Genomic DNA, 72,089 nt, shown 5'->3' on the forward strand with positions numbered 1-72,089 from the left:
TAAACAAACAAAGGCACTATGTTATTTTATGTGTTAAAATTTTCCATAAGGAAAATCAATTAGGTTAAAAACAGTAATGCATGAAATGAATTATCATAAGGTTTTTGCCTTTGTAAGTGAACTGTGTTCATAATGTTTGATATGCCTACTATGGAAATGGAGGTACATAAAAGCAAAACTCCATGTGGACAGTGCAAATATAAAGCAATTAGGAAAAAATAAAACCCTGAAATGAATAAGTTATTGAGTTATATTGGGTTAACTATGTGATTTTGCTGTTTAGATATATTGTGATATGGTGTTGAAGTGAAATTACTGTGTTTGCATTGGAAGCAAGTTCTATAGTGCTTTCAAAGACCAGGTCCTCAGACCCCATGATAGACAGCAACATTGAAATATAAGAAGAGATTATGCTTAAGTCGAGCACATTGGCAAAGTGACAAAAATCGAAGTTCTCCTATTCCTCAGCATACACAGAGGCAAAATTGTAATGACTCACACGTATGAAATTACCAGCAAGAACTTGCCAATGATGAGATTCATTAAAAAGTTTTGTTTTTGTTCTAGAGATTTATAAAGGTCTGCAGATAATAAACAGGATGTCTGCTGTTTGACTGTATTGATTAAAATTTCTTAATTAGAATCTTTTCAAGGTGTAAAGGGAAAAATGAATGAAACAAAACAATTAAAAGACCACAATGAACACATTATTGGATAACTAATTTATTTCAGGTACCAGGTAAAGCACTTTTGTATAGATTATCTCAAAGCAAAGAGGAGAAAAAAAGAAAATAATGACCTACGTGGCAGTGGATTTTAGTGACTCTAAATCTTCCTTCCATTTATCATTAATAAGGGGTTAAATGAAGGCAAACTCTGGATGTTTGTAAGCAATGTTGATTTCTGTAAGTGTGTCCTACTGGGAGAATGGAGCCATAGGGTCTAATTCTTAGTCCCAAGGATTGTGGTTGCTTTGAAGTTCTCACAAACTTTTTCTTTTGACTGAATCATCTATTTTACTGCATAAAAACTGATTTTTATCTTGAAAAACCTGAGGCTAAAAACAAGGATGACTGTCAGTATCAATTGAAATGGTGGGGAACAGAAACATTCAGTGAATCTTTGCTGTTCATTGGGACATATCTTTATAAGCATATAACCCCCTAAGACAGACCATGGAGATTAGATCAGATCTGGCTATGATGTGCTGAATTTTGGTGCAGAAATGAAGGGTAATATATTTGTCCCCATGAGGACAGATCCATGACTGCATTTTTCAAAATGTCAAGGTTACATTTGAAAAGTAGTTGCAATTTTCTCCCATTTCCTAAAGATAATTCTCTGCTTCTACTTCACACATAAAAATGCATGACTTAATGAAAATTTTCTTCACAGTATTAGGATAATAATTCCAACCTAACATGGTTTAGAGTAGAGTGTATTTTTTCCTTAATCTCCAGATTCCAGCGAATAAAAACATAGTATTGTTGGCTATTTAGTAATATTTTATCTTTTCAATCACTTCAGTTTTGTAGGAGGTCATAGTTTGTTTCAGAAACTTTGTCAAATAAGCTATCTCTTTTTGGAAGTATTAATCTATAAAACAAGAAAACATATTCCTATTTGTTCGAGAGACTTCTATATAAAACAGTCTACCTCAGATAAATTGAATCTTACTGGATAAAAAATGTACATTTGTGTATATTTGGTATGCTTTACCAAGTCCTGATTTTATATGCAATAGCAGTATAGCTAAACATTGCAGTATACTTTGACAACTATTAGACCATCAAAGTTTATTGTGGTATAAATGTTAAAAATGCTAGTAGCTATTTGGAGGTAGATATTAGATAGTGATGTTTAATGAGATGGAATAAATGGCAAATGCAAAATAAAATTCTCAAATAATTTTAAGGAAAATTAATTTCAATTTATTAGAAATCTTTTTTTTAAGATTTTATTTATTTATTTGACAGGCAGAGATTACAAGTAGGCAGGGAGGCAGGCAGAGAGAGAGAGGAGGAAGCAGGCTCCCTGCCGAGAAGAGAGCCTGATGCAGGGCTCAATCCCAGGACTCTGGGACCATGACCTGAGCCGAAGGCAGAGGCTTTAACCCACTGAGCCACCCAGGCGCCCCTAGAAATCTTAATATAAGAATTATTTTTAAAAGTCCATGTAAGAAAATTTTGGAGGATGGTCAGTTGTAGAAAATCAATAACTAGAAGCATTAATTAAAAATTCTGTCACCATGCTGGGAAGTGAGAGGACATATGGACAAGATTTTAAAGATTTAAGTCATTTTGCAGATGTCAACAGGTAATTTGCCTTTATATTGGACGATTGTTTTTAGTCCATAAACCACTGATACAGAAAAATGGTACCAAAATTATGGCCTTTCTGCAGAAATTAAACAGTGTATCTTTGTAAGAAATACTCAAACATGAAACATCATTTGGATTCAACTAAATATCATAAATATTATAATTTGTATATGTTAAAAACAGACATTTTCACATGGATCATCTTTTTTTTTTCAAGATTTCATTTGTTTATTTGAGAGGGAAAGAAAGGGAGAGAGTGTGGGCACACAAGTGGGATGGAGCAGGGGTAGGGGCATAGGGAGAAGGACAAGTCAACTCCCCACTGAGCAGGGATCCAAATTCTGGGCTTGGTCCCAGGACCCTGAAATCCCACCTGAGCTGAATGCAGCCACTTTAACAGAGTGAACCACCCAGGCACCTCTTCATGTGGATTGTCTTAGGTCATCTTCACAAGGACCTTGTGGAGCAATTATTTCAATTTTAAAGATAAGCAGATTAGACTTAGAAAGTTAGAGAGTCTAAGGAACTTGTTCAGAATCTCAGCTACTTGATGGTCAATGTGAACCTTAACTGAGCTCTTCTACCCCCAAATATTGTGATTCTCCCACTACCTACACCAACTGAAGTAATTAATAGCCTCATTTGGACGTCTCAATAAATATCTTATCTCTTCAGTAAATATCTACAAGATTTCTACTATTTCTGACATCTCTGCGTTACATTGTGGAGATTGAAGAGTTACCTTGACTGATCTCAAGTAAATTTTGTTCTTCTGTATGTTGTTTAATATGTTTTCTATGGCTGCTCTCAAAACTTTCAAATGAAGCATACATTTGACTGTATGTGTGTAGATGTTATTTTCCTTGCATTTACTATGCTTATGTTCTAATGAGCTTGAATTTGTACATTTATGTTTTTCACCAAATTTGAGAAACAAGCCACATTTCTTCATCCATTTATTCTGTCCCTTTATTTTTTTTTTCCTCTCCTAGTACAATCACTGCATATATGTTAGGCCATCTTCAATTCTTGCACTTTTTCTGAGTCTGTTCATTTTTTGCATTTAATTCTTTCTTATCTAATTTATTATTTATCTGTCTTAAAGTTCATTTACTTTATCCTCAATGTGTTGTTAATCCTGTCAGGTGAAATTTTTATTTCAGATTGTATTTTCCACTTTTTAATTTCTTTTTTATTCTTATAGCTTCTATTGCTTTGCTGAGATTTGTCTTTTTATTCATCATCAATGTATTTCCATATCCATGAAGATAATTATAGTAGCTTGTTTAAAATCTGTTCTGATGCCAACATCTTGATCCATCTCTACTTTTGTCTTTGCTGATTGTTTTTTTCTTTGAGTGTGGCATTTTTCCATTTCATTGGAATTTGTGTAATTTGGATTTGTGTTCTGGGTATGAATTATACATTGTAGAGATTCTGGATTAGGTTATATACTTTCAAAGAATGTTGTTGTTGTTGTTTTTGAGTGTGCAGTTTGAAAGAACTCAAACTACATTTTTTTTCCATGTGATGCATGGCAAGTTCACCAAATATTTAGGCATAATGTGATGTTTCTACCTTATCTCTCTTTTTAGAAATCCTGCCCTCACTCTACTCTGAACTCTCTTAATTTTTCAGCTGTGTAGTTGTCCCAGACTCTGCTCTTCTTGGTTCATCACTCTATTAAAAAAGTTTTATCACATCCGTATTGTAGTTGCACAACATTGCACTAATGTTGGTGCTGTCTGTCCTCAGGCACTGAGTAGTGAAACTAGGAAGCTTACCTAGGATTTTTCTCTTCTAGCAAGTGTTGACTTACCTGTGACATATGTCTGCTTTGCTCAGTCTTCAGTGACCTTAGATAATTGCTTTTCTTTACACATTACACTGTAGTTTATGGAATCATATAACATCTGGTGTTTGTACCTGGCTTCTTTTACTTAGCATAATGCTTTAAAATTAATTTGCAATGTTGTATATATAAGAGATTATTCCCTTATGTTCATATTCTTTTACTATTGAGTAGTATTTTGTTGTGTGAATATGCCACAATGTGTTCATCCATTAACTATTTAATGAACACTTGGGTTGTTTTTAGTTTGGGCTATTCTGAATAAAGTTCTTTAAAAATTCAAATAGAAGATGTTGGGTGGAAATATAGTTTTATTTATTTATTTTTTTGGAAATACTTGGTCATGTGTAGGTGTTACATGTAACTTAAAGTATAATTTTTTTTTCAAAAGCAATGACATTATTTTATATTCCCATCAATAATGTTTGAGATTTCCTGTAGATCCACATTTTCACTTGGTATTATCAGTCTTTAAAACAGTAATCATTCTAGGGGTGCCTGGGTGGCTATATCCTCAGAACCTATTCATCTTTTACCTGAAAGTTTGTACCCTTTGACCAACATCTCTCCATATTCCTCAGCACCTAACTCTTTGCAACCACCATTCTACTCTCTAAGTAGAAAGCCTTTTTCAGATTCCAAATATAAGAGAGAACACATGATATTTTTCTTTTCTGACTAATTTCACTTGGCATGATGCCCTCAGTTTCCACCCGTGTTGTTACAAAAGGAAGGTCAGGAAAATACCAGGGACTGACACTGACAGAGTCACCACGATCTGGAGAATGCTGATCAATGTTTCTGGGGGAAGACAATATAGCACTGCCTCTTTAAGTTTTCTGGCATCCAAGCAACACATGTTGCTTCTGCTCTTATTTTATTGGCCAAAACAAATCACATGGCCCTACCTATCTTCAAAGCACATTCTTACCATGAATCTGGAAGGTTATTGGTTATTAGTCTTCATGTCAACCATCACTCATTAAAAATAACATTAGATAAGGATTCTAATTCAAAATGTGTAGCCTGCATAATCATTTTAGTCTTGTGGTTTTAAAGTCAAAGGTCAAAAGATTATGCATAATATTGGAATATTTAAGAGAACTTGATGTCCATCATGTCTATAAGTTTAATTTATTATGTATAGAAGAGTTAAATATATGAAAGATTTTAAATATGTCTGTAAATTGGACAATTAATTATCCAAATAGATATAGATGCAATTAAAAATATTTAAAGAAATCTAAACTAACATTTAAAAAATTTAAAATATATTTTATATATTTATTTGAGAGGGAAAGAGACGGTGTGTGTGCGTGCATGTTCCTGAGAGCAAGGGGGAGAGGCAGAGGCAAAGGGAGAGGTACAGGCAGACATGCTGGGTGAAGTGCCCACCTTGGGGCTTTCTCACAGCCCTGAGATCACCACCTGAGCCAAAACCAGAGTCAGATGCTGACCTGACTGAGCCACTCAGGTTACCTAAGCTAACTTTTTAATGTGTTTATAAAGTAACCTCAGTCTCCTGAGAAGTGATTGTTAATATTATTTGAGTTATAAATGGAGTAATAAATTTTGCCTGTTGAACTTAAAAATATAAGAATGAATTAGGTTTATGAATTTATTACTCAAATAAATAAATATTAATTTTTAAAACCAAAGTAAACTTGAACAAATGCTATCTTTTTTGGGTATCAAATTCTCACATTTAATACTAGTCAATGCTATTATAATCTCAAGGTCTCCTTTATTTTCCTTTCTGAGCACAAAAGCCTGTGAAATGAATACTATTAGAGATTTAGTATGAAGGGTATACTAAAAATATATGTTATAACAGAGGAAGACCTGAAGATGCAGTTGGCTAAGTTTTTAATAGAATGATTATCTTTTCTTTTTAGCTTACATTAAAAAAGAGACAAAATTTTAGAAGGAAAAAATACCATGTTTTCGAGACTCTTTAGCATTTCTTTTTTACAAGAATAACCAGTACAGGTTAAGTTGACGGGATTTAGTGTAAGTAAAGTACTTACTGGAATTGGATGAGGGTACAAAGAGAAGAAAAATATTATATTTGATGAAACCCACTGTGCACACTTCCTTTAAGTATGGGCCTATGCAGTGATTTACCTCTGATGAGTAAGAGCAAGTAAGATACTCAAAAACATATGAGACAATTTATGTAATATGTGCATATTTATAAATATACTTACTTATAAGTATAAATAAAGTATAAAGTATATATATAAATATACTTATTTATAAATAAACATAAATATATTTATTTATGGCTTCATCTGTACCACTAGAGAAATTGTAATGACTCTGCAAAGACCACAAATCTTTTGCATATAAGTCAAAGTGTCTATTCCATATGGCTTAGGAATATGTGTAAAGCTTCCATATGGGAAAAAGATTTTCTGATACCCAAATAAAGAATCAGGCATCAAAGAACCTACTGAAAAGTTTGGCAAATATTGACAATTGTCACAAAACTTTGAATTCCAATTTGAAAGTCTACATATTCTATTTTGCAATATTCTCTATCATTTTATATTAGAGCTGTTCAGAACTTTCTTCCAAAGCCATGGGATTTAATATATGATTATACCGTATAAACAATGCATACATGTATATGGATGTATATATTAGCATTCATTTCAGTTTGCTTCCAGTTTACATATCCTACTAGATACCCCAGTGACTGGTTATTGCTCTCACAGTGAAACTAAAGATATGCCAACTCTCTTGAAGCAAAGTCCAAAACTTTAGAATAATGCTTATATATTTGATTTATATAGTTTATTTCTCCCAGTGTTCATTTTAAATTAACTCCACATTGAAATAAGTGATCATGCTAATAGCTGACAGGGCTAGGTTAGGCTGACTTTGTCTTCATGTCATTGACAGTAACAAGAAAAAAAAAGTCATAGATCCCTTTTTTAAAATACATTTTTTTCTTTAAAAGTATTTATTTAAGTTTTTTTCAATTTTTCTGTTTTTTTTTTAATTTTTATTTTCAGCATAACAGTATTCCTTGTTTTTACAGCTCACCCAGTGCTCCATGCAATATGTGCCCTCTTTAATACCCACCACCTGGTTCCCCCAACCTCCCACCCCTCACCCCTACAAACCCCTCAGATTGATTTTCAGAGTCCTTAGTCTCTCATGTTTCACGTCCCCTTCCAATGAATTTAATTTACATTTTTTTTAATTTAAATTTTTTAAATTAAATTTATTTATTTTCAGCATAACAGTATTCATTATTTTTGCACCACACCCAGTGCTCCATGAAATCTGTGCCCTCTATAATACCCACCACCTGGTACCCGAACCTCCTACCCCCCCACCACTTCATTCTCCTCAGATTGTTTTTCAGAGTCCATAGTCTCTCATAGTTCACCTCCCCTTCCAATTTCCCCCAACTCCCTTCTCCTCTCCAACTCCCCATGTCCTCCATGATATTTGTTATGCTCCACAAGTAAGTGAAACCATATGATAATTGACTCTCTCTGCTTGACTTATTTCACTCAGCATAATCTTTTCCAGTCCCATCCATGTTGCTACAAAAGTTGGATATTCATCCTTTCTGATGGAGGCATAATACTCCATAGTGTATATGGACCACATTTTCCTTATCCATTCATCTGTTGAAGGGCAGAAAGATTCCCTTTTTTTTTATAAACATATATTTTTATCCCCAGGGGTACAGGTCCGTGAATCACCAGGTTTACACACTTCACAGCACTCACCAAAGCACATACCCTCCCCAATGTCCATAATCCCACCCCCTTCTCCCAAACCCCCTCCCCCCAGCAACCCTCAGTTTGTTTTGTGAGATTAAGAGTCACTTATGGTTTGTCTCCCTCCCATCCCATCATGTTTCAACATGGGGGCTTAAGTGGGTAGGAGAAGAATCAAGAATCAATTAATTTACATTTTTAATTTTAAATTTTAATTTGTTTTTTAATTTTAAATTTAAATATATTTAATTTAAATTAATTTAAATTTAATTTCATTTTTTTCTTTTAAATGCTGATAAATGCTGTCATCCCCAAAACTGTGGTCACATAAAGCACATGCAAAATGAGAAAATGGAATGCAGACTCACAAAAAAGAACCATTTTGCTTTTCTAGGTCCTCGTTTTTAAAGAGTATAAAATTTACTTTCCCAAAAAGGAACAAATTCAGAAGGAAAGAGTAGGACGACAGTCACATTCATCAGCCTATAAACATATACTCAAACCAAAAACACTGTAAACTGCAAAAAGATGCCAACTGTTTTTAAAAATAAATGGCAGACGACTTTAGGTAAGAATAACTTTCATGGAAATTGAGGAGGTAGAGGTGTTCAAATTGTTCAGGAGGCACCAAAAGCATGCTAATCATATTCTTTTTTAAAAAAGATTTTATTTATTTATTTGACAGGCAGAGATCACAAGTAGGCAGAGAGGCAGGCAGAGAGAGAGAGGAGGAAGCAGGCTCCCCATTGAGCAGAGAGCCCGAGGCGGGGCTCGATCCCAGGACCCTGGGATCATGACCTGAGCCGAAGGCAGAGGCTTTAACCCACTGAGCCACCCAGGTGCCCCGTGAATCATATTCTATTGAAAGGAAGGAAGACTAAGATTCTGAACAAAAATGTTTTATTAGGAAAAAAAATCAAAAAGTATATGTGCATATAAATATAAATGTAAATATAAATATATAGAGAGACATACACTCACATGTGTGTGTGTGTTTATGTGTGTATGCATATATACTATCCCAGTCCTAAACCCAAGCACCTGGGTTTGTGACCTTATTTGGAAATAGGGTCCCTGGAGATGTAACTAGCATGGATGAGATCATATTTGAATAGCCTGGGCCCATAATTCAGGAGGACTTGTGTCCTTCTAAGGGAGACTGTGGATACACAGATATGCATTGAGGGAGAGGGCCATGTGAAGAAGTCCAAAGTCCAAATACATCAAGCTGGGAAAGGAGCCTGGAACAGATCCTCCCATAATACCTCCAAAAGGAGCATGGTCTACAAGCACTGTAGCCTCTAGAACTGTGATACTGTCCACTTCTGTTGTTTCAGCCTCTAGGCTTGTGGTATCTTGTAATAGCACCCATAGAAAACTAATACAACCCTGTTAGAGGAAAAGTAACCAATCAGAAGCCCATGAGGAATTGGAAAAGAGAAAAAAATCTATCTATATATATAGATATGTCTATATCTATATCTACATAAATTACTCTTTAAAACATTGAAAACGAATGGACATTTGAAAACCGTGTAAAAAGGAAAGCAAGCAAACAAACAAACAAAAACTGAGCCCCAGGATTCACTCAATTTTCACCTGGAATAGTTCTGGATGGTGCATGTAGGGAGGAGATTCCAAGGAAAAGATGGAAGTCTCCCTGCTGTGAGGAAAGAGAGATTGGGATTCAGGAAGGCTGGAGTGATGAAAACGCCATGGGTACCAGAGAGACGGAATTCAAGTAGAAAACAAGCTCTTGAAAATACACACTGGAGTCCTCTTGAGTCCTTGGTCCATAGGAAGCAATGTGTGTCTTAGAAAATGCTCCAGGTTCTGACAGAGAGTCAAGGCAACGGAACCAGATGGTTGCCAAGACTCCTACAAGGCTAGAGATCATTGGAGTTCCTACCAGCCAAAGGGAAGTGTTCTTCTGGCTAAGTCACAATATTCAGTAGAGACCCGGTAAGGAGCATGAGTTAGGAGCGGGATGAAATGATCCCTCCGAGAAAGCTGACTCTAGAGCTTCCCTAAAGAAGGGGAGAACAACTGTAAAAAGGGTCAGAAATACCTACTAATCTCTGACTTCCCCTGTGACAGCCAATCAAAGAAGGCAGAGATTAGCCTCCAAAGGACTCAGGTCATCGAAAGGAAGGCAGTTCTAAAGGGAAAGGGAAGAAGGAATAGACAGGAACAAGAAAATATGCCTAGCGAGGTAGTAGACTTCAAATTCAACATTTCAACAATGACCTTCAGAATGAACGACTCAAATTCTATTGAAAGAAAAGACCTCAATAGGGCAGTGAAAAATAAACTCTACTTAGAAGGATGCAGAGGCTACTATAGATTTTGTGGAAAGAAAAAGGATGAAAAGGACTAGACCATACCCAAACGAATCCTCAAAGGCTGCTTTTCCTAGGTCTTGAGAAGAGACAATGGAAAGACACCTGATAAATGAACAGAGAAAGAAGACATTTCAGAACACAAAAGGACCCTTTTAGAAACTCATGGCTATCCTCAAGTTGTCTGCATCCGATGAGAAAACTCATTGAGATCAACCATATTGAAGCCCATAAAACAAGGCTAAAGACATTTTTTGGAAAGCTTTTCTTTCTTTCTTTGTGAGAGAATGAGTGAGAGAGAGCATGAGAGAGGAGGTCAGTGGGAGAAACCAACTCCCCAAGGAGCTGGGAGCCCGAGGCGGGAGGAGATCCTGCAAAACCGGGGTCATGACCTGAGCCCAAGGCCGTCGCTGAACAAACAGAGCCACGCAGGCACCCCTCTCCAGAAATTGGTCCACAACAGCTCAGGGGCACCTGGGTGGCACACTCAGTAAAGCGCCCAACTCTTTGGTTCTGGCTCAGGTGGTGATCACAGGCTCTTGAGATTGAGCCCTGAGGCAAACTCTGGGCTCAGGGCAGAGTCCACTGGGTCTCTCTTTTGGTCCTGCCCTTTCCCCCTCACACTCAATTGTGCTCTTGCCCTAAAACCAAGTATGAAAACCCTTCACAGAAGGGAACAATGGTTGAGAGTGGGAGGGGTGGGGAGAGAAGTGACAGGCCCCAGGGCAAGCAGGAGGTTCCCTCGGTGCTGCCAGCCCTGCCAGGGGCAGGCTCCCTCAGCGGATGCCGCCCTCGGTGCTGCCATGGCAGGGAGCAGCAGGGAGCAGCTGAGCCAAGGGAGCCTTGGGGCAAGCCTCCTTGAGCGCCTCCAGCGCCCTCTGAGCGTGCTTGTTGGGGGGGGTGGGGGTGGGGCAGGGCCACAGGTCGTTCCAGGGAGGAGGTGAGGGCGGCGCCCAGGTGCCCCCGGCGGGAGAGGGGCAGGCAAGACCTGCAGAGAGATCCCCTTGGGACTGCTGGAGCTGCTGCAGGGCTTCATGCTGGACTTGGCGAGGCAGCAGCCTGCGCACCCTGCCCTGCATCTGGCTCTTTCCTTAGCATGGAGCCTGTTTACCCCTCCATCTCTGCCTGTCTCTCTCCCTCCTTCTCCTCTCTGTCTGTCAGAGGAAGAAAGAAAATCTTTAAAAAATCATCAAACAACCCTCCATATTCTTGTCGTTCTTTAGGGCCCCATGCATCAACATTTTATTTTTACTTCTTGAATTGAAGGAATTGGTTGATCGATTGATGAATTGGACAGAAATACAGAGACAGCAAGAGAGGAAGCCCAATTTGAGAAGGAGTAGAAGCCATGGAAGTGGGAGAGGGAGAAGCAGGCTTCCTGCTGAGCACAGAGCCCCAGGAAGGTCTGGAGCCCAAGACACTGGCATCAGGACCCCAGCAGAAAGCAGCCACCCAGGTGCCCCACTCCATGATTAAATCCGTTTTTCATGATTCAATCCATTGGATTAAGCAACACTCTTTGGGGTCTGCCCCCTTGGGTTAACACTAACACATTGTGTTTTCCTTTGCTCTTTTGTGATCACTGAGGATTTCAGGAATCTTTTCATGTTTCTTGGCCGATGGCTTTCTCCTTGGGATATTTCTGCTCTAGGATTTTCATTGTTTTGAAGTTACCTATCTATTCTTCTTGATTCCTAGTTCTCCTATTTAGAGTTGTATACAGTTTCTTATCTGGTATCTGCATAGAGTCTTTAATAGTTTTAGTCTTGTCATTTGTTGGGCAAGATTTTTTTGTTTGGAACCTTGGAATGAGTAGAGTCCAACTTCCCAACTGCTGCTGCCCCTTGGAACAATTTGTTACTTAAACTGTAACCCCTGGAGGATTTTACTAGTTACCAAGCACATTTACATATGACCTCTAGAAATACATATACTGGCAACAGGTATTTGGGGAAAAGGATGATATATGACTGTGAAGCTGGGTAGCTGGAGATGCCCAGCTCGCTCAAGGCGGAACACCGCCCCTTCACAGAAGCTGCGCTGGCTGGAAGTCCGGCTGGCCCAGGGCGGAATGCCGCCTGCTTCAGGAAAGCAGAGCACCCAGGAACGCCAGGTTAGCTCAGGGTGGAATAAAAACCGCCTGCCTCCCTTATCCGCCATCGAGCCTTTCTCTTCCCAGAAGTGCCCGTTGTTAGAAGAGTTTTTTCAATGTGCTTGCTTAACTATAAACTTTATCCTCCTTCTTGCTTGTCAGAAAGATGGGATTAACATTTGACCTTCCTCAATCCTTCTATTGGCTATTGTTTTCTATCCAATAAAAGTGAGACTGTGGAGTTGTTCCTGGCAGCCGTCCTTTTCGTCCTTTTCGACTATTGTCCCCTGCTCCCAGTCTTTTGCAGCTGACTGGTTCATGCCTAATTCTTCTCTCGTCGCCGACTGGAAGCGGCACCCAAGCTTTCTTGGGCTTCCTGTTTTTGGTGTTCTGTTCCACTCATCTCTGCCACCTCCCCCAGGTCCTCAAAATGGTTATCTATTGTATCTTCCAGAAAACTTCTGATGTCCTCTTTAGTATGTAGGCTACATCAGTAGGGAATAGCGTTAAAACCTCTTCTGTTCCATGTGGATATTCACGTCGTTGAGCACCGCTTGGTCAAAGTCTGCCCTTTTTTGTTGGTCTGTTTTCTCTGGTCATTTCAGGAGTCCTTTTGTAAGAAATCCTATCCCATCAGATGCTCCTCTCACTCTCTTTCTCCCTTACTCTTGCTCTCGCTTCTTTCTTCAGATTTGCCGGTGAATGACGAGTCCTTTTCATTCCTATGAAAATAGAAGAATTGGGTGATCCACAGATGCCATTTTTAGTGATATACAAGTGTATATATAATAACTGATATGGAGATGTACATGTGCATCTACATATATATTCTTTAATCTATAAAGTATGGAGGTTGGATTAAGTCTGAAGTCTCTCATACAGCTTGATAACCCACAGGTCAGAGAAATGGGGAAAAATGCACATATGAACATATGTAGCACGTTAAAAAATGATCACAAATCCTATGACTCCCCATTCCCTTTGATTCACATGGGCTATGTGACTGTGTTAAACAGTGGAAGAGAGTGGAAGAAACGTGTCAGTTTCAGGCCCAAGTCCAAAAGGAACCCCTCTCTTGGAACATTTGCTATTGGAGCTCTGAGTGGACAGGAAAGAAGTCCAACAACCTTGTTACAAAGACTGCACAGAAGTGGAGGGCCATCTGAGCCTCACCTCCCAACTGTACCCATCAAAGTGACAGGCATGTGCATAAAGTCATCCTGAATCCTCTAGACCAAGCAGCCGCCTGCTGAAGGCCACCACCCACTGACCTCAGTTAATGCCCTATTAAGCATAAAAATTGCCCCATGAGATCCTGCCCTAATTTCTGACCCCCAAAACATATGTAATATGACAAAAGGGTTGTTTTAAGCCCCCAAATTTTGAAGTCATTATATAACTAATTGGGTAACATGGTAAATACGTATCCAAAATAATGTAAATCAAGGAATATGTTTAAAGGCACCAAGTTATCTTAAAAAGTTCTCTGAACACACAGAAAAACAGAAAGAGACCCATAACTACAGAGAACAAATTGATCGTTTCCAAAGAGGAGGCAGCAGGTGGACACGCAAAATGCGTGAAATACAGTGGGAGATAACAGGCTTCCAGTTACAAAATTAATAAGTTGCAGGATGAAAGGCACAGCATAGGGAATATGGTTGGTGGTACAGTACGGCGAGCGCAGCATAACATACAGACTTGTCAAATCTTGTTGTTTTATATCTGAAACTAATGCAACATTGTGGGTCAGCTGTACTTCAATTAAAAAATCAAAGGAAGTTTAAAAAATTAAAAGTGAGCTCTGTTATCCAAATAGGACATACGAGATGGATTTCCCATCATACCATAAATTGAAAACGACTTCTCTTGATAGAACAATGCTTTCCTTAGTCTTAGTCCCTACTCTCTCCACAAAAAAAAAAAAAAAAAAAAAAAAAAAAAAAAAAAAAAACTACTTTCGAAAAACATCTTGGTATTTTGAAAATTATAACTGCAGTGAGTGATGAGAGTGAAAACAAACTGATAATCCACGTTTCATCATTTCTTATCCCTTTTATGAAGATGAACAGTAAAATCATATGTAAGAATTAACCAGAGAGAGGTCTATTTTCCACTCACTATAATCAAGCTGGAATTCTCAACTATTATTTAGTATTAGTTGATTCTGGTGGCAAATGCAAATATGGTTTCACTTCTTGGGCACATGAGGAAGATTTGGTCGGTGAAACAGACATACCAGGTTGGCCCAGGCCTGCACTGCCAGGGTTCAGAAAATTGCAAGATACAACCTGACACTTAAAACTTCCCATCAACAACTACCGCTGCCCCCCCAACATCTTGTTTCTTCCCACAGACAGCTCATACTGAGACCTGTCCACTGTCAGGGTCAAGCTAAAGGGGGATGCCCACAAAGTAGGTGGGAAATGAGAGGATGCAACTGCAGCTCTGTGGGGATGCCTAAGGCCACTGAATGCCCCGTCATGATTCTCCAGCACAGATGGGGGCAGCCTGCACCACGTGGGTAGAGCTCTAGGACACAGAAAGTACTGGAGTGGCAGACAACAAACAAATGTGTTTGTGTAATATATAAACCCCCATAGGGTTGTCAATTTGTGGGATTCACTTTTTCTAACTGTTCACCCCATGACATACAACTTCAGGAAACCCAGAGCCCATGGATTATTGTTGAAGGGCACATTCGGACTCAATCAAAGTGTAACTAAGCATAATCATACACATAAATACAAATATCATTTAAAAAATCAATACCACCTCAAACTTTTTTTTCATTCCCAAATGAGCTTTTATGGGTTTTAATATCAATTAATGTGCTTATAGAACTGGTAAAAAACAGTCACTGATGAAATTTTAAAATTACCACTCTGCTTTCCCTAATTTCTGTTGATGTACTTTTATCTCACACAAAAATGAATTACTAAGGAATAAATCATACTTCACTGAACACGTTTCAGCTGAAAGGATGCACCAAGATGTACAGCTTTGGTCAGGCTTATACTGTTGTTGTCAACATAGTATATGGGGTGTAAGAGCTACTGTCTTTTTCTTCTCCCATGAATATTAGTCCTAACAGATTCTTCACGTGGAAAGAAAACTTAGTCTAGAAGATACACTAATTCCTCTCCTCCCTGGTGAAAAATACTGTTAGAGGTATTAGTTTTAGATAGAGAAGCAAGTTCACTTTGGAAAAAAGCACACACACACAAAACCCTCAAACATGACCTTTAATACAGTGATAAGGGTGAAAGTGTAAACTTCATTTGGAAACAGCACTCAAAATACTGTTTTGAAGGGCCTTTACAACAGCGGTATACTCTTTGAAAAGATTTTTCAGATCAACTGATTGAATCATATTTAATTTACCTAGGGACAATTAGATAAAATTTAAAATTCCAAACAAAATTTTAGGACACAAATAAAATATGTGTTTTATTCCCACAACAATCTCCAAAATCTAATATTCAATGGTTTAAATTGCTGCATTTCTCATTTGCAATGCAGATGAAGAGAGGAACACAGCAGACACATGTGAGATGAGGTGAGAGGCATAAAGGGGAGTACAGGAAGCAACTGATCAGCTGAATAGCGACTGCCCCAAAGATGACCATATCCTGAGCCCAAGAAGCTCTGAGTACTTTACCTTACCTGGCAAATGGGATTTAGCAAACATGATTAAATTAAGGTGTGAGGGGGGAGAGATTATCCTGGATTACCTCGGTGGTCCCAATGTAATCATGAGGATCCATAAGGAGACAGGAGGATCAGAATCAGAAGGCAATGTGAAGTTGGAAACAGGGATAAAAGGTGGTGGAATGAAGGGCCACAAGTCAGGTAATGCAGGCAGCTTTAGAAGCAGGACAAGGCAAGAAAGTGGATTCTCCTCTAGAGCCTCCAGAAGGAACACAGGCTGTTAACACCCTGATTTTACCACACTGAGACTGATTTTTGAACTTCTGACCTCCAGAACTGCAAGATAATCAATTTGTGTTGTTTCAAGCCACTGAGAATTTGTCATTTGCTACAGTGGCACTAAAAAACTACTAGAAGAACTCACTGAGACATATTGAGTCTGTACAATGGCAGGGGCCATTTCTAGGTAGGACTATCTTCAGGGTGTGGTAGTACTGGGTCTGGAGAGTTGACTGCCAGCATCCTTCCTCCCTCCCCTTCCCTGAACCCCAGTGCACTGTGTGCCTCCTCCACTGCAGCCCAGGTGACTCACAGGAAGCTGGCCCCATCCACACTACAGGGAAGGGTTCTGTCATGGAAGCCAGTCATGTTCCTCCTGGGCCATTCACACAGCCAGCTGCACGACAGTCAGTGCCTTGTTACTGTTCTAAGAGAGACAGTAACCTAGGTTGTCCCCCACACACAAATGGGAAGGGCTTTACAGAAATATCTGGGTTGTCTCTGAATGTGAACAAGGCAAACAATGCCCCCACTGCGGGCAGACATCACACAGTCAGCAGGGGGTGGAAGACAAACTGGCCAGAGGGAAAGGGCAGAGTAGGGAAAAATGGAGAAAATCATGGAGACAGTGTGAATAAAACACATTCTCTGCAAGCCCTGCCATGAGCTGCTTCTTCATGAGATTGAAGGTTTTTTGTTTTTGTTTTTGTTTTTTAATCTTTAAGACTGTTTGAGTTAGGATGAGACAACCATCCAAACTGATTCAGGAGGTCAGACTTTACGGAAACTAAGAAAGCCAGATAATAAAAATAGATGACTCACATGTGTGAAAAGTTTCCTTTCCCACTAAGGGCGGGGGGAAAACTAGAACCTTGAATTTGTGGTTATTCCGCTATTCTTGCTATTTTTCATCACTCAAATGCATTTTTCAAGAATGAGGAACTTATTCTCAATAAATACAGTGATGGTTCCCTGAAAATTTGTAACCAAGTAGGGAACAGTCAGAGTCTCTAAACAGATTGTTTTGAATTGACTTAACAATCACACAAGATAGACTGTAAAATTTATCAAAGAATGGGGCTGAGTTTCTTATATATGATTTCATGCAAATTTTTGTCTACCTGATGATTTTTAGTTTTTGTCTACAGGGTGAGTGAATAAAGGTGTCTCAACATGGTCCAGAACTAATGGTGTTCCCTGGCTCACTATGAAATCCAGGGCCATTTCTGTTTCCTTTTCCATGAACTTCTCCTTCCTCTCATTTGGTCTGTTTTTCAATCGGACTGTTTGTCTTCTTCTCAATTTGTAGGCACGTCAGAGACATGAACTCCTTGAACAGCTGATGTTACAGATGCTTTTCACAGCCTGTTGCCCACATGCAGCTTTACTCTTTTCTGATATACAAATCTTTTTCAAATTTTTAAAATAAAGTGCCATGACATTTCTTCTATGGTCTGTGGGTCTTATCTCTACCTAAGGTAGTCTACCACTTCCCAAATTTTTACATGCCCCTAGATTGTCTCCAAATTCTTTATCATTTTGTTTGTAGAGTTAGAACTTAAACCAATTTACAATGTTAATCAATCTGACATCTGCTTACATATGTGATAGGAAGCAAGAGTTCTAAGAAAGAGAGTTCTTTCAGCTCTGAGGGATAGAGCTGAAAGTCAATATTCAATGATACTCTGTCTCATTTTCTAGAAGGAACTGGTGGTTTCTGTTTGGAACTCTGACAATTTTTTATTAGTCCCTGAAAGTCAAATAGGTTTATGTCTGTTTTGGTTTGAGTCTGTTCAGCTAATTCTCCCTGGGACTTGAAGGCTTTATGAACTGAAGGCATGACTGTTTTTCAGCTCAAGTAAATGCTGCATTAGTTCAGTTATAACTTCTGTTATTTTCTCCTTTTGTCCTCAGGATACTTGCAAGGTAGATTTGGACCTGACCTCAGATCTTACTTATTCATTTCTCATTTCCATCTCTTTGAAATTTTCCTCAGTGTTCTGGGATATTCCTTTGGAAAATCAATTTTGTGGGGCACCTGGGTGGCTCAGTGGGTTAAGCCACTGCCTTCAGCTCAGGTCATGATCTCGGGGTCCTGGGATCGAGTTCTGCATTGGGCTCACTGCTCGGTGGGGAGCCTGCTTCCTCCTCTCTCTCTGCTTGCCTTTCTGCTTACTTGGGATCTCTCTCTGCCAAATAAATAAAATCTTTTAAAAAATCAGTTTTGTTCTCAGCAGTGATCATTACTGTTTACAGGGTTCCTATTACATGTTACAACTAGTGAATTTAAGTTTCAAATCTTTCTTGTATTTTTATGTTTTAAAAGATTTATAAAATTTATTTGACACAGAGAGACAGAGAGAAAGTGAGCACAGACAGGGAGAGTGGCAGAGGGAAAGGGAGAGGGAGAAGAAGACTCCCCACTTAGCAGGAACTCCCCACCCCCCACCACAGGGTTTGATCTCTGGCAGACATTTAACCAACTGAGCCATCCATGCACCCCAAAGCTCCCTTTCAAAATCTTCAGTAAGTATTTTGCTGCTCTTTACTGTAACTGTATCCCCCTCAGACTTCTTGACAAAAAGTTTCTCTAGCTCTGTAGTCAGTTCTTAATCAATGAGGACACGTGCTCTGGACCTCAGTTTGGTGCTCCTCCACCAAGATGCTACCTGCCCCTCAGGTGTGTGAACTCTTGAAGCTCAGGCCTAGTCACACTTTTGGGAACTCTGGGGCATCAGCGAACCTGCTCTAAGGGGACCATGCTTTGTGCATAAAAGCAGGCCCCTGCCATGAAGCAGCTCCTCTCAAACCTCCCCAAGTTTTCCTTCTCTACACAGCACAAAGTCTCTAAGCAACTCAACCTGCTGGGAAAGCCCATTTCTCTATGACCAAGGACCACAGGAGAGGGAAGGTATACCATGGGCCCCACACAGAAAGAGGTCTTCACTGAAAGCCTTCGAAAGAGAGTCTGCCTTTTCTTCCAGGCATTCCATCATGGCACCTCAAAATCCTGAGATGCTCTTCCACTCCTCCCCCTGAGATGCCAAAAGACACTTGGCAGTCGAATAGGTCCTTCCCACAGCCCACCTACATGATTCTTGAGGGCCTGCCTGGTGCTGGGGATGGGTGAAGGCAACACAGGCCCCTGGTCTTATGCTCTGATGTCACGGGTTCTTGAGCAAAGGAAGGAAAATGAGAGGGTCCAGGAGACTGCACACACCATGTTCTCAGAACATCTCCCTGGCCCCCAAGATCACCTTGTCATGGCAATGTCAGCAGAGCATGGCAAGTGCTACCTCAGAAGTCCCTCTGACACCTCAGCAACAGAGAGAGAGCCCACCCATAAACATAATCCCTAGAACCAGCATCCTTTAGGAACCAAAACCCCTATGAGTCAATTACTTTGGTATGTGTTAGTGTATTTTTACCTATGTAAAATATAAGAAAAAGAGGAATGACATACCTGTATGATTTGGGGCAGTACAGCAACTCGATTTTGAGTGTTTTGGATTATAGCTAGATACTTTTTTTCCAAAAAAAAAATTTATAATCCATTTAATAAAAACAATGTGAATAGCCATGTATGGAAATTTTATACTATAAATGTTTTCATTGTCTTGAGTTGTAGTAATGTACATACACTGGCACTGGTCTCAAATGGGGGATGTCTGGAAGGAAACAGAATACATGATTAGGGGAGTGAGTGTAACCCACCACCCTAAACAGTTCAATTTCTAACAAACATATACCTCAGCTATATATTTGATTGGATGAATATCAACTAAAACTTTAAAATTAAAGTACCAGAAATTATTAGGGATGACATTTTTTGGTAGACTTGTTTCTGATTCTGCCTTGTGACCTGACAAAGGTGGGATGGTGGCTCCTGTTACTGCTTGCTTATTACAGCTATAGCATACAGCGGTAGAAGTACTAAGTACTAAGCCACTAAAAAATTTGAGAAAGGATAAGCAATTCTAATAGTAAGGATATTTTCACATACATTATAACTAATTTAATATTTTAGGACTTAAACAAATCTAGAAGAATGTACAGACATTCTTCATCATTTCAGGTACTTTAACATCCAATACTACCCTAAACAAATCCATGGGACTTTAGTTTTATAGCCTTTTCCTTGTAGATGAATCTGAAGAATAGAATCAGTATAAACTACTTTATGTCTGAAAGAATTCATCTTTGAGTATCAGACTTGACCAGCTCCACAGAATTAATAACAAGTCCCTTTCTTGGTGCAGCCACATTGGGAAACAGTGTGGAAATTCCTCAAAAAAATTAAAATGGAGCTGCCCTATGACCCTGCAACTGCACTCGGTATATACCAAGAAGATACAGATGTAGTGAAAAGAAGGGCCATCTGTACACCAATGTTCAGAGCAGCAATGGCCAAAGTCACTAAAGTGGAAAGTGGAAAGAACCAAGATGCCCTTCAATGGATGAATGGATAAAGATGTGGTCCATATACAATATGGATTATTATGCCTCCATCAGAAAGAATGAATACCCAACTTTTGTATCAACATGAACTGGACTGGAAGAGATTATGCTGAGTGAAATAAGTCACCAGAGTCAATTATCATATGGTTTATTACTTCTGGAGCATAAGGAGTAACACAGAGGACATTGGGAGATGGAGGGGAGAAGTGAGTTGAGGGAAATTGGGGGAGACAAAGCATGAGAGACTGGACCCTGAGAAGCAAACTGAGGGCTTTAGAAGGGAGGCAGGTAGGGGGTTGGGTGAGCCTGGTGATGGGTATTATGGAGGGCACGTATTGCATGAAGCACTGGGTGTGGTGCATAAACAATAAATTCTGGAACACTGAAAAGAAATAGAATAATTAAAAAAAGTCCCTTTCTCCTTCTTTAAATTTCATAATCAATACAAAAAGTTACATGGTATTGGACTTGAGCTACTACTTGCTGTATGTCCAGCTCTCTTACTTTCTTTTTTTTTTATTTTCAGTATAACAGTATTCATTGTTTTTGTACCACACCCAGTGCTCCATGCAATCCATGCCCTCTATAATACCCACCACCTGGTACCCTGACCTCCCACCTTTTATATACCTGGAGGCACTTGCATGAGGCAGACAAGTTCTCAATAAAGAACTTTAATTTCAATATATTAAAGTATACTATGTTTTCCACAGTGAATATAGACTATTTATCAAATCAGAAACAAGTTCTGAAAAAAATACCCATATACAGATAGCTAACAAATACACAGCCCGGTACCTCTAAAGGTTAGTACTTCTACATATTTCAAAAGGCATCAAGTTTCTGCTGTTTTCCCCTGATCCAAGCATGCACATTTGTGTGTATGTAAGTAAACACCCAAAGACAACTGAATTAGTAGTCCACATTCACCACATGGATTAATGCCTGCTGTGATCTCTTTCCCTCCCAAATTGTTTCTGATTATTCACTAATTTTGCCTGCTTTCCAATAATAGGGAGAAGAAAATTTGCTTCCCCACCCAAGCACCAATCAAAAGGATACTTCTGTCCTGTGAGCCTTCATTTTTCATAGGGGAAAACAAACAAACAAACAAACACCCAAAAAACCCTGAGCAGTGAAACTAGAAATTCCCTCATGTTTCCTTTCTTTCTGGAGCTTACTGCCCTTAGGTTGCACAGTTGCCCAAATATTGGCCCCTCCATAAGAAGCTGTAAGTAGCACGTAGTGGATGAAAGATCCAGGATATAAGGAAGGGCTACTCTGGGCAGTTGCATGGCCTGGGATGGTCTGCCTCACCACTGGGCAAGGTCTGGGGTCTGGGGTCACCATACCTCAACACCTTTAAGAGAAGACTTCAACAAGAATGTTTATTTCAACATCTTTGCATGAGAAAATAAACACTGCCTTCAATAAACAGTTTCAATTAAAAATTAAAATTTTAAAACATAATTTTAAATATAATTATACCAAGAAGAATCATGACACATGTTGAAATATTTTAGGAGCCACAGTTTTCCTGAGGTACAAATAAATAGTTTGTACAAATAGGTAAAATCATTTATTAGGAAACTTTAAACCTCTTACAATAAAGTTACCACTAAGCTGGCAGGTTAGCTCAGTTGGTTAGAGCATGGTGCTAATAAAGTTACCACTAAATATAAGAATAAAGTGACCATTTTGCTTAAAAATAAACAAAGGTCACTTTGAAAGAGAATGGCAGCTTCCCTGGGGACATCCTCTATACCCAGCCCAATCAGTACTTACCAAGTACAAGTTTGTAGATTTTGCTAACATGGTAAATGATGGAAATAAATGAGGAAGACAATATTTTCAAAACAGTGTAAAAAGAACTTTAAAACAAGTATCTTGATTCTCCTTATTCTTCCACTCTAATTTGTAGCCTTTGGATAATATGTGGGAAAGAACATATGTACATTTAAATTTTAACTTAAATGTCTACCGAAATACAATGCTATCTTATTAAAATTCCTATCCCAAATTAAAAAAAGTCATGGTGACAAGTAATGTTGACAATCATGTAATGTAATCCTATCTTAAAACTCAAATGATGCTAAGAATGAATATTTCAAAACTAAATGGTTCACTTTGTTAAAAATATTCTTACTGAGTATTAAAAAAAATCACCCAATGGTATCATGTTTTTAAACTCATTCTACTCATCATGCCTGTATTTTATCCCACCAGTTCTCTCTAATGACTTAGCATTCTTTCTTGTCTGCTCTCTTCTCTCATTTCCTTTCGCCAACACCAAAAACACAAAGACTCCAAAGTCCTGAGAGCAGACTGGAGTATCCCTTTGTCTTCTAGAAGCTGTGCATTTTGACCCTACTGGTCCATTCCACCTGCCCAAAAGGCAAGATTGCCCAATAGGACAGTGCAGTCAGGAAGGGAGGCAAGGACAGAATCTTGAGGGATAGCAGAGAGGAAGAATCACCTTAAGAACTGGCAAGAATTCCTATCTCACATTGAGGTCTTTCATCCATTTTGAGTTTAATATTTTGTTCTAATAACAGAACTCTGGGTGGGATCCCAGATGGCTCCTCAGTGGGGACACATCACCAGGAAGACCACACCATGTTTAGAATTTAGAATCTTCGGCACCCCCACCCCAACCCCTACATTCCCCCAGAGAAGGGAGGGGGCTAAAAGCAGAGAACATCTATGTAAGGAAGCCTCCATAAAAATCCTCATAGCAGGGATGCCTGGGTGGCTCAGTTGGTTAAGCAGCTGCCTTCGGCTCAGGTCATGATCCCAGCATCCTGGTATCGAGTCCCACATCGGGCTCCTTGCTCAGCAGGGAGCCTGCTACTCCCTCTGCCTCTGCCTGCCATTCTGTCTGACTGTGCTTGCTCTCCCCCCAACCCCGATAAATAAATAAAATCCTTTAAAAAAAATCCTCATAGCAGGGGTTTCAGGAAACTTCCAGGTAAGTAAACATATCCAGGTACCAGGAGGGAGATGAAACCCAGCTCCACAGGAATAGACATTCCTGTGCTTGGGACCCTCCCAGACTGTGCCCCTGTGTCTCTGCATCTGACTGTTCATTTGTATCCTTTATCATTCCTTTCATAAATTGTAAATGAAAACAAATGTTTCCCAGAGTTCTGTGAGCCACTCAGTTGAACCGGAGGGGGAGTTGAAGGAACCTCTGATTTGTAGCCAAGTTGTAGAGAAGTTGTGGGTAACCTGGGCCCCTCCTACTTGTGACTGGTACGTGAATGTGATGGAACAGTCTCACAGGACTGAGCCCTTTACCTGTGGGATCAGATGCCATATCAAGGCAGACAGTGTCAAAGCTGAGTGAAACTACAGGACACCCAGCTGGTGTTGCAGAGTTGCCTGGTGAGGGAAAAATCCACAGCCTCAGCCACAGTGTTAGAAGTGAAGTGTTCTGTGTGAATATGGTAATATGAAAGCAGATGGGAGAACTGAAATGTTTCCTTGACATACACTCTCACACAAAATATTATGTATGCCAGGTCTTTGCTGATGTGATATAGCACATATGCAAGTTCTAGTGAAATATCATAAAGAGTCAACTCAAAAAACAAACAAACAAACAAGCAAACATACAAAATATGGATGAGCTGGGAGAAAATAAGCAATGTTTCCTCTTTCCTATCAAGAGGAAGACCATTCCTGAATTATCCAAGATTTTGCTTTTACCTGAATAACCATACAGTTCAATAGTACTTGAAGGAAAAAGCATGTTTGGTCCTCAGCGATCCTTTCCCCTGATATGGCCAGCAAGAGTGGAGTGACTTCTTGTGGATATATCTTTGCTCCAGAGTGGGGAAAAAAAGGAGTTCTTTCACAAACGTTCAAAGGGTTTTTAAAAAATGGCCCTCATTAAAATACATCTTCCCCTCCTTTGGAACCTGCTCACACTACACTCCAGGCCAGCGAGCATCAAGGGGTTGGAAATATGGTACAAAGTCCCATGAAGCCACCTCTCCCTCTAAACTATTCTTCTCTCTGCCAAATTCTGCTTTGGTCAGCCTAAGGATCAAATACCTGCCTTTGGGCCATAAAGTGATGTGCATTAATCGATCATTGGCCCTAACTGGCAAGTTCCTTAAAAACTCATGGGACGGGGCACCTGGGTGGCTCAGTTGGTTGGACGACTGCCTTCAGCTCGGGTCATGATCCTGGAGTCCCGGGATTGAGTCCCACATTGGGCTCCCAGCTCCATGGGGAGTCTGCTTCTCCCTCTGACCTTCTCCTCACTCATGTTCTCTCTCACTGTCTCTCTCTCAAATAAATAAATAAAATCTTTAAAAAAAAAAAAAAACAACAACTCATGGGACACAGATGGTTGCCATGACTTTCCCAGGAAGCAGCTACTGTCTTTCCATGAATGCAGCATGAAAATACACAGCTGGGTGAGCAGATGAATGTCCACTCGTGAAACAAGCATGCTGAGGACAATAAACAGTAGTTTTGGATGGCAGATTTAAATTTCATTCACAGCCAAGAAAACAATCCAGATACATGATGTGTCTCCACTTCCTGCTGTTTCCAACATCTGAGTCCTCCCTTCCATTCCTGTTTCCACCACTTCAGTAAATGTCTCCTGACCTCATTGCATATAAAAAAGGCTCTGATTCTTTCTATTCTAATGTCTGTAAGATATTACTGTGAACAAGAGCAGGGGATAATTCCTCCTCCAAACCCATCTACGAAATAAAAGGTTCTATTCAGGATCATGACAAGCTGAGGAATCCCTCAAGAGAACTTCCAGAGTCATTTCAACCTGTAAGGCTGGCTAAAATGTTCCTCACCATCCACCACACCAGGGCTAGGACTGATGAGTGTCTCCACCATGCAGGTCCCTCTGGATGACATGATCGCTGGGAAACCAGGCACGAGGCAAGCAAAAATCAGCACCTGCTCTTCTGCAAAGTTTGTCTGAAGTGCTTGAAGCCACAGAAGAAACAGATTGACTCCTTCAGATCTTACCTAAAAACAAAATTAAAGGTGACAAAATTAAACACATGTTTATGCAGAGATTCACTGCAATGCAGATTCAGTTCTGAGAAAGAAAAACTAGAAGCTAAGGTACTGTTAAACTCCTGCACCAAGTTCTTAGTGACAAGGAAGCAGGCGTGCTGCAAGAAGCCCAAGGGTGAAGAGTTGGGGTCTGGAGCCACAGTGCCTGGTTCCAATGCAGGCTCTGCTTTTTGCTTTTTGCTAGCTTAGCTGTGGCCAATGGAGAACCACCAAACTTCTCTCTTTGCATCTGTCTCTACCTCTGAAAAATAAGGATGATAAAAGAATTTACCACAAAGTGCTGGCACGGGGATAAGTGACTTACAACAGTGCCTGTATCATCAACTGTCATTTAATCACAAAAATAATGCAAAAGCAATCATCCTCCAAATTTACAGTGTGCTTTGAATAGGGTTTTTTCTATAATATGCATATGTATCATGGAAAGTCCTTGAAAAATCTCAGAGATAAATAAGACCTTAAAGACCTGGCTCAGTTATTTGACCTTGAAGCCCATTCATCAGGCATTTCTACACCAGCCCTCCTTTTTTTTTACCTGTGCAGGTAGCTACCTCGAGGGCTGCCGCCGAATCATCACTTCCACAAAGAACCATTCAGAATTTTCTGGAACTCATATCATTGCTGGACTTCTGGCATAAGTCCATTGTTCCTGGTGGATGCTTCCAGTAGTAGGAAATGGAACATGCTCAATCAGGGCAGGGGGTTGTGTTTGACTTGCCCACTGCCATATCTCCAGCACCTAGAAAGGTGCCTGAAACACATAGCTGGCATCCAGTAAATGTGTGCAATAAATGAGTGAACTAGACAAGAATAGATATGCACTGGTAGACGTGGCCTGTGGAGTACAGCTTCAAAAGCAGGAGAGTAATGAGACTCCTACATGGTAGGTTGCATGGCACTGAGTTAACGAAAATGGGTCCTACAATCAGACCAAAGGTTAAACCTCGAAAGCTGTGCGATCTTGGACAAGTCACCTACAAGAACAAAGACCCCTGTCTTCTATTAATAACAGCTGGGAAGAGAGAATCTATTTCAGAAGGAAAGGGGACACAGGACGGCTGTGTATGACACTTATATTGTGGTCAAGATGGCCGTGTAAATTCACTTCATGGGGTCCCACACCATCATCTCCCACTACCATTTGAAATACATGGTAATGATAGATGAAATATATATATATATATTTTCAGTGTAACAGTATTCATTGTTTTTGCACCACACCCAGTGCTCCATGCAATCCATGACCTCTCTAATACCCACCACCTGGTTCCCCCAACCTCCCACCCCCTACCCCTTCAAAACCCTCAGATTATTTTTCAGAGTCCATAGTCTGTCATGGTTCACCTCCCCTTCCAGTTTCCCTCAACTCCCTTCTCTCCATCTCCCCTTGTCCGCCATGCTATTTGTAATGCTCCACAAATAAGTGAAACCATATGATAATTGACTCTCTCTGCTTGACTTATTTCACTCAGCATAATCTCTTCCTGGAAGAGATTATATATATATTTTTAAAAGATTTATTTACTTACTTATTTATTTGACAGAGAGAGATCACAAGTAGGCAGAGAGGCAGAGAGAGAGAGAGAGAGAAGGAGGAAGAGGGCTCCCTGCCGATGCAGGACTCAATCCCAGGACCCTGAGATCATAACCTGAGCTGAAGAGACAGGCTTAACCCACCCACTTAGCCACCCAGGTGCCCCTAGATTAAACACATATATTTTTTAAAGATTTTATTTATTTATTTGGCAGACAGAGATCACAAATAGGCAGAGAGGCAGGCAGAGAGAGAGGAAGGGAAGCAGGCTCCCTGCTGAGCAGAGAGCATGATGTGGGGCTCAATCCCAGGACCCTGGGATCATGCCTTCGACCCGAGCTGAAGGCAGAGGCTTTAACCCACTGAGCCACCCAGGCACCCCTAGATTAAATATATTTTTAAGAGAAGAGAAATGTTAGCAAGTGAACCTTGGTAAAAAACAAAACAAAACAAACAAAACCCCAAACTGACAAACATCTCCATGAAGCAGCAACCGCAGAAATTCTCAGTGATGCACAGATGTGTAGCGACAGGAAAAGATGTCTGGAGGCTGACTTCAAGGAGGACAAGTCGCTCCCACTGGAGATAAAGGCAGACAGAAAGGCCTGCTCGCTTGTGGCCTGAAGCCACAACTTCAACTGGGCTGGCGGACTTGATTGCACACCACTTGCTTCACCAGAACACTGTGAGGTTTCCAGTAGCTCATTACATCTAAACACTACTGCCTCCTTTAAAAAGGTTTCCCTTCCGGATCGCCCCTGACTTACAGGGATAGGCAGTAGGTGTCCCTACACGTGCTCCTTCCAAATTCTCTCCTCTCTCTGCTTTCTTCTGATCCACTTTTTATTTATGGGCTAGCTTTACAGGATATCCCTTCTGTGATTAAACAGGTCTTAATAATTCTACCTTTTGTAAAGGAAGCCTTCCCCAATTATTTATATGTTGATAAATATTTACCTCTGAATCTCCATAAATCATCACTTTATATGGCACCAACATGTAGAAAATAAGAATGAAGTTACCCAATTTTCAGAATGAACCATACAAATTACAACCTACCATCTAAAGCCAGAGACAGAAGGAGAACATCTGCATAAACTAAAGTAATGCGGGTTCCTTATTCATTCATATTTATTATGCAAAATGGAAGTTTTAGGAAGATTAGAATAATGCATACTTGTTCTATTATATAGGCAACTAATCCTCTGTAGATGGTAATGTATCCATAACTCCATCTCCAATCTAGAATTTCTGAACACGAGGAGAGGGTATTAAAATCTCCTCTGTGGGAGGTAGAGCATTACAGTGTCTGGCTCTGGCCTTCCTGCTGCAGGATGAGACTTGCAATTAGTGATGGCAAATGGAATTCACAAAACATTTCTGGGCTTTAGAGGACATCGGAAAACTAACAAAGGACTTAGAAAACGGTAGGAAAGGAAGCAGGAAGAAGGGAGGTGGCAGAAACAAGTGAGCCAAAACCTGATCTGTAAGCAACAAGCTCAAGAGAAACAAATCAGGGTGCCAGAGAACAAATGCCATTTTCACTGCAGGATCTCTACAGGCCTGTGCCCTCCAGACCCCGTTCCCACCACATGGTAAGTTGGGGGAACTGAACCTGAGATTTCCTTAATAAACCAGGACCCTCAAATGGAACCAAAGTGATCCCAACCAAGAACACTCCCAGCCTCCTGGCAAAGGAAAGACAAACCCTCCAGGAAAAAACAAACAAACAAAAAAATCCCACAAAAAAAAAAAAAACAGAATTAAAAGAGATTACATCTATGTTCCAATAAATCTGGTCTCAAAATCCCTTCACAGAGCATGCAAGAAATGAGGCCACTGTGAGAGACAGAAGACTGAAGGAAAATGAAGACTTCAGACACTGGAATGATCAGATACAGAATAGAAAATATTACATGTTAATTGTTTAAGAACACAAAAGAGGTTTAAAAGTGAAGAAGGATCAAGAGCCTATCAAAAGCAGCAGGCCAAGTGTGAACATGGAACTGAAGGAAGTTAAACAGGGACCAAAAATCACTGAGACGTAAAACACAACAGAAAACACACCAGAATGGTGGGGCAGTAGATGAGCCCCGAATGAAGGACTTCACAACACTGCACCAAGAAGTGAAGACATTCCCCAGAATGCAACACAAGGAGGCAGGAGAAGAGGATGAACGCCAGCTTGAGAGACACGAACAACAGACAGGAGGTTTAAATAAGAATCCTGGGAAGTACAGCAGAAGGACAGAGTCAACATTTCAGAAGACAACAGCTGAGGATATTACGGAAATGATAAATCCAGAAATACAGGAAATGCACAGATACCAAGCAAGATGAGAAATCTTCAATTAGACATTTTGTGGTAAAGCTATAGAACACCAAAAACTAAGAAAAATGTTTTAAGGAAAGCCAGAGAGAAAAGGCATTTAAAGGAATGAACAGGGTGGAAACAGGGTTTAAAGCTGCTACAGTGGTAAGGAGATGCTAGTAAAATGGTACCTGTAAAGGGTGACAGGAGTATTTTTACTGCCACTACTGCTAATACTGTGTCTAATGCACATAACAACTGAAGACTGCGAAGGTTAAGCTGGAGCAGAAAAAAATTAAACGAATTATGACCCTCAAAAGAAGGATCATGTCGGGACGCCTGGGTGGCTCAGTGGGTTAAGCCTCTGCCTTCAGCTCAGGTCATGATCCCAGGGTCCTGGAATCGAGGCCCGCATCGGGCTTTCTGCTCTGCAGGGAGCCTGCTTCCTCCTCTCTCTGCCTGCCTCTCTGCCTACTTGTGATCTCTGTCTGTCAAATAAATAAATAAAATCTTAAAAAAAAAAAGAAGGATCATGCCAATGAATTTCACAACTCTGGTGATCACTTTAAAAACATCTCCTCTTTTTATCATAGCATTTGTATCATGTCCAGGATGAGATATTACAGCACACATGATAGAATATTTTAAAACAATAGTCCATTTTGCTCAAACTCCATGTTGAAAGCAAACGACTCTGTCAAACACTTTGAAGAAGGTAAAAGTAGTGGAACCATGTTTTGTCAAGAAATCCCACGGAGAAAAGGAGGTAGTAAAACCAAGCAGCAGTACGGAGGAAGGGCAGCCTCAGGAAGAAAATGAACACCGTTTACTTCTGCTTTGTTCTCTTTTTTGTTTTCTTGTTGTTGGTATCTTTTTTTTTTTTTTTTTTGGTCTTTCCCAGAAATCACTTCATATATATACATTTATCTGTTCAACTTCAGTGAAAGTTGGGAGGAAAAGGTGCCAGAACTTTTGAATGGTTGTCTTCAGCTGAGTGCTTATTTTCTTCCTTCAGTTTCTCTGGGGTTTCCCACTATTCTTCAATAAACATGTGTTGCTTTCTGGCAGGGTAAAGCCAAATGCATTTTTAAAAGAAGTAATGGCAGGTCATCCGTCCATCCAGATCAGGAGAGAGCTCATACCAGGGAAGGCAGAGAGGGTAGTAGACTCCCCTCTGTGAGTTCCTGCCCTCTTGGTCTTTCCTCAGCCCTTGCTCTCTGCTCTGTCTCTCCAGTCACACCCCAAACCCAGAGCAACAAAAGGCCTGTTCAAAACTTAAACCCTGTGAGAAGGGCCATGCAGAGGCAAGGAGAGCCCTGTAAGACTCTGAGCCATGTGGTCTGTATCTGAGACTGCACATCTCCTTGAGCCACGTTCCATTCCCTCTATGCCTAATGTTGGCCTCGCATTCTACAGAAGCAGTCAGGGCATCCATACACTCCTCTCTGTGTGCTTTTCTATATACCTGATCCCATCTCAACCCACAACACCCAGCGCCATGCACCATCTGTCATCTCCATTCAGTCAACCTGCAAATAGGCAAACACAGCCTGTAAAACCCACCCTTGTCCAAGCTATGTCTGGAGTTATGATCATCTGTGTCCTTACCATCAAACTTTCTAAAAGGCTATTCTTGTGTGTGACCTCCATGGTCTCACGCCCAGTCACTCTCTCTCTCTGTCTGGCTTAGGACTCCACTACTCACCTCCCATTTTCTTTCAGTACTCAGTGACAACCTCCTCGATCTACCCCCACCCCCTAATCAAGCTGCTTTGCAACTTTTCACATCATCAAACATTGCTGACATTTCATTCCTTGAAATCTCTCTTCTCTAGACATCTGTGCAAAAATGCCTTCCTGGCATCAAAGCCACATCCCTCCCCTTCCATCCACTACTCCTTTATTCTTCCCCTTTATCTGCCCAAGAAAAGAAGGAATTACCCTAAATCCTTAACTGTCACTCTCTCTACAAGGAATATATCCCTTGGCAACAGCATGATTGCATCTCTCTTCCCCCAAGCACCCATCCCTACATTTTGACTGTCCAACCAGAACCTACACCTGCGGGTCCCACAGACACCTCAACTCAGATTGCCTAAAGCTGCACTCCTCCTCTTACCTCCTGGACCTGGCTCCCTTCCTGAGTTGCCATGATTGTTGTGGCAGTTGACAATCAGACTCAACATTCTGAAAGCACAGAGGCACCCCTAAGCCTACTGCAGCATTTTTTTTTTCCATAGCCGAGATATGGAAGCAGCCCAAGTGTCCGGCAACAGAAGACAAAGTGGTACATACACACAATGGTATATTACTCAGCCATCAAAAAGGATGAGATCCTGATATTTACAACAGTATGGATGTACCTAGAGGGTATTGTGCTAAGCAAAATAAGTCAGACAGAGAAAAACAAATACTGTATCTCCAGGGATGAATCCTTGAAAAATGCCCTACATATTCAAGTTTTAATGCAGGACCAGAAGCAACAGTTTTAGCATATATCACCACGATATAAAATAAAATCTTTTTTTAAAAAAAGGGAAATAATAGGACAACAGCAATTAGGGTAAAAAGACTTAACAATTGTCTTGCTCCTCATCACCAGCACCACACCAGTTACACGTCTGACCCCCAGGACAGCATAGCAGGTGTGAGGACAGGTCCAGGCAGAGAAAGTGTTACTTGTCACATTTTTTGAAAAATGATAAACAGAAGGGATGCCTGGGTGACTAGGCTGGTTGAGCGGCCAACTCTTGATCTCAGCTCGGGTCTTGATCTCACGGTGGTGAGTCTGAGTTCCACACTGGGATCTGCACTGAGTGTGGAGCCTGCTTTAAACTAAACTAAACTTAACTAAACTAAAATAACACCTCTGTCAAAAGTACGTGAATTCACAACTTACATGTAAGTCAAGTTCTACTTGTTCTAAGACAGCATGCAAACCAAGATGTCGTTATCAAGACAGGAAGCAAGATAAATTGTGTATTCCATGTGCCATGAGATGCATCCAAGTCAGCCATGGCCCTCCACACATCTGCAAGAGAGGGTATATTATCCCCATTAGCACAGAGGAAACCAAGGCTCAGAGAGGTTAAAGAAAAAAAAAGAGTCCAAGATCATAGCATCATTTAGCAGCATAGCCAGAATGTATAGGAATTACCTCAAAACAGGCCACACTAGTGAAGAATACCTTAGTGTGGAGTTATGAAAACCCAGGTAGAATGCTGCCTCAGAAAGGCAGATAATCAATAAAGGAAAAATAAAGAGGCTCCCGGGTGGCTCAGTCGGTTAAGCATCTGCATTGGGCTCAGGTCATAATCCTGGGATCTTGCCCTATGTCAGACTTCCTGCTCAGCAGGGAGTCTGCTTCTCCCTCTGCCTCTGCTCCCCATTCATTCTCATAAACAAACAAATCAATAAAATCTTACCCCAAAAAAAGAAAAAAATAAAGATTATAAGCTTACAATAAAGATATGAATGATGAGTCAAAGCTTTCAGTGACACACACACACCTGCCTACAGTTCTTTGGCTAAAACATGGGTGGAATTGATGGGGCTAGAAGAACAGGAGGCACATAGGCCCGGACAGCACAGCCCCAGCAGATGCAGAATCCTGGTGTAGGTTTAGCTAGCTTTCATTGTCCTTTAAAATGTCAAAGCTAGGGCGCCTGGGTGGCTCAGTGGGTTACGCCGCTGCCTTCGGCTCAGGTCATGATCTCAGAGTCCTGGGATCGAGTCCCGCATCGGGCTCTCTGCTAGGCAGGGAACCTGCTTCCTCCTCTCTCTCTGCCTGCCTCTTTGCCTACTTGTGATCTCTGTCTGTCAAATAAATAAACAAAATAAAATCTTTTCCACAGTATAGAACAACACAAAGGATGGTACTTTCTTGGGCTGATTTCTGTTTGTTTGATTTTAAGTAGGCTCCACAGCCAGCACGGACACTAGTGCAGGGTTTCAACTCAGGACCCTAAGACCATGAACTGATCCAAAGGCAGACAATCGATTAAGCCACCCAGGCACCCCACTTTCTTGGGTTCTAATGGGACTTTTCCTAGGCTCTAATCCTAGCTGTACTGGCTGCCAGGGGAATAAAGTCCAGCACCACAAGAAAAGCATCCCAAGGCAGCAGTCCACTGCAGAATATTTGCTGGTGGCTGCCATCATCAAAGAGTCAGTGGGTGAAGTTGTTGAAGCACAGTGGGAACAATGATAGCCACTGCCTTTTGGGTGTCACTGAATCATCCTACTCATCTTCAGGAAGCCTGGCCCTTCTCCAGTCAATGCAGCAAAAGCAAACTTGTTAGAAGAACAGGGGAGGGGGTCATCTCCCTCCCTCCCAGAAACTGAAGCAACCAGCCAAACAGTGCATCACTGGAGTAAAAATAAAAATATGAAGGAATGTGGCAGCACCTGGGTAGCTCAGTCTGTTAAGCATCTGCCTTTGGGTCAGGTCCTGATCTCAGAGACCTGGGATCTGAGACCCACATCAGGCTCCCTGCTCAGTGAGGAGTCTCCATTTCCTTCCCCCTCTGCCCCTGCTCCTAGCTTTCTCTCTCTCTCTCAAATAAATAAAATCTTTAAAATAAGAAATTTAAAAATGAAGAAATGAATCAAAATGCAGAATTCAGAAACAGAACTACAGATATAAAAACTACATATAAAAACCTGAAATATGACCCGGTGAGTGAGGAAGGATTATTAAATCATGATACTGTATGAATTGATTGCCATTTTTTTCTTAGAACATAGAGCACACTGCACTACATGAAAACAAAAACACAAAATTAGGATTGAATACAAAAACAAAATTATCAGTGTTATTCCATCAAGTGTTTCTCTAACCTACTGATCAAAACCTCAGTTCATCCTCCAAAAGAATCTGGGCACCACCTCAGCACACACGAACACATTTTCAGGCCACAGTTCACACTGCTCCAGTCCCCACTCTAAGTCCTGAGCCACGGGCTCCTCCAGGCAAAGCCACCACCAACTATGTCAGGGCCCCTGCCATAGAAATCCCCAAACCCAACCACTTCAAAACAGGGAGACTCAGGGAGATTCAAATGGGCAGAAACGTGGGACTTTGACTTTTTTTTAATTAAAAGAAAAATACAGCAAGAAACATTTCTAGCACAAAGTGAAGAGCTAATCTCTCACAATGTTGAGAGTATTAGAATTATCAATAAACCATCAATAGTTTGATAGGTCAAACAGGCCAAAAGCTGGAAACACAAGAGGAAATGCTCACAGCAAACAGACCTGAAAGCCAGGGCCTGGACCGGCTGACATGGCTCTGCCACTTACCACAGCGAGAAAGTGTATCTTTCCTGGGCCTCAACTTCCCTCCTGGCCAGCAGGAAAGTGGCAACACCACAAAACTCATGTCTGTTGGGGGATTACGTGAAAGGAGAATGCTCAGTGATAGCCCCGCCACACCGCCCGTCCAGCCACAGTCTGTACCCAGTGACTGGGAATTTCCTCTACTGCAGCCACACAAAGAGCTGAAGGATCTGCACAAGATGCCTGTTTATTTACCAGTCACAAAAACACGTTCTGCCATAAGCAGAGAGGGCAAGAGACCCCAAGAGATGGGAATATCCCTCACCCTGCCTGGACCAGGCTTTTAAGACAAGTTGGAAAGCCCACAGCAGCTCTGCCACTGACTCTGAATGAGCCTTTGGAAGACAACACCATCCCAAACAACAGTTTAATTTACTTCTCTTTAAAAAGCAGTGAGACAAGGTCTTGGCCACATCTTCATAAATTAACAGCTTAGGAGGCTAAACTCCAATGATTTAGTTATGTCCCCAGCAGGCACACCTCCACTCGTGGGCAGCTTCAGGGAGAAAGGGTGCCTCCCCATCCATGAGGACACCCTCTGACATTCATCTGCCTGAAGATGCTTCCTACCCATGGGCATTTACTCCCTGGAACCCTCCCCATCTAAGTTCATCTCTGGATGCTGCACGAGGCAACTTCCTCACACCCCCATCACCACTGGCGACACCGCAGCTACCCCTGAGCCTTCAAGCAGGGTGCACCTGTCTTTGCTGCCAAGTGTCCCATCAGCCCAGCTCCATCACTGATTTCTGTACCCATAATTAATTAACTTATACATGTATGTATTTATTTATTTTTACAGATTTATTTATCTTAGGGAGAGACAGAGACAGAGATACAGAGAGAGCACACACACACAAATACAGGGAGATAGAACCTCCAGCAGATTCTACACTGAGAGTAGAGCACACCTCAGGGCTCAATCCCACCACCCTGAGATCATGACCTTAGCTGAAACCAAGAGTTGGATGCTTCAACGACTGAGCCACCAGGCACCCCTCTGTACCCTTAATCTTAAGAAAAGACAGACACTACTTCTTCCTGTCAGCCACAGCCTCATAAGCCATTGTCACACAGCCAAAGTTTCCAGAGGGCAGGACCATGTCTGCAACACCAGTGATGCCAGAGTATCACCATAAAACTACAATCTAGTGAGTACCAGGTTCTGCTCTAAGCTCCTAATATGGCCTTCTATTTTGTACCCCTCACAGACCTACATGCTAGGTATTATCCCCAGTGCACAGAGGAGGACACTGAGGTCCATGGCTTACCCAAGTGATCTACTTTTATGTGGCAGCAGCAGGGGCCTGAACCCAAGTCTGTGACTCCAAGGCCCCTCTGTCAACTCTGCCACTCATGCAGCCCCAACACAGTCATCAAATACCTCCCTAAACCCTCATCCCTCCTGTGAAAAAGCATGGTCTTCTGTCATTTCCCAGATGGGAAGAAAGCCGGCTTGAGCCAGATATAGTGACCTGCCCATGATGGTACAGGCGATGTCCCCCCTGTTCTCCCTCCAACACCCATGTCATTCTGCACAAGGCCCCATGGGGTCCTTCATGCTTCCAGTGGAAAACTCTGGTGAGACCACCAGTCTCCTGGCAGGCCTTCATCTTGACCCTGGAGGACAGGACCAGTTAGGAGAAACCGGCTAGTTAAGCCTCTGAAATGGGGTCCTACCACCCAGGAAAACCCCCTTATCTCAAGGGCATTGCCCGTGTGAATTAGCTGGCTTTGTAGAGGGCTCCACAAGCACCAGCCTTGCTGAGTCACTTTCTCTAAGGTGGTGGCTGAGACAAAAAGGACCCAGGAAAGAAAGGCATAGGCTGTTGTGGAACTCCAGTCCTTGGCATCAACAATTAATGTGAGAAGCTGCCTCTGCTCACCAGATCTGCACTTTATGTGGGGCACACTGTTCAAAGTTTACACCCCCCATCTCTGTAACCTTCACGACAACCCCTGGAGCTCCCTGCACCATCATTACCACCTCACAGACAAGGAGACAAGGCATGAGAGGTGTGTAGAATGATGCAGCTCTGTGCTGGGGCCAACCTGGGGAGGACTCCCACAGGCTTGCTCTTCCCACTGCTGCAGAAGCAGCTGAAAACAACGAGTTTTGTTTGTATTATGTAGAGTGGAAAAGTCAACCATAAAGGTCATTCAATTTTTAAATGGATTATTCCTCAGGATAAAAACAGTTCCAAAAAATAATTTCCGAGAAGTTCAACATATTCCTCCTTCCAGGTGCCTGGAATGTGATGGAATGTTGTTAAAATAAGTTCTGGCCCATCAGCATGCCAGACAGAAACTGGAAGTAAGCTGTTGCAGGTCCCCAAAGGCTCCGTCACAACCCTAAGGAGAAGACATATAACTTTCACTGTCCCAAAGTGGTTATGTTAAAAAAAAATAGGCACAGGTGGAACATTTTAAATTACAGACTTTCAATGCAGGGGCAGTGGGGGCAGGGGGGGTGTCCCCCCACTACCCCCAAATGTTTCAGCTATATAGAGTGACTTACCAAAGTGACTCATCACAAGTACCTACAAGGCGACTGACAGGCAACAGACCGATGAGGAAGGTGTTCGGACCGCTTAACAAAACCAACACAACTTAGAATCTTCATTATTGAAAAGAGAAAACCATTTATTAAACACTCGCCAGGCACCAAACCCGCTAGGCACTGTCACACGCTCTACTCATCACAAGGCTGCCAAACTCAGTGCAGAAACTGAGTCTGAGTAAGTCACCTAAGGACATGTAGCACCAGAAACTGGATTCCAACCAGGTCTGACATCAAAGCCCACCCCAGCTTGCTGCAATGCTTCAGCACCTAAGCTTTGTGATGATCAATAAACTACATTCTTACCAATGTTTACACATCTCTGTTAGAATTCAGGGAAAGGTTTTTAAAAATTACATACACAAGGGGAAAAAATAATGCAGGTTCTGGAGGCAGGCTTCCCAGTGTTCAAATCTTGGCTCCTCCACTTGCAAGCTGTGAGACCTTGGACTCCTTTAGCTCCCCTGTGCCCGTATTTCCATGCATTAAAATGGTAGCCATAACAGACCCTATCTCCTAAGGCAAATAAAGCATTTTGGTGTTGTTGTTGTTGTTTTAAGATTTTATTATTTATTTGACAGAGAGAGAGAGACAGGGTGAGAGGGAACACACACAGGAGGAGTGTGAAAGGGAGAAGCAGGATTCCCACTGAGCAGGAAGCCTGGTGAGGATTAGATCCCAGCACCCTGGGAGCATAACCTCAGCTGAACAACTGAGCCACCCAGGTGCCCACAAATAAAACATTGAGAATCATTCCTGGCATGAGTTAAACCTCAGAAGGTGTGGGCTGGTGTTACTTCTTGCTGGGCACTAGATAGGGTCAGCAGCCTCAGGCCCACTGTTTTAGCAACTCATTTGCATAAACAAAGCCCAGGCTCAGCCACTTTGTGCTTACCCTATGGTTTCTTCCTGTCACTAACATCTCCCCTCACTCCTGCTCTGTGGCACTAAGCTCTGGGCCTCAACTTCCCATCTGTCAAATGAGGTGAGGAGCCCAGCTGATCTATCTGAGGTCCTTCCAGCTGGACAACCTAGGATTCTTGGTAACTCAGGGCCCAGAAATTTCAGAACCATCCTAACACAAACATTACCAGATGACACCCACTCATTTTCCTCAAATCTTCTCTTCCGTATTATGTATAAATGCTTATTTTCATGGCAAATCTTCTCCAAGATCCCAGGGCTCCACAAGCACCCAGAATAGGCTGGGCAGGCATCCCCAGTGCTGAGGTTGGGGACATGATGGTTAGAAGCTCTGACCCCCAGGGGAGACGGATTCCAAATCAAGCTGCTCTGATAAGCAGGTCCTCCCCGTTAGAGAGGATTTCAACAGAGCACAGTTAAGAGGAAGTGCAGGCAAGAAACTCAGAACTTGGCCCACTGGACAGAGGGCAGTAGGACAGTGGGCCGGAGGGGTGACAGAGGGATGGAGAGGAACGGCACGATCAACAGAGGCCAGCCAAGGCAGCACTGATGCTCAATGTAAGAGGGTGGACTGGGGACACACTGTGAAAATGGCTTCACAGGCAGGAAGCAAGCCCAGCTCAGCACAAAGCAAAGTCCTGAGCAGGAACCTTCTGGGACCAGGTTGGACACTAAGGTGAGCTGAAAATGGCTGTGGGACCCCGTGCAGTCTGAATATCACCCATGCCTCTCACAGGCTGGGTGACCCCGGACCAGTTATGTTACATCCTTTAATGTTTCCTAAAGGGTATATTCACTCCATAACCCTGAGCCATGTTCTCATTTCGGTGAGTGTCGGAGGCCGCAATAAGGCTTGAGACAAGAACCAAACCAGACCCTGACTTGTGCCTCCTTTAAAGTCCAAATAACCTAACAAAAGGTTTAGGAAGGGAAAAGTTGAGTAGCACTGGGAAAGGGTCTGTGCTATGTGTTGTGCGCTCACCTACGTGACTTCCCACATGCTTGCTAAACCAATGAGAACAATTTGGTTGGGCTAAAAAGTTCGTTGCTGGTCCTTGCTGCCTTAGAACAGCCCATAAATTACTTTCAGGTTTGCTGTATTTGTACTGGCATCAGCCATTTGGCGTCATGAGGAACCGTGGTTGCTTAACTAGACACAGATATAATGTCACCATATATATGGCCTTAATGCTTTGAATAAACTTAGCACTGTTGGACATCCTCCTCAGTGCTCCTCCTGCCCCCCATCTCTTTGCTTCTCGAGTTCTTTTCTTCATCCTCTTACTCTCATGTTCCTGGTTGATTTGTTGCGCTGGCCACGATAGGTGAGGATCTGATGGTGCCCACAATCTACAGGGATCCAATATATATAACTAGGATAGCCTGGAGGGGGGTGGGCAACGCAGGCTGGACAGGGAGTTAAGAAGGAGTCAGGAAGGGCGCCAGGGTGGCTCAGTGGGTTCAGCCACTGCCTTCGGCTCAGGTCATGATCTCAGGGTCCTGGGATTGAGTCCCGCATCGGGCTCTCTGCTCAGCGGGGAGCCTGCTTCCTCCTCTCTCTCTCTCTGCCTGCCTCTCTGCCTGTCTCTCTGCCTACTTGTGATCTCTCTCTGTCAAATAAATAAAATAAAATAAAAAATCTTAAAAAAAAAAAAAAAGGAGTCAGGAAGAAGTCATTCCCACACTTGAGGCATGGGTTGGTACTGACCAGAGACACTGGGTGAGAGACGGTTTCCTAAGACTGCTGTAAGACTAGCCGGGTCCAGGCAAAGCACCTAACAGTGTGTAGATGTAACCCATCTGTAAAAGGGGGGCGGGGGGTGGTGGTTGCAGCTGGTTGAGCATCTGACTCTTTGTTTTGGCACAGGTCCATTCACCTGGCCCATTCACCTGTGCCTGCATGTGTTCTGTGGTGTACTCTTTATCTCTCTCTCTCTCTCAAATAAATAAATCTAAAAAGAAAAAAAAAAAAAAAAAAGGAAGTCAGGAAGAATCAGGAGACATTCTGTTAAGGTCCCAAAGACTCCACCCTCCTCAACTAGCCTCCGGAAATAAAGTAAGTGGATGCCCAGGAGCCTCCTGGACACAAAACTTTCCAAACCAAAGCTTTCAAGTTCATACTGGAGAAAAGGTTGCTGTGCAAATTCAAGACAAAAAAGCCGGCCAGGGTGGGGTGGGTTTGGACGGGGTTGGCCCTGTAGGGCTCTGGCCACTAAATGCCCACTGCCCAAGCCAGGAGCCTGGAGTCTATGCAGCCAGTGCTTCCTGAGGCTTCAACATCATGGCCTCACCCTGAAGTTTCCTCCTGGAAGCTCCTTACCCAGGGAGGCCACCTGTGAGCATCCCCTCACACACACCCCAGCTTCTGCCCCTCCATCCAGCTGGAGTGAAGGATCCCCAAGCCTGCTCTCTCTGGTCTCTCCTGCACAGAGAGGAGTATGTGCCCCGGAAAGGAGGGTCCCTGAGGATATCTGAGTCCCTGGGCCGAAGACAGCTGGCTTGAGAATGTGGGGTTTCTGCGAGGAACCAGGGTAGGGAGCTCCAAGGTGGAGGGGAGTCCTGGGAGTCTGGGATCGCAGATGCCAGTGGCCCCCTAGTGGAAGGGTTTCAGTGACTCCAGAGGTGAGAGGGGCCAGGGGTCAGGTCAAGGATCTGTGGGGGAGGGGGCCGGAGATGGAAGTGATCCCAGGGTGGTCGCAGCCCCAAAGTAGAGGTGTGGGGGTGGGGGTGGGGGGAAGGGGTCCATGGGCCAGAAAGGAATGGTATCCTGGGGCTCCTGGGTAAAAGGCATTTGAGGTGGAGGGGGCCCAGTGGGGCCCAGGCTGCGCAGGCAGAGCCAGCTCCTCTCGGGCTGGGGAGCCTGGCGATTCTGAGGGACAAAATTTTCCATCAAGTTCTGGAAAAGAAGCCTGTCAGCACAGGCGTCTCTCCGGGGGTCAGACGAGCCCAGTGGTGCTGGGCCCCTTGATGTCAGTAGGGCCCCACGGGTTCCCTGGATACCGAGAAGTGGAGCGAGGGCTGTGGGGCAAGGGCTGTGGGGTGTAGGAGCACCAGGCTACCAGGAACCTGTCCGCCAGGCCCCCCTCCTGCTCCCGCGGACGAAGCAGCAGGTGGCAGCGGGCAGGAGGGCCCCAGCCTCCCTCTCTCCCTAGCGCCCCTACCCATCCCCAGCCCCTCAGTACCTGAGTCAGCGGGGCTCTGATGCAATCCCCCGCGCCCTGCCTGGCCAGCCCAGAACCCCTGCCTCCCCGGGAGGCGCTACTTGCACAGTGAGTTCCCTGGGCCTGCAGAAGGCAGTGGGTGGGGCAGGCAGGTGCGGGCGCACTGTGGCGGGTGGGGGGCGGCAAACAGCAGTGCATGCCTCTGCAGGCCCAAACGCCCTCGCCCAGCCTCCTGTTCTGTCCTATCAGGTGAGGGGGCTAGCTGTGCCCCCTGCCGGCTCCCGCTGCTCTTCTGCTGACGCCAGGACCCCAGTCCCCCACCCAGTACAGGCCTCCCTGCCACTGCTTGAGCTCCAGGCTAGGCCCGCTGCTGCTCCTGGGTGGCCGAGCTGGGGCCCCGGTGCGGTGTGGCCGGCACTTTTCTCTCCCCAGGGCACAGTGGAGCCGCGAGGGAAGGCCTGAGGGGATCTTCCGTCTGCTCAGTGCCAGTGGACACTCTCCAGGGGTCTCTCTACCTGGTGGGCTCCACACATGGCCATCTTGGAACCCCCGGAATCCCCTTCAGAGACCAGGTGAAGCCCTCCTTGGGGAATCCAGGCTCCTGGGGCCAAAGCAAGTTGATCTTGTGTACTGCTGTGTTTGTTCCCTGGCCTGGAGTGGATTGACAGTTGCTGAATTGATCTATTCTGGGGTCATCAAGGGCAGAGGAAAGAGTTCAGGGCTGGGATCCCCAGGCCTGGGGTCCACACAAGGCTTGGAGCCCTCTTGGCTGTCCCTGACAGAATGACCAAAGAGGAACCCTCAGAAACATGGATCTGCCTTGAACTGGCAGAGCATTCAGGGACAGGAAGGGGAAAGTCTCCTTCGCAGAGTATCTGGAAGCCTGCAGTGGAAGATGGAATTGTCTGAGCCATGGTCATTAGTGTTGGGCCAAGGAACCACTGGCTTGCTTCTCCTACCTGCATCCTAGGTCTAAAAGGGTGTCTGGGTGGCTCCCTCAGTGCAGCATCTGTCCAGGGTCCTGGGATCCAGCCCTGCATCTGGCTCCTTGCTCAGTGCAGATCTTGCTTCTCTTTCATCCTCTCCCTCGACTTGTGCTGTCAAATAAAATTTTTAAAAAAAAGTTAAGAGGGGGGACAAAATGGCACAGAATAGGAGGAGGCGTCTTTTCAACTTGTACCCCCAAATGAGCTGATTACCTACCAATCACCCATGAACTCCAGTCACCCATGAAATCAGCCTGAGATCAGAATTATACACGTCTGGATCTCTACAGAAGGAGAAGATGCCAGAGGGCAGGTAAAGTGGAGTGGGAACTGAGAACTGATATCAGAAGATAAACAAAAGGGGGAGGGAGCTACCAGAGGTGACCAGTTGGAAAGTAATACCCCAATATGAGCGAGAGTGCCCTGTGTCTGGGGATCAGCATTAACTCGGAGACTGGTTGAAAGCACTCCCAAAGAGCAAAGGATCTCGGGGGGAATTGGGGAGGCTAGGGACAGGGGCTTAAGTCCCCAGGCCCAGGACAGCCTCCCCTGGCGCTGAGGCAGAGAGAGTGCGGCTGAGAAACAAGCTCTTGGTCCCTAAGCTGCCAGCGCACCCGAGAATGCATGGGTCCCTTTCCTGTGAGGGGATGGGAGCCACACCAGGCGGCAGAATGCGACAGTCCTGCTATAGAGCCTGAGATACTCCCCTGAGAGAGGTATAAAGGCCCAGCCTGTGCCCTTTGATACACGCCCTTGTTTCAGAGCCTGCACCAAACTCTCACCCCAGAGAGGTGTGCGAAGGCCCAGCCTGGTGCTCTGGGACCTGTGTCCCGTTCTCAGAGCCTGAGACCCACGCATGAACCTCTGCCTTCCCTGAAATTGGTGCGTGCAAGGTGGGTGCTCTTAGACCCAGAAAGACCAGGCACTCCCAGCTCAGGCCAGCGGGAAAATCTCAGTGTGCAATTGCTGCTTGGAACCTCTCTAGCGGTCTGGAGGTGCCCAAAGCTGCTGCTGCCATGGTTTTGGGTACAAGCAAAAGATCCTCCATCCCCAGGGACAGCGACTTGGAACCTGCTCTGCCAGTGGCCAAGGGGGAACTTATTTGGGCTCTGCAGCCAGACTGAGGCTTCTCTCTGAGAAGGAGATCAGGGTGCGGTTTGTTTTCCTCTGAAACTACAAAAACCATCAAAAGCGGTCAAAGTGAGGGGAAAAAAAAGTGAACAAACAAAAAACTGCCAGAGAACAAAAGCCTGAAAAAAAAAAAGTTTCCTCAGAGCCCACCCCCTTGAGGGTGGCGGGAGGACTTAAGTCAGGGAACATCATTGACTGAAAACCCACATGGCAGGCCCCTTCCCCAGAAAACAAACCAAGAAAGAAAAAAAAAGAGAGAGAGAAAAAAAAAGTACTACAAGAGAACCACCACTACTTCATAGGAAAACTTTTATTTTTCATTCATTCCCACTATTCTGGTTCATTTTTTTATATATATAGGTAATTTTTTTAACCCCAGCAGGATGGTGGAAGGGGTACATGGCTGAGTGCCTCCCGGGTCTGACTCAGTGTGACGCCACCCCGTGCCTGCAGCTGCCCTCTGGAAGGTGTTGCTTTAGTGGCAGAGCCAGAGGGCACCAAAAGTGTGTCTGTCTCCAAAGTCCTAGGCACATCACAATGCCTTCCTGAGAAGCAGAATCAAGGACAGTTGCTGATCTTCATTCCTTCCCACCAAAGGTATCTCATACACCATCTTTGGAAGTTGGAGCCAGGGGGCGCCTGGGTGGCTCAGTCGCTTAAGTGTCTGCCTTCAACTCAGGTCATGATCCCAGGGTCCTGGGATCGAGTCCCACACATTTGCCTCCCTGCTCAGTGGGGAGCCTGCTTCTCCTTCTCCCTCTGCCATTCCCCCCACTTGTGCTTTCTGGCTCTCTGTGTGTCAAATAAATGAATAAAATCTTTTTTAAAAGTTTGGGCCATACTCTTTCACCATTCTACTTTCCCTGGGGTAATTTGCCACCTCCCTGAATTTACCTGCATCTTTCCCAAAATCTACTTATCTTCCAGCCTTCTTGACCATAATGAGTCTATAAATTTTCAATAGACAGTGTGAACTTACACTTGCTAATATTTGCATAACATGCACCTCTTTCGATCTCAAAGAAAAGCTTCACACCGCAATGGTCTCTAATCTCCAATTAGGTTCTGTTCCGGGATCCCACTGGAATTCTACGCACCTGTCCCCTAAGATGCCATAAATTGTGGTCCAGTTTCCCAGCCAGTCAAGGAAAGCACATGGGAAATCTTGCTGAAGTATGAGTAAGAGCCAACAAAAGGGAACATATTTATCTGCCTCGAATGCTGGGACCTGGGGAAAGCAAGTTTCATTACAGACAAATCAGGAAGGAGGTGCAGATTGCTTTTTATGTAACTCTGGAGTGGAGTTCTGCTCACTCACAGAAGCTCAAAATCTTCACAAAGGACAATGCCCCCCCACCCCCAAAGTCAGCTGGGGATTCTCAGGAAAACGTTAATTGAAAGTATTATGGATTCTCCAACTTCCCAAAATGCAGGAGGAACATCTACAAGCAAGACTGTCACCACTTTTAGACAATTACACTTATTTACATTTTTTCTTCCTACAAAATCATCCTCTCTCCCTATCCATGATCTTCTTTTTGTAACAGATTCCTAAAGAAGGAAACAGGTGTCCTCCCATTCCAGTTCCATCCAAAATAATAAAATAAAAATCTTTAAAATTAAAAATATTGTGATTTGTTGAGACAGAGCACATAAGCAGAGGGACAAGCAGACTCTCCCACTGAGCAGGAAGCCCGATTTGGGGCTCGATCCCAGGACCCTGAGACCATGACCTGAACCGAAGGCAGGCAGATGCTTAACCAACTGAGGCACCCAGGAAGCCCCCAAATAATTCAATTTTTAATCACTTTACCATAGACACTTTTGGGTGGCTTTGAAACACCAGAATCTCATTGACTTATCAGTGTCCTCTTCACCATCTCAGAAAAGGACTGGGTGCCTCTCAGAGGCCTCTCTCCCCTCCTGACCCAGGTCCCAGCCAAAGGTCCTTCACATTAGAGTATGAGGAACTGAGGGGCTGCCGGGAAGCGGGATGGGGTGTGGAAGCACCCTGGGGTAGGGTGGGGGGCTCTGGGGCCCTCCCACTCCCAACTTCAAAGACAGCACCTGCTTTCCCCTGCCTCATATAGGTACCCTGGGTTTGCCCTCTTTAAGGTTCCTGGTTGCTGCAAAGGTCTGAAAATCTCCTAAGTAGCACAAAAGCCATCATGTGCATTTTGACCACACGGGAAGAAAGATAAAGCTCTCCAGAATGAGCCAACAGCTCTGGGCTTCCCCGCACATCTTTCCTGACCCTCAGAACCCTGGGAAGGAGCCCCTTAGTGCAAAGTCACAGGGGGAGCCCACACACAGCCCAGGCCTCCTGCCCCAGGTCCTCTCCAGCCATAAACTGACCCCTAGCCCCTTCCAAACCGTCTACAGCCTCAAACCACCGACGTGCGGTTCAGCACCCATTCCAGAGCGCCGGATGCACCACGTGGCTTCCCGGCACCCTTCCCTGGCCGCTCCCAAAATCACCGTGGGAACGTCGCAGCAAGTAGACAGGGTATCTATTTTTATCCTCTGGGTTGTCTTCCCTCGTAGCCCCTCAGGAGTCCCCACGCAGCAATGCCGCGTGGGCCCTACTGCTCTGAATCCACTTCCCCCGAGGAATCCGCTTTTCTTCAGCGTCTGTGTCTGCAAACCTGGCTCCTCTAACACCTCCCACCAAACGTACCATGAACCAACTGGGGAAGAAGTTCATTTCTGGCCGACAAGCCTTTAATCCCTGAGAGGTGTGGCTGATGCGGGAGCAGCTTTTCTCCAAATGGTGATTTCGATACGAGGTCCTTTTGCCTGCCGGCCCCCAACATCCCTGACTTGTGGCTCCCAGGGGCCTCCGCGCGGCCAGGCCTGAAAGTGGAGCCCACCCTTGGGCTCATTTTCCACCGCCCTGAATCCAGGCAGCGGCCCCATCTCACTACAAAGGGTGCTGAGTAACGAGGTGCCGCCACCAGGAAGAGAGGCAGCAGGTCAGACAGATCTGGAGAATGACACTGGCCTTCAAGGGCCCCTCACAAGGGAAATACCATTAATTAGCAGATCTGACCAGATATACTGTGTTCCACATTCACGTCGTAAGGATGGGGTTTCCTCGAGCCCTAAAAGGAACTCTTTCACCCGAGATCACTTGACCAATCGGTGACTCAGTTTCCTTATACTAAAAATGAGGATAATAATACCTCACAAGATTGTTTTGAGGAGCACACACGTTACAAAGTGTTTAGAGGCACCTGGGTGGCTCAGTGGGTAAGCATCTGACTTCAGCTCAGGTCACGAGCTCAGGGTCCTGGGATAGGGCTGTGTCAGGCTCCTTGCTCAGCGAGGAGTCTGTATGTCCCTCCCCCTCCCTCTTCACTTCCTGCCCTCTCTCTCTCTCTCAAATATATAAATAAAATCTTTAAAAAAAATGAAGTTCTTAGAACACTATCTGCACATAGTACAGGACACACAAGCACTTGTTAAACAGATAAAAGGGTACAAGAGGCTGGCTTCCCTTCAGATTTCTAATAGGCTCCTGTCTGGGGGTCTCTAGCTCTTAGGAAGTGGGCAGGCCGCAGAAGCCCAAGGTTGTAGAGTTCCTCTGAGGCCAAGTTCAGTTTTCTATGCAGGACAGAAAACCTGTAAAATACATCCCGGACTTGCTTCGCTGCCTTCCTAGTAGGGAATCCGTTCCCTCAAGAGTGGTCCAACCTCTCTTCCACTATTTGGGATGTAGAAAACGTTTAGACATTTCTCCATTGGTGCTGATTCCATCCTCATTTTTAACAATCTAGCTGTGTGTTCATCTGGTCTTCTGTTAGTTCCTTTATTCAACAAACACAGAGGACTCACCGTGTCCTAACTGTGACCAAGACATCCAGCATCTCATCCCACAAGGGAAACATATTATTAGCAAATGTGGCAGCAAAGAGGGATGGGGTAAGGCAGTGACATCTGAATCAAGACCAAACTAACAAGCAGAGCCTGCCATGAAGAACATTCCAGGTATGGGCCCCATAGGCATGAAGGCGGAAATGAATAGATTATGTGCAGACGGCAGGACAGGGGACTAAGGGGACACTGGAAAGGAAGGCTGCGGAGCAGCTGTCGGCATTGGAGGCCTTGCGAAGGACTCTGGAATTCCCTTTGGTTTCAGCCGGAAGCTACATGAAGGTTTAAGCGGGGAATCATCAGATTAGCCTATATTTGTAAAAGATCGCTCCTCTTCCACAGAAGACATGGGGATGGGGTGGGGGTGTCCACGAGCCTAGAAGCTGGAAATGGAAGCAGATGAAGTTTCCAATATCCTGGCCAAGGAGTGAGTCTGTCGCAGTGAGAGTGTAAAGGTTTGCAGTTCTAAACTTTTTAGTAAAGTGGCTTATTAAACACACAGCTAACTATGGCCTGGGGTTCCTACTTTTGTAACAAGTTTTCTCTGAAACTCAAAAAGGGGAGAGGGGCTCCCTGCACCACGTGCCAGTCAGGGCGGAACATCATTGTCACATTACAGGGTGTTTTCGGAGCCTGTTATCCTTTTAGTACGACATCCCTCCCACCCCGAGTCAATACCGTGCCTCTTTCCACCAACAGAAGTTGAGTTTTTCCCTTTCCCTCTTCCTTCTTTCGAGGGCAGAGCTCAGGGCTTCTCCAGAGATTCCATCCTAAGTTCGTAGATCTCACTGAGCCGACCACATTCCCCTCCCCGTGGGTGCCAGGAAATGCCGGAAACATCTGTATCTGCACCTGGACATGGGACCTTGGATCCCAGCTACAGTTACTTGTGCTGTGGTAACAATGACATCATGTTGCGTTTCAGGACATTTTCATAAATAAAACCTCGGGTCAGGATGCTCAGGGTAGGAAAGGGGTGGGTCCGCCCCTGGGCAGAGTGGCATACCTTCTCTCTCCTCCTGGCCTTTGCCCGAGTTGGAGATGCCCTGTTCCTTCCTCTTCACCTGAGTAATCATCTCTGCTTCCAGAAGCAGCTCAGGGGGCCACCTCCATCAGAGGGGCCACCTCCTCCCCAAACCCGCTGGACCAGGTGACCCTCCCCAGAATTCCATATAAATCCCTGTGAACGTTGATCCCACTGCCTCCCAGAGGCTCTTTCTCCTTGTCTTTACTTTGTCTCTCCTGCTGGACCCCAGGAGACAGGTCTCACTCATCATTTTATCCCAGCAGGGTTCAATATGTTGCTGAATTAACACATGGCATGTCCTGCACATCGCTGGCAGCTGGATGAACTGGAACACAGTGTGGCAGCATGTACTGAAGCAGGGGTTCTCAGAGCACCAGGGGGCTCGGTCAGTGAAGCATCTGCCTTCGGCTCAGGTCATGATCCTGAGGTCTTGGGATCCAGCCCTGCACCGGGCTCCCTACTCAACAGGGAGTTGGCTTCTCCCTCTCCCTCTGCTTCTCCCCTCCCTCTCAAATAAATAAATAAAATATTTTCAAAAAATAAATTTAAAATAAATTTAAAAAAAATTAAGTAGTTGTTCTCAGCTGCAGGTGATTTGGCTCCCTAGGGGACATATGGCAATGCCTGGAGAAAAGTTTGGTTGATGTAATTGGAGGAAAGGGCGCCACTGGGCATGTGGTGGGGAGAGGCCGAATGGAGGCGGCCAACATCCTGCCGTGCACAAGACAGGCCTCAGCAAAACATCACCCAGTCCACGAGGTCGACAGTGCAGAGGGGAGACCCGCATCTAATCTAGGACCTGGCAAACCTTTTCCTAGGTTTACATGCTCAAGGGAAATGTATCTGTCCGTCAAAACCACAAGGGAAATGTATCTGTCCGTCAAAACCACAAGCTTATCCCCAGAAGCCCCAAATTGGATTCCATGTAAAAGACCATTAACAGGAGAATGGATAACCGACTACAGTACCTAGGTAATGGAAAATAACACACGATAACGAAATTTAAGATGCCACATACGCGACAACAAGAAGGAATCCACAGATGTCCTGAGGAACCGAACCACCAGAGCAAGGTAACAGGCAAACTTGATCGCTGGTGATGGAAGAGAAGCAGGGGGCAGGGAGTGACTGACTGGGAAGGAGCAGGAGGGAACCTCTGGTGTGCTCAGAATGTTCCTGATCCTCATCTGGGTAGTAGTTACACACAGCGTGCTGCATGCTAGGACTCACGTGCTGTGCGTGTGTATTATACCTCAGCAAGCTTTACCAAAGGCAACGGTCCTCTAAGAGCCCCAGCGGGCAGGAATCACACACTGGAGCAGGTCCTCCGAGCATAACTTTCTAAGGATTTCAGTGCACAGCCGGCAGGAGCATTGTAGATATGTTTCTGGAGACCTATTTCACCACAGACACCAAAAACCTTACAGTGGGTCCTTGATTCAATTCTGCTTCGGTCATTTTCTGCGAAGGATTGTGCTACAGATGTGCACACAGACTTAGGTTTCAAGAATATTTATCACAGCAGAACAAATACAAGAGGGAGGCAGCAACAACACCGACCCAGAGGAAACTGTGTGATACCACAGAGTCATTAAAATCGACATTTAAAAATGTAAATGGAAAACGACTACAATATATTAATTACAATTAAAGAGCAGGTCACCCAACAAGGTGACACCTAAGATATATGAAGACTATACTCAATATGATTAACTATGATTAGCTAAGGCCATGAGGGGTTATGGGATTTCTTAAAATTTTATCATTTTTCCCTAAAATGTACATATATTACTTATTAATAAGAAAAAATACACAATCACACTTCCTTAAAAATAAAGGTGAGTTTTCAACTCTAAAACTGAGTACCAGGGGTGCCTGGGTGATTCAGTGGGTTAAAGCCTCTGCCTTCGGCTCAGGTCATGATCCCAGGGTCCTGGGATCGAGACCCACATCGGGCTCTCTGCTCAGCAGGGAGTTTGCTTCCTCGTCCCTCTCTCTGCCTGCCTATCTGCCTACTTGTGATCTCTATCTGTCAAATAAAATAAATAAAATCTTTTAAAAAAATAAAATAAATAAAATAAAACTGAGTACCAGACCCCGCACAACCCCCAGAATCCCCATGGATTCAGAGCCCTGCTGCCTGCAGAAGCACTCTATCAACACTCATCACAGTGGCTGAGACAGATTAAATAAAGAGATAACATTCCAGATTTCCTGTCTCTTATCCGACTGTGCAGATTGGTTACACAAATCCAAATCCTTACCTGCATTAGACCTCACTGAACTGCGTACGCCCTGAGAAAAAGTTACAAGCAATTCCCTGTAAAAATACGAAAGTATTTCTGACAGCAAAAGTTTTCAGATGCTGTAAAGAAAAAAAAAACTAAAAAGGCACGACTTTCCCTGATTAATCAAGTCTCCCTCAAGAGAAGGCTACCACTTCCCCAGGTAATCTCATCACCTCAGACGAAACCATGTTTCTCTGTGAAGTGGAGGTGATCGCGGCTCTCTCGGAGTACTCGCAAAGGTTTGGCGTGGTTATGAAACAGAACGCTATGACTGGGGCCCGCTGGTTGTGGTCACCGTCATGCCCACAGCCTGAACACCACCTCCTTCCAGAAAGCTCCCTTCTCTGAATTCTGTGTGGTAGGGGCACGTGGCTGACTATTAGGGAGCACTGCATAAGGCGTACCCTGTCACTCGCCCAGACACCCAGCTCCTCCCGGAGCCACCGAATGCCATACAGAGCTAAAGCTGGGAGCAGGGGCTCACCGTGGACACCAATGACGAGGGCCCAGGTACCTCAGCTCACAAACCCATTACGAGCTTATACATTTAACTCTAGCTTTAAGATGTTTCTCCTCTTACTTCTCAGTCAAAAAAGACTTTAAGCCGAGTAAACCAACAACAAACCCTAAGATAAAACATTTAACCGTGTTAATTTCCAAAGACCGTAGGTCTTTGGTCTTCAGCTTCTCAAGGTCACACCTCCCTGATGAATGATTACCGAGGGTTGCTGACATGGTACACAGAGAAAACACTCTTTAGGATGTCCAGCCTCTAAGAGAAAAAGCAAACAGCTCAGAATCCAGCCAGCCACGGCAAAGGAACCACCGACAAAGCCAAACACAGAGGGGCCCCTGAGCATCTGGGAATCTGCCTGTTCCTTTGTCCCCTCAGAGGGAACGAGTCACAAGACAGCTCAGAATGGGAAATGAAAAGGGCAGAAGCCCGGAAAGCAGCGGGTCCTGAATTTCATGCTGCTTCCAAGGAGTGAGCCCGCCTGCTTTGTCAGCTATTTACACAGTGGGCAGGTGAGGCTGACAGCTTGAGGGGGGTTATTTTAGAGGGAGAGCTGTAAGTCTGATCAGGAGAAGTTTCTGGACCCTGGGGTCCCAGCACGCATCTCCAGCTTCCAGGTTGACCCTCCCTTCAGACAGGGTTTAAGAGGCAGCCTGGCAAGCATGGTATTTGTATTTAAATCACCTCAAGGGGGCCCATATCTCCAGGCACAGCCAGAACTCAGGGAGGAGAGGGAAGGGGGAGAGGGAGAGGGTACCTCTACTCCTATCTGCTGGCTGCACTTCTGGAGCGCCTGATCCAGGAAGCTAAATGCGTGGACAGAACAGAAGGAAGAATCTGGGAATACTGGAAGACTAGAAGAGCTGCTCGTGGACTAGTCCCAACCTGAACCTCAGAAACACCTCTGCCTCCCCGCCCTCCTCCCCTCGGCTGGGCACCAGGTGCCTCCCTACTCACTCCAGATGCAGATCCAAGCTCAGGGGTGCCCAGTGCCGATGCCTCTCTCTGGTGCAGGGACTCTAGGGCATCAGCAGGACTCCCAGACAGCACCTGTGATCTCTAATTTAAAACCAAAACCAAAATCCCCAACCAGCCCAAGCCAGCACAAGCAATACATATTTATGTGTAAGACACCTATGCACACATACACATTCACTTATCTACACACACACACACACACACACACACGCTTTTGCAGCAGAAGGCAGGCAGGAAACCTGTTCCCTAAGTCCTTTGCTTTCCTCATCTGCTTCTAGCAGCAACAGCCATTTCTGCTACGGATTTTCCTATTCGAGGGTTGATCACAGATCCAAATGCCACCATCCTGTTTGCCACCCTTTCCTACCCCACCGGCCCGCTGACGTCTGTCAGTGAACCAGGGAACAAAGATGGAAGACAGGCCCAAGCTGCCTTCCTTGAAAGTGGGGTTATATTTGACACTTTAATAAACCTCAGAGCCTGAGCCTCTCTGCTCTCAGACTGGCCAGGGTGCAGCTCTCACTCTTAACAAACCCGTCCATCTCTCTCCCCCCACCGCGGGGCACAAGGGTTTTCTCTGCCTGGCATCTATTTCCAGCCCCCATAAATCATATCCCATTATTCCAGGCCATCTGAACTCATGCTTAATAAGCCATCCACCTCACCCTTCCGCCACCACCCTGAATTTCCCACAGGGAAAGACTGTTTCAAGAAGAAAAGGAAATTCTCCATTAGGGCTGGATTTTAAAAGCAAGCTTCCACAAAAAACTGGAAAACAAAATTGGGAAATACCATCCAATAACCACTAAATGTCTTTGGTTAAAGCACCTGCCTGCCTGTGATTCTCGGGTCCAGGTGTGAGCTCAGTGCACATCCAAAGGAAGCAGAATTTGAACCTGATGCTAAATGACAAATGATCCTGATCTTCATGACCATGTAAGTGCCACAGTGGCTAGATTAAATTGCTCTGATGCAGAATTTCTCCCAAGTATAGGTTACTGAGAAACATAATATTGCTTGAAAATGTATTTAGGTGCGCTCATCCTTCTCATACCAACACTCATGGCTCTTAGTCATAACCAGGCTTAAGCTAACACGATTCCCCTATTTTCCCCAGAGAGGGAGGGAAACAAGAGGACATGTCTCTCATGTTCCAAGATCAAAAACTGGATCACAGCACTCACAGCATCAAGTCTGCCAAACCAGAGCTCTGGGTTCATACAATTCTTAAAGAGCTAATTGAATGGAAAACAGCCATCTGGGGTGGAAACCCTTATGACATTCTGGCAAATGTATGGGGTTTAAAAGGATTATGCAGTCACATCCTTTCCATGGGAGGTCTGCAGACCACTCCCTGCTGAGAGAGTCCAGCCAACCCAATCAGCCTACCAGCAGGCTGTGGCACAAGGTCCAGATCCAAGCCCAGGCACCAGCCAGGGTTCCCTTTGGCCTGCCCTCCTATGGTTGAACAACAATCATGGAGAGCCACAGGGAGAGCGGCATTGGGTCCAGTAGGGCCACTCTCTGGTCCTCCACAACACTGGTTGCACACTCTTCAACACAAGAAAATGGTGTGCAGAAACAAGGGCCTGCCACAGTAGGCTGTCGAGCAAGGAACAGAAAGCATCAGGGGACAGGGGGGACTGCTGGCTGGTCTCCACCTCTCCCAGAGGGCAGAGGCCGCAGAGCTTCTGCAGGCTAAGCAGAGACGTGTCAGAATTACCTTCCCAAAATGAAGGCAGTAAAGGAGGACTTCAAGCAGCCACAACTGCCAGCAGGCCTGCAACCCCCAGATATCAGGGGCTTGACCATGACCGTGTCAGTAAGCAGAACACACAAGTGCCTTCCGGAGCGAGAGCAGACAGCTTAACGCTGCTAACTGGTCCTCTCACTCCTCTCTGCTCTGAGCAAGTGATCCTGAAAGGCATGGACAAAGTTGGTCAGATTCACTGGAGAAAACACGAGCCAGTGAAGACGTCCCGGCTTGCACTGGGCCTCCCTCCAAAGGCTGGCTGCCCCACCCTGGCACATGGGTAACGCTGCTCTGGGGCCATCCACACAAAACGATTTACGCACCCCCCCACCCGCAACACACACACACACACACACAAGCTGCATCGGGCTTTAGGAACCTAACTCAAACGCACCCCTAACAAGCAACCCCACAGGTGTGACTGGGTTGGACACTCCCAGCAGGGAGGGAAGCCCCCCCCCCCCTGGGTCCTTGCCAGCGGCAGGGTGCCGCCTGGGCCTCCGCCTCATCCTCTCCATGCGAGGAGAAGTCGGAGCGGCACCCACCAACCACCACCACGCAACCAGATTGATTCTCACACTTCAAATCCCCGCTGCCGGGCCCCATTTGTATGCTGATGCGAAAAGCCGCCCTCGAGCAGCCAGCCCGCTGAGCGTCTGGAGTTCTCCCCGCCCCGCGCGCACGCTCACGCCTCCCCAGGCCGCCCCCGTCCCCGCTGGCCGCGCCTTACCGCCACTGTCCTCGAAGCGCATGGGCGGGCGGCCCCGCAGCGTGGCACTCCAACCCGCGCTGGCCTCGTCCTCGTCGGACTCCTGCGCTTCGGGGGCGCCGGGAGGCGGCGGGGGGCCGGGGCGCTCCTGTTCGTCGTCCGATGCGGCGGCCGAAGAGGAGCGCGAGGCGGCGGACGTGCTGTAGAAGGGGTTCCCGCCGCTCTCCGGGCTGGACTCGCCGAACACGTCGTCCCAGATGTGCGGGCTCTCGCAGCGCGCGCGGGCCCCCTCGAGCAGCGCCGGCGCCCTCCTCCGCGGGCTCCCGCCGACCTCGGCCATGGCCCCGGCCGCCGCCGGCGCGCCCGCCCCCCACAGCGCCTCCCAGCCGCACGCGCCGCGGCCCGCCGCCCCCAACCAGCGCAGCCCGCAGCACAGCGCCCGCCGCCCCGCGCCCGGCCGGCTCGGGCCCAGCGCCCGAGGAAGCGCCCTCAGAGCTCGGGCGCCGCAGGCTGCAGGCCCCGGCGGGACGCAGGGAGCGCGGGCGGGAGGCAGGGGCTGCGGCCGGTCCCAGGCGCCGCCGCTACCGCCGCCGCTCCTGTCGCCACTACCGCCGCCTCTGCGTCTCCTTGGCGCCCGCTGCGTCCTCGCGCGCCCTCCAGCGGCACCCGAAGCTCCCTGGCCGACCTTCCCGGGCGCGAGCAGCCAGAGACGGACCCCGCCTCCTCGCACCTCCGGCCTGCCGGCCAATGGGGAGCAGGCCAGGGCGGGGCTTGCGCGGGGCATGCCCCACACCCCTAGGCAGAGCGGGGCGAGGAGAGAAGCGGCGGCTGCTGCGGCGGCGGCAAGGGGGAGGGCGGTCGGTGGCGTCCTCGCCTGCGGCACGTGTGGCCCGGGACGGCCACACGCAGGCCCCGCGCGGCCCCGCAGGGGGAAGGGAGGAACCGAGTCGGTGTCGGGGCTTGGGGGGGACGCAGCCGATCTTCCCGCCGCCCGAGCCGGCTCACGGAGTATGAAGCCCCCGCTCTCGGTCCCCTTTCGTAGTCGTCGCCGGCGGCGGCGGCGGCGGGGAGCTGTCCGCCCCAGTGGTTCTGAACCAGGCGCTGCGAAATTCCAGGTATGCGCCGGGCCTGAGGGTCACGATTTCCCCGGCTGCTGTGTCTGCTGCTGCTTCCGTGCTCCCCAGCCCGCTGTGCCTTGAGCTCTTGCAAGCACAAGGGCTATCTGGCTTCCGGGAGCCTTGCTCTAATGAGGAGCCCGCCTCGCCAGTTCATTCCTGGGGTCAGGTGGTGACTCAGTCTCGCTTCAATACCCCTGTAATTTGAGGGGGTCAACATCCGATCTTAGTCATTCCTCCCGTCTTTGACCTTTGACATCTTTAAACTCAAAATATTCATTACCTTCCAACATCTTCACCCATACATTTGACACACTTTGTCTGTTAAAATACAGCACAATCACCCAGGCTTCAGTGTTCTGATAAACAACAGATCAGAAAGGTTTCATCCATCCCTCTGCCTTGGCCAGGAGTGCGTGGCACTCATTCCGTTGATGACGATACACATGATCGGGCGTTTCTTGCTCCTCTCTCCCTCCCACAATAATGCAATAAGTCACAATGATGGTAATTGGGCCATAAAGTCACTTGCGCTCTGAAATAAAATAAATCTACAGAGATGTGAAGGGCTTGCAAATCCTACTGGGTATTAACTAAATAAGGATTACACGAAAGGGAAAGGCATATTGCTATTTCATGCATAAAGGATGCAGATGCATAAAGGGTGAAGATGTTGGGACCACCAGCTACGGTCAGTTCTAACAGCAGGTGAGCAGCTTCTGCTCTCGCCCTCCCCTCGCAAGCCCCTGTTTCCTCCTCCCAAACCAGAGTCTCTGTACCAGCACGAATTCCTGATCATCACGGAAAGATGATATATAAAAAGGAAAGGATTCACATGACATTGCTTTGTATATGAATTGGCTGATATACGTGAAATTGTTTGCAAAGCATTTCAACTCCGTTGGAAGAATTGTGTCACAGAAAAGAACTGGTTTCCAGCACTTCTCTATACTGTGTTAACCAGGGAAAGATTCTGAAGAGAGTTCATACAGGTAATCAGACTTAAAAAGGTCAATGACACATAGATTGAAGACGAAAGGTAAGACTGCGTAGCTCAAGTTCAAATTCTGCAATTAGGAATTCTGTAATACTCCTGTAAAATTTAATGATATATATTTTAAAAAATAATTGAAAGGGATCAAAACACTGAAATACATAAGCAAGAACTCCTCTTCTCCAGGCAGCCAATGAAAACGTCAGCAGCTAAAGTGAGTGTGTATTTTAAAAACAGTGGCTTGCTCTGCTACCCAGAGGAAGCAGGAAGTAGAGTAGTAACAGTTACAAGGATGGACACAGTCTTCCATTGTCCCAAATCTGCATTTGTATGGTGCTAATCCCAAAGAAACCTTAGAGTCTTTGTGCTTATGAGCTCTCAAGTGCTTGTAGCTCACAGAGCATGCAACACTGGGAGAGGATTATATGGTCACAAAAGAAACAGACTGGGAAATCAAATTGTTATCCAAACCCTGGCCCAACAAAAATGAGATGGCTATGTCCATTTAGAATCAAGGGTTTAGCAACCAAGTGCTACTTTGTTTAAACAAATGTTTCCGACCAAGAACAGTAAAAATACTTCAGCCTTTAAAAACAGGTGGCTGATTCTCCTTGTGAAAGGAGGGGAGGAAAGGGAAGAAAACAACTGGAAAACAAAAACCAAAAAACTTTCCCTTCTGCTTGGCAACCTCCTACTCGATGCTATGATTATGGTTCTACATCATTAAGTTTTACAAGTAATGTTGTCTGGGAGGATAATTATGGAACCAGCATTATACTGAGATCTTTTAACTTTGAGTCATTTAAACACATCTTCCAAATAATACAACTTTGTAATATAATTAATTTTAAGATTAATATTGAGCTTTTGGTTCATAGTCTGCACAAAAGGCTCCAGGGTAGTAAGAACAATCCATTTCTTTAGTAGATTCCTTAGGCTTTGTTAAGCCAGAGAGGTTCATGCACTTGTGAAACTGGGGATAATAGCCATATTTCATTGAGTCTTGGCCTCCTTTCCTGGTATAGTTTAATAAGAAACAAAAAATGCTACCATTCAAACTATGATACAATGTTTTCTTTTCATTAATATTTTAATTGAAATGTATTCAAAAAGCTCTTTGGTAAGTATTTAGATTTTTATCACTTATGGCCTTAATGCATACATAAAAATAAAAGTTAAAATTTTTGGTTATTGTTTTTCCAAAGCTCACATTAAGAATCTCACTACTTTTATTTACTTTCTAACTGAGAGATTTCAGTGCCCAGATTTTTCTCACAATATGTTCCTCTGAGCCACCTAGAGCTTCTGTCATGCTGCATTTAAAAAATTATTATTAGACATATAGCTGACATTCAATGTTAAATTAGTTTCAGGTGTACAACATAGTAATTTGACAATTCTATACATTACTCAGTGATCACCACAGTAAGTATATCATCACGTCACCATAAAAACTTATTATAATATCATTGGCTGTATTCCCAATGCTGTACTTTTCATCTCCAGATGAGAACAGGAAATTATTTTATTTATTTTATAACAGGAAATTTGTACCTCTTTATCCCCTTCACCTATTTCACTCATCCCCCATCCTTCCCTCCCATGACCACCAGTTTGTTCTTTGTATTTAAGAGTCTATTTCTGTTTTTTTTTGTCTGTTCACTTGTTTCTTTTTTTAGATTCCATATAGAAGTGAAATTACAGGGGCCCCTGGGTGGCTTAGTGGGTTAAAGCCTCTGCCTTTGGCTCAGGTCATGATACCAGGTTCCTGGAATCGAGCCCCAAGTCGGGCTCTCTGATCGGTGGGGACCCTGCTTCACCTGCCTCTCTGCCTGCCTCTATGCCTACTTGTGATCTCTCTCTCTCTTTCAAATAAATAAATAAAATCTTAAAAAGAAAAAAAAGGGAAGTGAAATCTTATGGTATTTGCCTTTCTCGATCTGACTTATTTCTCTTAACCTAATACCCTCTAGATCCAGCCATGTTGTCACAAATGGCAAGATCTCATTCTTTTTTGTAGCTGGATATTATTCCATTATATATCTATATACACCATATCTTTACCCATTCATCTACTGATAAACACCTGGACTGCTTCCATATCCTGGCTATTATAAATAGTGGTGCAGAAAACCTAGGAGGGCATATATCTTTTTGAATCAAGTGTTTTTATTTCCTTTGGGTAAATATCAAGTACTAGAATTACTGAAGCATATGGTAAATCTATTTTTAATTTTTTGAGGAACCTCCATACTGTTTTCCAGTTGTTGCACCAATTTACATTCCCACTAAAAATGTACAGAGGTTCCTTTTTCTCCACATCCTGGCCAACACTTGTTCTTTCTTGTCTTTTTAATAGTAGCCATTCTGACAAGTATAAGGTGATAGATCTCCCTGTGGTTTTGATTTTATTTTCCTGATGATGAGTGATATTGAGCATCTTTTCACATGTCTATTGGATGTCTGTATGTATTTTTTGGAAAAATGTCTATTAAGTCCTCTGCCCATTTTTCAAATGAATTATATGTTGGGGTTTGGGATTTTTGGGGTTTTGTGTGTGTGTGTGTGTGTGTTCTTTACATATTTTGGTTATTAATCCTTTATTATATTTATCATTCACCACTATCTTCTCCCATTCTGTAGGTTCCCTTTTGGTTTTGTTGCGGGTTTCCCTTACTGTGCAAAAGCTTTTTATTTTGTTGTAGTCTTAATAATTTATTTTTGTTCTTGTTTCCCTTGCCTAAGCAGACATATCCACAAATAATGTTGCTAAAACCAATCTCCAAGTGATTACTGCTTATTGTCTTTTAGGAGTTTTATGGTTTCAGGTCTCTCATTTATTCATTTAATTTTTTTTTAAGTAAGCTTTAACTGAATGTGGGACCTAAACACTCAGCCTCAAGAATAAGAGTCGCATGCTGTACAGGCTGAGCCAGGCAGGCACACCTCAGATTTCACATTTAGATCTTTGATGCGTTTTGAGTTTCTTTACGTATATGGTAAAAGAATGTGGTCTAGTTTCATTCTTTTGCATATGGCTCTCCAGTTTTCCCAACACTGTTTTTGAGGAGACTTTCTTCTGTTACACATTCTTGCCTCCTTTGTCAAAGATTAATTGACCATATAATTGTGCATTTATTTCTGGGCTCTCTATCCTGTTTCCATTGATTTATGCGTATATTTTCTCCCAGTACCCTACTGTTTGGATTACTATAACTTTGTAGTATATTTTGAAATCCAAGAAACTGATACCTCCAGCTTTGTTCTCCTTTCTCAAGATTGTTTTGCATGCTGCACTTCTTATAAAAGTATTCTGAGGTCATCCAAATTGCCACCCCTCCATTCTGCTTGGTTTGATGCTGGTGGGGTTTCTCTTTTTTTTTCTTTTTTTTTTTTTCCTTATCTGAGATTTTCATATAATAACCAGTTTATTTTCTTTCTTTAAATGGTCCTCAAAAGGCCTGTGGCTTGGCATGCCAAGGTATGTAGATGATCAGTTGTGCCCTAGGAGCAGTAACCACATGGCACAGGGTCAAGCTGTGGTAACTTTATAGGGACTTCCACCTGCTCAGCTCCAACTATAAGACAATTCCTGACATTGGAGATGTGAAAGAAAATGGGAGGGGAGGGGCATCTTAAAATCCATAAAATATGGCATATTGTCTCCTGTTTGTTCTTTTACAATTTCTGATTTTGCAAATGGCCAAGCTGCCGCAGGGAACAAAAATGAGGTCCTAAGGTGGCAGAGACTGACCTGGCCAGCCCTGTACTGCACAGGCTATGCGTTACTGGATCAGTGTGAATGGAGAAAGCAGGGGTGAGTCAGGGCAGCTTCTGCCTCTCCCTACATTGCCTTCATCACCCACAAGGAGGGGGCTCAAAGCCAAGGAGGACCTCCTGGAACTGAGACAGGGGAGGGGAAAAGAAAGCTGAACGATGCCACAGCTGCTGAACCATGACCAAAATATGGGGGAGAAGGCTGGAGGCAAATGTGCATGGAGTGACATTTGGAGTCCTAGGTGACATAGAAGCTTAAGGATCCAACCTTGCTAAAACTGATTTTACATGATGATTTTATCTACTAATCAACCCAGAGATGCGAGAATGAAATAGGGCAATACTATAGAAAATGCTTGAGAGAAATCTCTCTTATGATTGAGATAACCTGATATTTCCATTCATTCATTCATTCATTCAACAATTATGTACTGAGTATTATGTATCAAATCCTCTTCTGAACACAGAATAAATCAGGTAAAAAAAACCCCACAAATACCATTTTTATAGCACATGCATTCAAATAGAAGAGAGAGAACAGACAGTAAATAAATAAATATATAATATGTCAGCTGTTGATAAGAAGTCAGAAGTAGAGAGGGGCAGAAATTATGTTGATTGTGATGGTGCTGGTGCTGGCTGTGTGTGCAGTTAGGGGAGATTACTCTGATAAGGAGACATTGGCAGATCCTTGAGTGGATTCAGAGAACAAGACGGGTACATTTAAGAAGAGGAAACAAGTGCAACCCCCCAAGGGAGGCACGCACTTGCTGTACTCTGTTAAACACTAAGGAGGCTGGTGAGCGGAGGCGGAGACAGCTGAGTGAAGAGGTAGGAGATGAATTGAGAAGGAAGTTGAGTGTTAAATTTTGTAAGACTGAATTTTGTATTGAGTGAAGTGGGGAGCCATTGGAGTTCTTACAGCAGAGAAATAACAAGGTCTGACTTTTGTCTTAAACGGATTGCTTTAGCTGCTGAGTGGAAAATAAACTAGAACAGAGCAAAGATGGAATCCAGAAGACCAGATAGGAGACTATTACAATAACTCATAGAAGACGGTGTTTTGGACCACAGTGGGAGTAATTAAAGTGTGGAGAACTGGTCAGATTTTAAATATATTTTGAAGATAGAATCCAAAGATTCTACCAAAGAATTAAACGTGGGCAGTGAAAGAAAGAGATGAATCAAGAATGACTCTACAGTTTCCTGTTTGAGCTATTGCAAGACCAGCAGAGCTCGAGAAGAATAAGAGCTTGGTTTTGAACATGTTGGGTTTAACTATTCTAGGTAGATCTGGAAAGCAGGCAGTGGAAAAAAGTTCAAAATCCAGGTCTGGACTGAAGGTGGAGATGTGGAGTCATCAGGAGATAGATGGTAGAAGAGGGACAGTCACCAAGGACTCAGTGTAGACAGAGGAGAAGTCTGAGGTTGGTTCCTGGAGCACATAAATACTCAGAGATCAGGGAAATGAGAAGAAACCCCAAGTGGAGGGGTTTGTCCTAACTCAGAAGGGATTGGAGTAAGGGTTCCACCCAGGTAAACTTAGTGGGATTCTGTGGGTCTTCTTTCCTTACCAATTTGATTTTCTTTCAAGATTTATTTGAGGGAGAGAGAGAGAGAGAGCAGGAGCACACACATGCAGGGGGATGAGACAGAAAGAGAGGGAGAGAATCTCAATCAGATTCCCCGCTGAGCATGGAGCCTGACGTGGGGCTCGATTCCATAACCCTGAGCTCATGACCTTAGCCAAGATTCACATGCTTAACCACTTAGCCACCTAGACAACCACCCAATTTGTTTTTCTTTCTTTTCTAAAAATATTTTATTTATTTATTTATTTGACACAGAGAGAGAGAGAGAGAGATCACAAGTAGGCAGAGAGGCAGGCAGGGGGAGAGGGAGAAGTAGGTTCCCTGCTGAGCAGAGAGCCTGAGACCCTGAGACCATGACCTGAGCTGAAGCCACGCAGGTGCCCCCAATTTACTTTTCTCAGGGAAGTCATCAGAATGGTCGGTCATCAGTTGTATCTGATGGAAGGTGTTCAGTTCTCACTCTGAACAAAATGGCTGTACATTAGAATCACTGGGAGAATTTTATTTATTTATTTATTTATTTGACAGAGAGATCACAAGTAGGCAGAGAGGCAGGCAGAAAGAGAGAGAGAGAGAGAGAGAGGAGGAAGCAGGCTCCTCACTGAGCAGAGAGCCCGACGTGGGACCCGATCCCAGGACCTTAAGATCATGACCTGAGCCGAAGGCAGCAGCTTAACCCACTGAGCCACCCAGACGCCCTCACTGGGAGAATTTTAAAAGCACACATATACCCAGACCCTAACTATATATTAATCTAATTGGTTCTACACCAATTAGATCAGATCTTCTGGAGGTGGGCACTCCTGTGTTTAAAGTCTTCCAAGTGATTCAAAAGTGTGGCCAGTGTTGAGAAGCCCTGGCTTAAGGTTGGAGGAAAGAAGATGTGAAATAGTCAAAATATTTCACGAGAAGAGTGGAGATTCTGTCGGTCAGGGAAACATACTTGGATTTGTGGCTGAGAATTTAATGTGAAAGGGGTACCTGGGTGGCTCAGGTGGTTAAGCCGCTGCCTTCAGCTCAGGTCATGATCTCAGGGTCCTGGGATCGAGTCCCACATCCGGCTCTCTGTTCAGCAGGGGGCCTGCTTCCCTTTCTCTCTGTGATCTCTTCCATTCCTTTCTCCTACTGTGATCTCTCTCTGTCAAATAAATAAATAAAATCTTTTAAAAAAAATTTAATGTGAAAGCTTCCAGCATCGTTGCTTTTCTCACCAACCACGTTCAGCTACCAGGGGCAGACGAGGGTGGACAGAGGGTTGGGTTTTTACCAAGGTGGGGTTGTATCAGGTATGTATGATGTATGATGGAGGTGAGAGTATGGGACAGGGATTATAGTTATGGGAGCGGACTCTGTGCCAGCTGCGGAGGCCTGTGAGAATTTGGGGGAAGGATCAAGAACCACAGAAAATGAAATAGGGGGGACGCCTGGGTGGCTCAGTTGGTTAAGCAGCTGCCTTCGGCTCAGGCCATGATCCCAGCGTCCTGGGATCAAGTCCCACATCGGGCTCCTTGCTCAGCAGGGAGCCTGCTTCTCCCTCTGTCTCTGCCTGCCACTCTGTCTGCCTGTGCTCACTCTCGCTCCCTCTCTCTCTCTGACAAATAAATAAAATCTTTAAAAAAAAATAAAGATTCTCTTCAAAAAAAAAAAAAGAAAATGAAATACTTAAATGGCTTTTTCTGAGTGACTTAGATAATTAATACTTCTTGAAATAATTTAGTGCAGCCAGACCCCTGCAAAGCAGCACAAACAACTCTGATGAGTGCTTCAATCTACCATTTCTTCCCAGGGCTTCAATCAATTGCTTTCAACAAGTGAACATTGAGATATTTAAAGCAAAGGAAAAAAATACATATTGGAAGTTCGCTTTTTTTTTAAAGATTTTATTTATTTATTTGGCAGAGACACAATGAGATAGGGAATACAAGCAGGAGGAGTGGGAGAGAGAGAAGCAGGTTTTTCCGCTGAGAAGGGAGCCCGACGCGGGGCTGGGTTCTCAGGCCCCTGGGATCATGACCTGAGCCGAAGGGCAGATGGTTAACAATTGGGCTACCCAGGATCCCCTGGAAGTTAGCTTTTTACATTCTTGGAAAATGGGATTTTGTACATTTATGTCCTTTTTCTGTCCCCTTGTGGATATTTTCCCTCTTGAAACACACCCAACCCCTGCTCCACAGTTGTCCAGTAAAAGAAAGGGATCTGAGTGCCATCCCCAATGTTCACTTGCGTTTAAAGGAGAAACAATCCTGGGAAGCTGTTTTAAACAAAAGAGTATATTGCTCAGTTGTAGAAACTCAGGTATTATAAGAAAACGGGAGAGACATTCCTTACTAGAAGGGGGACCTGCTCAGCGTTTCTAAATTCACATTGGTAGATTGTTGAACTGTTGTAGGCTGAGTGTTAAAATCACATCTTTCCCTCCGTTTTCTTACAGAGACAATGATGGTGCTTCCAAGATTGTCTGTGAAAGGCTAGGCACCTGCAAAACCACACATTTGACCTGAGCCATCACCCAAGTAGAATGTAATCCGCTCTCAGATCATAGGAGAAAAAAGAAAGAGAGAGAGAATCCCAAGAAGAAACACTCACGTCAGGATTTTCATCAAAATTAGTGCTCGTCTCACCATTTATCTTCATTTGTGGTAATTTTTTAAATAAACACTAATGTCAAATTGCCCTGCGTTACAACGAGCAACTCAATTATCAGAAAACCACGAGTCTCCAACGTTTGTTCTAATTACTAAAGCAGAAGAGCGGACAGAGTTTAGAAAATTTTCAACAAGGCTTAAACAAGAGAGATTTTCCACTTTTTTCTAATCAGGTCAACATAGATACCACTTTCCCTACAACCTTGTAGGCAGTTGGTATTTTTCAGAGATATCATTTGGTTCTTTGTAGAAGGCTTAAAGTTGGAGGTCCATAAAAACGATAATCAACTTTTATGTGTGCCTTCTATAGGCCAGGAACTGTGCTAAATGAACAGTATCTAATTTAATCCTCCTAACAAGCCCTGTGAAGTCAATACTACTGACTATTCTCACTCCAAGGGGGGGCAAAGCAGATGCTTCGAGAGTTGAACTCAGTTTTACAAGTTCATACAGCTCGTATATGATGGAATCAGGACTTGAGCTCAGTCTAATGCCAGGTAGGACCCTCAGTGGCAGCTACTGTAGTTTTTTTGACCATCACCTGCTTCCCTCCCCCACCCCCGCCCCCATCTCATTCCCATTTAGGGATAATCAGCCATACCTAAATGACAGTGGCCAGGCAGGAAGGGTGGCTACTGGGTTTAATTATTTATATCCAGGGGGAAGAGCCGCCTCGCCCCATACATTCTGCTTCAGCTCTTGCCCTGCCAGGGGAGTAGCCATCCTTCAAACCATCAGTGTTAATTGCTGGTGAGGGATGAATTAGGCGGCAGGGTTCACACACAGTTTACTAGTCATGCATATTTCTTTCAGAATACCTAAGTACCATTCCCTTGGAGATGAGAAGAAATGATGGGAGGGATGTTAAAAGGGACTCCCAGAAATATTTCTGGACCAGTCATGATCACTAGCCCTTATGATACTCTTGGAGTCATTTCACTGGTTCTTGAAACAAGTGCACTTGCCCTAGGATGGCTTGGCCCCTCCCAGTAATCAGAAGCTCCCAGGATGGGTCAAAGATTACTTTATTTGCTATAATTCTGCAAGTTGAATGTATCTCTCAGCCATTTCCTGAGAATGCTATTATGGGGCAGGCACAGGGGGATGACTATGGGACAGAAACATATCAGGTGAGAGGGATCCTATGCTTTTGTATGAAGGAGAAGCCCATTCTCCTTGGTGATGGGAGTTTCCCTTCTGCTCTGACTCCTGCCCAGCCGGGATCAGTGTAGAGCCTCCTCCTTTGGGCGACAGGTCTCTTTCTTTCTAAATCCTCTTTTTTTGGGCCAAAAAGCAAGACTACCCTTCTTTTCATCTTTCAGCTTTTTCATCCTGGCCAATGACACTCAAACACCCTCGCCCCCAATTTGGGCTGCTAGACTATGGCAAGAGGCCACATACTGGGTATATTACCTCAGGCCCAGTGTTTGGACTTCACTGAATCTTAATTGTAACATCTGAGAAGGGTTGGGGGGGGCGGATGTTGTGAGGATTCATTAAGACAATGTTAAATTTTTATCACGGAGTCAAGGAAGATCTCTTGTTAGGAATGTGTTCCATCTAACCAGGATAGAGGGCAAAACAGCATTTTACTGGGACGCCTGAGTGGCTCAGTGGGTTAAGCCTCTGCCTTCAGATCAGGTCATGATCTCAGGGTCCTGGGATCAAGTCCCGCATTAGGCTCTCTGCTCGGAAGCAGGGAGCCTGCTTTCCCCTCTGTCTCTCTGCCTGCCTCTCTGCCTACTTGTCATCCCTCTCTCTCTCTGTCAAATAAATAAAAAAAAAATCTTTAAAAAAATAGCATTTTACTTATTTTTTAATAAAGTATTTCTTTTTTAAAAATTATTTATTTGACAGAGAGACAGAGCAGGAATACAAGCAGGGGGAGTGGGAGAGGGAGAAGTAGGCTTCCTGCTGAGCAGGGAGCCCAATGTGGGCCTCAATCCCAAGACCCTAAGATCATGACCTGAGTGGAAGGAAGACACTTAAGGACTGAGCCACCCAGGTTCCCCGCAAAACAGCATTTTTAAAAAAATATTTTATTTATTAATTTGACAGACAGAGATCACAAGTAGGCAGAGAAGCAGGCAGAGAGAGAGGGAGAAGCTGGCTCCCCACTGAGCAGAGAGCCCGATGCGGGGACCCTAGGATCATGACCTGAGCCGAAGGCAGAGGTTAACCCACTGAGCCACCCAGGCGCCCCGCAAAACAGCCTTTTAAACAATATTTTTATTTTTATTTTATACATATATATGTAAACATAGAATTGAATGTATACATATAAATATTATTTGTAAACACATTTGATATATATTTATGTTTATCCTAGGACGCAACACTGCCCTCCTGAGCAGCACAAGAGGGTGGGTTTTTACAGAGAATCACCAAACAGCTTGACCCAACTGAAGGGCCAGCCTTGCGCTGCTGCTTAAACGAAAGCCTTGAGTTGGGAAAGGTTTGACAAATACTGAGAAAAACCAGTCAATTAATATGTTAAAAACACTACCCAACCACAGTATGAACCATTTAGACATATGGCTTTAATTTTGACTTTAGTTTCCAAAGCCTACGGGTCCCTGGGGAAAGGGGGCAGAGGGAGAAACAGGACCAGCTTCTCTGTGGGCCAGGTTTCTGGGGTTGCTCCCAGCCCTGACCCCAGAGGGAATGCCCCCACCCAGGGCTTTGTTCCCAGAAGGGCCCCTCCCCCAGAAAGCCCCTTCCCAAAGTGCCCTGCCCTTTGGGACACACCCTCAGAGGTCGCATTATCCACTCCCAACCCCCCCCCACTCTCCTACCCCCGCCAAGCACCGCCCTCAGAAGGGTTCTAAGGTGAAGTCAGTGTGCTTCTCTCTCACTGTCTAGGAATTACTCAGTTTTATTTTTGACTTTGTGTTTTTTGAGCGAAGTGGGTGGTGTAAGGACCTATTTTATATTTTTATATTTTAGCCAGAGGCTTCCATTGAGGTTACACAATGACCTTGTTGTTTAACCCTTAAGCTGTCCCTGCTCCCCTTCTCCCAGGGGCTTACTTAAAAACAAGTCCCAGAAATCAACCTCAGGTAACAAAGCCCAAATACAAAGGTGGGTCAGGCCAGGTGAAGACATCTGATCAGTGGAGGGTTGCATACTGTCCCCCTAGCTACCAAGGAGTATGGGTCCCGCCCTTTGTGAGTCTTTTGGGCGCCAATCCTAACCAAGGTGATAGGCTAGGTCAAATGTCTACTAAAAGGTAAGTTGTAATTCAATTGGTCACCTAGCATCACTGTGCAGCTTTCTCTGTGTGTTACAATTTCATTGGCCACCTGTGCATGGCCAGGCCCAACCGCATGACCTTTGCCCTTAAAAGCTAGTCCGTAAAGGAGAGAGGGGTCGACTTCTCTGTAAGAGAAGTGGCCCTGGCTGGTCAGTTTGATTCTTGATGCTTGGTGCGAAATAAAGCTTTGTTTGACCTTCGCTTTGTATCAGTCTCGCTCTTTTAATCATGGACCCATTATTGGGGCATAACAGGTGGGACAGTGGAGCACGTACATAGCGGAGGGGACAGCCCACTGTGGGTATCGACCATTCCTTGCCTCCTCATTTGCATGTACTGCTCGCCCTGCCCGGTGAGCACAGCATGGAAATGGACACCTCATGAGTGGTGGTCAACGAGACTCACTGACCACGTGATGTCTTTGACCGAGTCAACCGGAGCTCGCCTTCCCTACAGACCAGAGCTTGCTCTGAGCACCGGCAGGAGGCGGTGGCCTCTTTTGAGCAGCCCAGAACCCTGTCTTGTCCTTTCTCACTCATGTCACCTCCCTGTGTTAGCCAAGCCTTGGAAGTGGTGACTTAGGAGGGAAGGGAAAGAAAGGCATCCCCCGGCTCCTGATCCTTTCAAGTTCCTTACTCATCAGGAAGTCGAGGGCGGCAGGGTCGGTGGAACAGGTGTGAGTCCCCGGGTGAGGTAAAGATGGCAGAGTTGGTCTTGTGTAGGATTTCCACGGTTCTGATAAGAAGAGGGCACGCGGGTGTGCTCCAGCTGTGGAATCCCTGCGTGAATTATTTAACACTGACATTGCACCCGCGAAGATGAATGGCAAAAATCATGCCCATAATCACATTTTAAAATTTTTATTTGCTTGGAATGACATTAAATGCAAATAGAAAACAGCAGCCATGCCCCTTCAGAAGACAGACCATGGAGGAAATGAGCTTTCTATTTTAGTACCTTTAACAAACACTTCCTCCCTGTTTTTGCCCAAAGGGCCCTATATCTTCATTTTGCATGGGGCTTGTAAATTATGTAGCCAACCCTGGGGACAGCTGTGCAGTGTCTAAATGACCCAGTGTGGAGAATGGCAGGAGCCTCCCTCCTTGATACAGTAGTATTACACAAGCCCCTGAAGCTGAAACAGAACTTCAGGATAAAGTCTAGGGGGGAGGTCCTCAAATTTCTGAGTCATGGGCTGTCGTAAACAAAATATCAACAGCCGGATGGCTTAGGCAACATACAATTTATTTTCTCATGGTTCTGGGCGCTGGAAGTCCAAGATCAAGGTGGCAGTAGGTTTCGATTCTTCAAAGGTCTCTCCTTGGCTTACAGATAGCTGTGTTCTCCACTCTGTCTTCAAACGATTGTCCTTCAGTCTGTTTTGTCTGTGTCCTAATCGCCTCTTCCTGTAAGCACACCAGTCCTATTGGCTTGGTGCCCACCCCCAGTGAGCTCGTTTTCCCTTTATCACCTCTTTAAAAATGCTGTCTCTGAATACTGCCACATTCTGAGATGTTGGGTGTTAGGACATCAACGTAGGAATCTGGGGGCATCCAACTAAGCCCATAACAATAGTCAAAACTGGATCCGAAACTGAAATTTAGACACATTTTAAAATGCTAAAAGTGTATATATATAATTTTTGTGATAGGCCTGAGATGGTTGGTAGGCTGAGATGTATTTGTAACCTTTGAGGGAAACATCCTTTGGAATGATCAAAGAGAGCTTCTATGTAATTCCATACATCCACAATTAAACCCCAGAGCTTTCTAATTTGGAATTTGGCTGTTTTGTGCTTGGTGGCAACCAAAACCAGCCTAGGGCTTTTCTTTTGTTTTGGCAGAAAAGTAGGAGGCAGAGGACTTGAGCATTTAGACATCTTGCTGCTCTTTGGTTTAATCATACTCTACTGAGTTGCCCGAAACTAATTAAGCTCTTGGCTCTGTAGAGGAGAGATGATGTTTATTACATGTCATTGGCCACAATGTTCCTTTTTTAAATTGTTGTTAACATTTGTGTTATTTTTCAGTATAAGAGACAAGCTTTATCTTAGTTTGGGCTGATGTAACAAGAGCACCATAAACTAGGTGCTTTAAAGACATACTTATTTCTCTCAGTTCTGGAAGTTGGGAAGTCTACGATCAAGACCCTGGAAGATTCCGTGTCTGTTCAAGTGCCCACTTCCTGGGTCACAGATGACCATCTTCTCCCTATAACCTCCAAGGTGGAGGAGGCGAGGGATCTCTGTGGGGTCTCTCTCATGGAGACACTAATCTCACCCATGAGGACTCCACCCTCATGACCTAAACATCTCCCAAGGACCCCATCTCCTAGTTATGTCCCTTTGGACATTGAGCTTTCAACTTATGAATGCTGGAGGGATACACTGTCTACAGTGAGCTTCGTCAAACATCTTTTATGTTCAAGGCACTGTTTTTTGGCAAAATTAATCATTTCCTACACATCCTTTGAAGCAAGAGTATTTCTGCACTTTGCCTTCCTTTAGAACCTTTCTCTAGAGAGGATCCTAAAAAGTTCAGAAAAGACGCAGAAGAAACCTGCTGGTTAGCTCGTTTTTCACTGTGGAGCAGAATTCATTTTGAAGCAGGTTAATCTTAGAAATCCAGGCGAAGATACTTCGCTTGAAAATCATCTCAAATGATCAGTTTTGTTAGTATGAGTAATAGTAACTATGAGATCAATAGAACAACTTTTTGTTCTACTGTGGGCCTACTGTGTGCTGGGTACCTCGGAGCACCTGAGTCGAACCATCTCGTGATCCTTTCAACAGCCCACTGAGGGTCACACTGTCTTCTCCTCCACGTTATGGATGAGCCTTAAGTCTGGGCCAGAAATGACACAACTTTCCCAAAGCCATATTGCTACTGAGGGGCCAGCTGGGATCTACGTCCACTCTGGTGCCAGAGCCTGTGAATGCAAACGTGGGCTGCACTAGCTGTTCAGAACAAAAGACTGTTCATGGGGGTGACACTGCAAACCCGTGAGACCCACCACTTTTTTCCCTAAGGTCATCCTGGTACAGCCTGCAGTGATGGCCTGAGTTAAGCATTCGAACTTGGTGCTGCAGAGGGCATGTTTTAGGGACAATATTGGTGTTAAGGGGGTCTAATGAAGCCCAGAGGGAATGGAAGGAAACAGGACTTGGGGAAATATCTGGGTCCCTGGAGCAGTGATCTCCTTTTATTACTGTGCACCTCTCTTTCACAAAAATAAATAAATAAATACATACATACATACAAAAATATTTGCGGACATACCACCAATTTAAGCAAATTTTTGATAAATTATAGACTCTACTACTCTACTAAATTATTATGCACATTATAAATGACATACAAAAGCTAAACAGTTAAATGGATGACATGAAATATGAATAAAACTTATAATATTTTCTTCCAGCCCCTTACTGGACTATTTCTCAAACTCCCTTTGGAGAAGACTTTTTAAAGATTTGTTTATTTATTCATTGAGAGACAGACAGAGAGACAACACGTGTGTGCACATGTGAGTAGGGGGATGTGACAAAGGGAAAAGGAGAGAAGCAGACTCCTCATTGAGCACAGAGGCCTCACTAGGGCTCAATCCCATGACCCTGAGATCATGACTTGAGCCAAAATCTTGAGTCAGACATTTAATCAACTGAGACACCCAGATTCCCTGGAGAAGACTTTTTAAGAAAGAGATAGGACACTTGGATTTATAGCAATAATTCCTAGAATTAATCTTTAAAAGTGGGAAGATAGAAATGTTTTTTTTTAATTTTTAAAAATTTTCTTTATTTATTCATAAGAGATGAGAGGCATAGCAGAAGCAGTCTTCCCGCAG

At 44.4% G+C, this 72,089-nt stretch overlaps 1 protein-coding gene across 6 annotated transcripts; it reads right to left on the minus strand.

Annotated features, from left to right (window-relative positions):
- Positions 1-9,541: 9,541 nt before the first annotated feature.
- On the minus strand, positions 9,542-55,215 carry LOC131835650 (piggyBac transposable element-derived protein 5-like). Of its 6 annotated transcripts, none has more exons than XR_009355292.1 (5): positions 54,889-55,215; positions 42,568-42,705; positions 25,553-25,730; positions 19,735-19,939; positions 9,542-13,063 (listed from the first exon to the last, which is right to left on the minus strand). XR_009355292.1 is itself a non-coding variant. In XM_059180076.1 (3 exons), exons 1-2 carry the CDS (start codon positions 55,205-55,207, stop codon positions 42,581-42,583), a joined length of 444 nt encoding a protein of 147 aa, XP_059036059.1. In that variant the 5' UTR covers positions 55,208-55,215; the 3' UTR covers positions 9,542-13,063; positions 42,568-42,580. The 6 variants fall into 6 exon arrangements, 1 of the variants encoding a protein (XP_059036059.1); XR_009355293.1 differs by lacking the exon at positions 19,735-19,939 and adding an exon at positions 32,526-32,657; XR_009355290.1 differs by lacking the exon at positions 25,553-25,730.
- Positions 55,216-72,089: the final 16,874 nt, after the last annotated feature.

Source organism: Mustela lutreola, chromosome 7, assembly GCF_030435805.1.
Source record: "Mustela lutreola isolate mMusLut2 chromosome 7, mMusLut2.pri, whole genome shotgun sequence".
NCBI lineage: Eukaryota > Metazoa > Chordata > Mammalia > Carnivora > Mustelidae > Mustela > Mustela lutreola.

Coding starts and splice junctions, on each gene's coding strand:
- LOC131835650 (XM_059180076.1), bottom strand. CDS start 55,207: ATGGCCGAGGTCGGCGGGAGCCCGCGGAGGAGGGCGCCGGCGCTGCTC. Junction 42,706..54,888: donor GCGCTTCGAGGACAGTGGCG/GTAAGGCGCGGC, acceptor TTTATTTGACAG/CACAAGTCGAGGGAGAGGAT.